The sequence below is a fragment of the Diceros bicornis genome, chromosome 33 (assembly GCF_020826845.1).
Source record: "Diceros bicornis minor isolate mBicDic1 chromosome 33, mDicBic1.mat.cur, whole genome shotgun sequence".
In the NCBI taxonomy this organism is placed as follows: Eukaryota; Metazoa; Chordata; class Mammalia; order Perissodactyla; family Rhinocerotidae; genus Diceros; species Diceros bicornis.
The window spans coordinates 7,031,527-7,103,615 of NC_080772.1; positions in this window are offsets into that span (position 1 = coordinate 7,031,527).

The following is a 72,089-nucleotide window of genomic DNA, read 5'->3' on the forward strand; positions in this document are numbered from 1 at the left end:
GCATATATTAATACTTCATTCTTTTTTATGGCTGAATAATGTCCCATTGTATGGATATACCACAATTTGTTTATCCATTCATGTGTTAATGGATATATGAGCTGTTTCAACCTTTTAACTATTGTGAGTAGTACTGCACCATTTTACAGTCCTATGTACCAGGGTTCTGATTTCTCCATATCCTCACCAACACTTATTTCCCATTTAAAAAATAATTGTAGTCATCTTTGTGAGTGTGAGGTGGTATCCATTATGGTTTTGATTTGTTTTCTCAAATGACTAATGATTTTGAGCATCTTTTCATGTGCCTGTTGGCCATTTGTATGTCTTCATTGGAGAAAAGTCCAACAAATATTAAATCATTTGCCTATTTTTAATCAGATTGTCTTGTTGTTGTTGAGTTGTAGAAGTTCTTTATATATTCTGAACCCTTATAAGTTATATGATTTGCAAGTATTTTCTCCTATTTGGTGAAAATTTCTTCCTTTGTGATCCCCAACATACAAATGTCCTCGAAGCCTTCTCTGACTCTCCCCAGTGTCCTCTCTCTGCTTTATTTATCTATTTTTTTTGGTGAGGAAGATTGTCCCTGAGCTAACTTCTGTTCCCAATCTTCCTCTTTTTGCTTGAGGAAGATTGTCCCTGAACTAACATCTGTGCCCATCTTCCTCTATCTTGTATATGGGATACTACCATAGTATGGCTTGATGAGTGATATGTAGGTCTGTGCCCAGGATCTGAACCCGTGAACCCTGGGCTGCAAAAGCAGAGCACACAAACTTAACCACTGTGTCACTGGGCCAGCCCCATTCTGCTTTATTTCATATGCACTTCTATGTCTATCAGATTTATTTGCTAGCTTGTTGGGGGAGAGAGAAAAGACCAAGCTAGTTAAAAATTATGGTTAATTATGTGTCAATCCTCGTAGTCCCATGTGGTTGCCCATTTCATATTCTCCCTCAGAACAATGAATGGAAGAGTAGAGCTTTATTTACACCTATAAATCACTATTTTTTTAATGTTCCATAAGGAAGAGATCTAAATTGTCCTCTCTGAACTTTAGGAAGGGTAAATAACTGTCTAACTTGCCAGTCTAGCCATAGTTCCAGTATAGTTTTATTGATCTAGTTAGCATTGGTATCAGTTCTAACTACTAGATTGAAATTTTATATTGAGGAAGTGAAAATGCCCTTTTCTAGGGGCCCAAATCAATTATGTGGTACTTATTAGTTATTGTTTTAAAGTGTGCAAAATGTTGTTGACTTTCCTTTTATTTGGTGTGTTGTGTTTATTGTTTTTGTTTAAAGAATGCACAAGGCACTCTGGTGTCCACTAAGTTCCACTTGTGACCTTGATCTCTCAAAGGTATTTTTCCTAATTGGTAAATGCTGGATCAGAAAACAGCTTAAACTATTTAGAATGTATCAGTGGTCAAGTACTGGAATGAAAATCTTGAGGTCAAGTTTGAACTCTGCCACCAACTAGCTCTGTGTCCTTGGGCAAGTTGCATGACCCTCTGTGTTGGCATCAAGATGAAGACGACAGTGAGTGCCCACTGATTGCTGTGAGCTCCTCCACTCTTCGGAGTTTGTGATGCCATGTCACTGTGTACCTGATTACATGGTCTGTTTTAGTAATTACTTTCTGATTTTTTGTTAGTGTCTAGGTTTTCATCTTTGGAAATAGATCAAAATCTTCCAAGGCATGGGCCCTGTCTCTTTCTCATACTTTATCTTTTAATAAAGCCCAATGCAGTTCAGGGTACAGAGTAGTTGCTCATAAATCTTTGTTCAATAGGTTTGGAATATTTAAGATGTCAAGAAAGCTAAATATTCTTAGCATCAGAGAGTTACATGGTTATAGAAATGACTTTATTTAAGAAATTTATATAGGGGCCATCTAACCTCTGTGAGGGATATCACTGCCACAGGAAACTAGATTAAGATTTTTGTGAACTCAATGGCTTCTCTCAAGCCTCTAATTCCCTCCATCTCTTTTCTCATGTCAAGGATATATTCTCTTTTTTACAGTGATTAGAATCTCAATTCAAATACCTGTCCCCTTAGTACACTGATCCTAGGCTAATTAGAATTAGAGGAAAACTAGGTCGGAAAGAAAAAATTTAAAAAAGGATATGGTGAATGGCAGAACAGAAGTAGAGAGTTTTTCTAATGTGGCTTTTGGAAAGATAAAGACTCAGGGAAGGTAAAACTTGAATTGTATTGCATTAGTGAGGAGTGAGCAGGCTGAGAGGTTCTGGAGGGTTTAGCTCCAAGTTCCCTAAGTGATTCAAAGGTGGAGCGAGGGAAGAATGGATTGGGAGGTGGCAAAGTAGAGGCATATTCCCTGGGTCACTATGGTATTTGCTAAATAAAAATTACCCAAAGCTCCATCTTTTCAAACATTCAAGTTTGTGTGCATCTTTGAAATCATAGTGAGATTCGGAAAGTGGAAGTCAACAAATGAGCCATAATATTCTAATGCACATGAAAGAAAGTCAAAGACTGTTCTCAGTATTCCTGTTGTCTGCCTTAATGACATTTTGGGGACTGGTGGTCCTTCAAAATTTCTAATTAACAAGAGATGTTAAAAGGAAATTAATTATACAGTATTCATCATTATTGTTTTCAAATGTGCAAAATGTTGATATTCATTTTGTTCTGTGTGTTGCATTTATCACTTTGTTTCCTTAATGTATAAGGACTTTCTTTTTTTTTTTGTTTACTGCAGTAACATTGGTTTATAACATTGTATAAATTTCAGGTGTACATCATTATACTTCTATTTCTGCATAGATTAATCATGTTCACCGCCCAAATACTAATTAAAACCCATCACCAAACACATGTGCCAAATTATCCCTTCTGCCCTCCTCCCTCCCCCCTTCCCCTCTGGTAACCACCAATCCAATCTCTGTCTCTATGTATTTGTTTATTGTTGTTATTATCTACTACTTAATGAAGGAAATCATACGGTATTTGACCTTCTCCCTCTGACTTATTTCACTTTGCATTATACCCTCAATGTCCATCCATGTTGTCACAAATGGCTGGATTTCATCGTTTCTTGTGGCTGAGTAGCATTCCATTGTGTATATATACCACAGCTTCTTTATCCATTCGTCCCTTGATGGGCACTTAGGTTGCTTTCAAGTCTTGGCTATTGTGAATAATGCTGCAATGAACACAGGGGTGCATGTATCTTTATGCATTGATGTTTTCAAGTTCTTTGGATAAATACCCAGCAGTGAAATAGCTGGATCATATGGTAGGTCTATCCTTGATTTTTTGAGGAATCTCCATACTGTTTTCCATAGTGGCTGCACCAGTTTGCACTCCCACCAGCAGTGTATGAGAGTTCCCTTCTCTCCACATCCTCTCCAACACATGTTGTTTCCTGTCTTGTTAATTATAGCCATTCTGATGGGCGTGAGGTAATATCTCATTGTAGTTTTGATTTGCATTTCCCTGATAGTTAATGATTTTGAACATCTTTTCATGTGCCTGTTGGCCATCTGTATATCTTCTTTGGAGAAATGTCTGTTCAGGTCTTTTGCCCATTTTTTAATTGGGTTGCTAGTTTTTTTGTGGTTGAGATGCATGAGTTCTTTATATATTTTGGAGATTAAGCCCTTATCAGATGTATGGTTTGCAAATATCTTCTCCCACTTGTTAGGTTGTCTTTTCGTTTTGTTGATGGTTTCCTTTGCTGTGCAGAAGCTTTTTAGTCTGATGTAGTCCCATTTGTTTATTGTTTCTATTGTTTCTCTTGCCCGGTCAGACATGGTGCTTGAAAATATGTTGCTAAGACCGATGTCGAAGAGTGTACGGCCTATGATTTCTTCTAGAAGTTTCATAGTTTCAGGTCTTACATTCAAGTCTTTAATCCATTTGGAGTTAATTTTTGTGTATGGTGTAAGATAAGGGTCTACTTTCATTTTTTTGCATGTGGCTGTCCAGTTTTCCCAACACCATTTGTTGAAGAGACTTTCTTTTCTCCATTGTATGTTCTTGGCTCCTTTGTCAAAGATTAGCTGTCCATAGATGTGTGGGTTTATTTCTGGGTTTTCGAGTCTATTCCATTGATCTGTGTGTGTGTTTTTGTGTCAGTACTATGCTGTTTTGGTTACTATAGCTTGGTAGTATATTTTGAAATCAGGGAGTGTGATACCTCCAGCTTTGTTCTTTTTTCCCAGGATTCCTTTAATTATTCAGGGTCTTTGGTGTTCCAAATAAATTTTAGGATTCTTTGTTCTATTTCTGTGAAAAATGTTGTTGGAACTTTGATAGGGATTGCATTGAATCTATAGATGGCTTTAGGAAGTATAGACATCTTAACTATGTTAATTCTTCCAATCCAAGAGCACGGAATATCTTTCCATTTCTTTGTGTCTTCTTCAATTTCTTTCAGCAATGTTTTATAGTTTTCTGTGTACGGATCTTTCACCTGTTTGGTTAAGTTTATTCCTAGGTATTTTATTCTTTTTGTTGCAATTGTAAATGGGATGGTATTCTTAATTTCTCTTTCTGCTACTTCATTGTTAGTGTATAGAAATGCAACTGATTTTTGTATGTTGATTTTGTATCCTGCAACTTTACCATATTCGTTTATTACTTCTAAAAGTTTTCTGGTGGATTCTTTAGGGTTTTCTATATATAAAATCATGTCAGCTGCAAATAGTGACAGTTTCACTTCTTCCTTTCCAATTTGGATCCCTTTTATTTCTTTCTCTTGCCTGATTGCTCTGGCTAGGACTTCAGTACAATGTTAAATATGAGTGGTGGCAGTGGGCATCCTTGTCTGGTTCCTGTTCTTAGAGGGATAGGTTTCAGTTTTTCACCATTGAGGATGATATTAGCTGTGGGTTTGTCATATATGGTCTTTATTATGTTGAGGTACTTTCCTTCTATACCCATTTTATTCAGAGTTTTTATCATAAATGATGCTGTATCTTGTCAAATGCTTTCTCTGTATCTTTTGAGGTGATCATGTGATTTTTATTCTTCATTTTATTAATGTGGTGTATCACGTTGATTGATTTGCGAATGTTGAACCATCCCTGCATACCTGGAATAAATCCCACTTGATCATGGTGTATAATCTTTTTAACATATTGTTGTATGTGATTTGCTAGTATTTTGTTGAGGATTTTTGCATCAATGTTCATCAGTGATATTGGCCTGTAGTTTTCTTGTTTTGTGCTGTCCTTGTCTGGTTTTGGTATCAGGGTAATGTTGGCTTCATAGAATGAGTTAGGGAGCTTCCCCCCCTTCTCAATTTTTTGGAACAGTTTGAGAGGGATAGGTATTAAGTCTTCTTTGAATGTTTGGTAGAATTCACCAGGGAAGCCCTCTGGTCCTGGACTTTTATTTTTGGGGAGGTTTTTGATTACTGTTTCGATCTTACTGGTGATTGGTCTATTCAAATTCTCTACTTCTTCTTGATCCAGTTTTGGAAGGTTGTATGATTCTAAGAATTTATCCATTTCTTCCAGATTGTCAAATTGGTTGGCATATAGCTTTTCATAGTATTCTCTTTTAATCTTTTGTATTTCTAAGGTGTCTGTTGTAATTTCGCCTCTTTCATTTCTGATTTTACTTATTTGTGCCTTCTCTCTTTTTTTCTTGGTGAGTCTAACTAAAGGTTTTGTCAATTTTGTTTATCTTTTCGAAGAACCAGCTCTTGGTTTTATTAATTTTTCCTAATGTTTTTTTGGTCTCTATTTCATTTATTTCTGCTCTGATTTTTATTATTTCCCTTATTCTACTGATTTTGGGCTTTGTTTGTTCTTCTTTTTCCAGTTCCTTTAGGTGCATTGTTAGATTGTTTATTTGAGATTTTTCTTGTTTGTTGAGATACGCCTTTATTGTTATAAACTTCCCTCTTAGAACCGCTTTTGCTGTATCTCATAAATTCTGGCATGTCGTATTTTCATTTTCATTTGTCTCCAGGTATTTTTTGATTTCGTCTTTGATTTCTTCCTTGACCCAGTCATTGTTCAGTAGCATTTTGTTTAATCTCCACGTATTTGTGGCTTTTCTGATTTTCTTCCTATAGTAGATTTCTAGTTTCATACTGTTTTGGTCAGAATAGATGCTTGGTATTATTTCCGTCTTCTTAAATTTATGGAGACTTGTTTTGTGGTCTAATATGTGATCAATCCTGGAGAATGTTCCATGTGCATTTGAAAAGAACGTGTATTCTTCGGTTTTTGGATGGAATGTTCTGTATATATCTACTAGGTCCATCTGTTTTAGTATATCATTTAAGGCCAATGTTTCCTTATTAATCTTCTGTTTAGATGATCTATCCGTTGGTGTAAGTGGAGTGTTAAATTCCCCTACTATTATTGTATTACTGTCTATTTCTGTTTTTATGTCTGTTAATAATTGCTTTATATATTTAGGTGCACCTACATTGGGTGTGCAGATATTTACAAGTGTTATATCCTCTTGTTGGATTGTTCCCTTGATCATTACGTAGCACCCTTGTTTGTCTCTTTTTACTGTTTTTGTTTTAAAGTCTATTTTGTCTGATGTGAGTACTGCTACCCCAGCTTTCTTTTCATTGCCATTTTCATGGAGTATATTTTTCCATCCCTTCACTTTCAGTTTGCGATTGTCTTTAGGTCTGAAGTGTGTCTCTTGTATGCAGCATATATATGGGTCTTGTTTTTTTATCCAATCAACCACCCTTGCCTTTTATTGGAGCATTTAGTCCATTGACATTTAAAGTAGCTATTGATAAGTATGTACTTACTTCCATTTTTTAACTTTTGTTTTTCTCAGTGTTTTAGTAGTCCTTCTCTGTTCCTTTCTTCTTCTATACAGAATTGATGGTCACTTTAGTTTGACCTCTGTCTGAAAGCTCTACTCTTTAACTCCCCTCCTCCCTCCTTTTATGTTTTTGATATCATATCTAACTTCTTTTTTGTGCATTTGTATCCATTACCCTCTTATCGTGGAAATAGATAATTTTTCCTATTTGTGGTCTTCTCTTTTCCCCTTAAATCAGTTCCTTTAACATTTCTTGTTTTCTTGATGACAAACTTCTTTAATTTTTGCTTGTCTGGGAAATTTTTTATCTCTCCTTCCATTTTGAATGATAACCTTGCTGGGTAGAGTATTCTTGGCTGTAAGTTTTTTCCTTTTAGCACTTGAAATATATCATGCCACTCTCTTCTAGCCTGTAAGGTTTCTGCTGAGAAGTCAGCTGATAGCCTTATGGGGTTTCCTTTGTATGTAACTTGTCTTTCTCTGGCGGCTTTTAGGATTCTCTCTTTATCTTTAATTCTGGGCATTTTGATTATGATGTGTCCTGGTGTGGGCCTCTTTGGGTTTATCTTGTTTGGGCCTCTCTGTGCTTCCTGTACCTGGATGTCTGTTTCCTTCCTTAGGTTAGGGAAGTTTTCATCTATTATTTCTTCAAATAGATTCTCTGCCCCTTTGTCTCGCTCTTCTCCTTCCAGGACACCTATAACACAGATGTTAGTGTGCTTGATGTTGTCCCAGAGGTCCTTTAGAGTGCCCTCACTCTTTTTAATTCTTTTCTCTTTTACCTGTTCAGCTTGGGTAATTTCTTCTAGTCTTTCGTCCAGCTCACAGATCCGTTCTTCTGTATCCTCTACTCTGCTTTTGAGTCCCTCTAGTGAATTTTTCATTTCCAGTATTATATTCTTCATTTCTGATTGGTTCTTTTTTATATTTTCCATTTCTTTGTTGACATTCTCACTGAGTTCATCTATTCTTCTCCCCACATCAGTGAGCCTCCTTAACTCTCTTAGTTTGAACTCTCTGTCAGGTAGGTTGCTCATTTCTGTTTCACATAGTTCCTTTTCTGGGGGTTTGTCCTGTTCCCTTACTTGGAATGTATTCCTTTGCCCCCTCATTTTGCCTCTTTCCCTGTGCTTGTGTCTACGTATTACGTAGGTCAGCTACGTCTCCTGCTCTTAGATAGGTGACCTTATATAAGTGATGGCTTAGGAGGCCTGCCGTGTGCTTCCCTCAGTTCTCAATGTTCCACGGGTGACCCCTATGTGGGCTACGTGTGTCCTTCTGTTGTGGCCTGTTTGCTCTCCCTGTAGGCACCCAGATTGGCCGAGTTATGCTCCTGGCCAGCTGTTGTAATGCTCAGCTGCTTGTAGTTGTTGTGGGCCCTTCCGTCTCTTTATCAGGTGTGGGGAGCCCCAGCACAGTTGGCTGCAAGTTCTAATACCACATTTGTGTTGCAGTATTTCTTTTAAGTGAGTAGGCCCCCAGTGTGGCAGGTTGTTAGACTTAGGGCCTTACAATTGCTGTAAACCTCCAGCCTTTATGTCTCTTGTCAGCTCTATGAGGATTGCAGCTGGGTGGGGCTGGCCTCAGGCACAGGAGCACCCAATTGTTTCAGGCTTTGGAAGGTGGGGCAAACCCCCTATGTGGGTCTTTGAGAAGCACAAGTCTTCTGCAGCTGACAAGCCCTGCCGCCCACAGGTCCACACACACAGTCAACACAGTCCTGCCCTGTGTGCACGCCCCAACCTCCCAAAGCGGACCCAGTCTCTCCGCGGCGGGAGCCCCACACACTCCACCACTGCCCCACACTCTCCACCCGCTCCTTGTGTACACCCTGCCCCACTGAGGTGGGCTCAGTTGCCAGGCTGCAGAGAATCCAGTCACCAATCTATGCAGGCCAACAAGTTGCCCGAGGGCTTGTTGTTGGGTGGGGCCCGTCTCTAGGGTGAGCTGCCTGCCCTGGCTGAGCTGGATTAAATCGGTGCTCTAGCGGGTGGGGCAGACCCTGGGCTAGCAGGCCTCAGGGAGAACTCCAATGGCGTCTGTGTCAGCCCGCCCACACCAGGCCACAACAATGGCCACCGCCAATGTCCCAGTCCCTGGAGAGGTCTGACCTCTCACCGAGATGCACATGGGGCCTATTAGGTGAGTCTCTTTTCACCAAAGCACTGTGCACCTTTCTTTCTGGTGATTTTATGTTGCTTTCTGAAACGGGTGAGTTTGTGTGTGGGCCCTTTAAAAACCGGTTTTAATTTCTTTGTGAACCAGCTTTTCTGGGGGTATTTCCCAATGCTTTAGTAGCAGGCACAGTCAGATATTATGCCACTCGTCTCGATTGTGCCGGGTCCACAAAATGCCCACAGCGGGGGGCGCTCCCCGGCTCAGGGCCCCGCTCCTCCAGGGAGGCTGTGTACCTGTGAGCTGCTCCCGGCGGCCGTGAAGCTGGCGGCTTGTGAAGGCGGCGTTTTTCCTCTCCAGAAGGGAGTCTCTGCCTCTTCCACCTCAGTTAGGATTGTCTGTTGTTGCAGGAGTTCCTCTCGTCCAGTTTTCAGTTCTGTCTCAGGGGTAATTTTTCCACAAGTAGCTGTAAATTGGCTGTGTCCGCGGGAGGAGGTGAGTTCAGAGTCTGCCTACGCCGCCATCTTGACCCAGGAATCTATAAGCACTTTCTTATGTCCACTTAAGACATATCCCTTAATGTTATTTTTCCTCAAATCATTAATTCTCCTCATATAGCACTGATTTTTAGGTTAAGTTTTTAGGAGCATAAATCTTAAGATTGCCAAGGGAAGGCAGTTGTCTTGTTGTTTATAAATATCTATTATTCTAAAATAAGTAGCCTGGTCTCTGAGTGTCAGTTGATTTGCTCCTGATGGCTGAAGGTGTGCGGAATATTTCCTTCAGGCTTCATTGCCCTTGAAACACAACCTCCTGCCCACGAGCTCTAATACCCAGAGGAACCAGGGTGGCTCCTCTTGGGCTCTTGACTTCCCACAGTCCTGGGACCTGCAAGCAGCTCAGGAATTTGTGGAAATCCTCCGTTGAATATGGCCTTCCTTGTTCACTCTAAAACTGGAATGTCAGACACAAAATGCTGATGGATTTCACCGAAGGGAAGAGACTACGGAACTCAGATTTATGGAGCATGCGCTGTCCAAGCACCATGAGAAGCGCGTGAGAAGGGCCTGTACACATATCTTCTCCCCTCCTCACAGCCATGCAATAAGACGCCATTGTCATCATTTAGAACTGAGGACGGCGAGACCCAATAGGTGTGAGGAACTTGCCTAAGGCTCTCGGACCTGGCTTATTTCAAGTTGCTTAATTTCCTTCCTTTTAATTACTCTTTTCTCTGCTCTCTTAAATGTCAAATCCCTGAGACACAAGACCTCAGTACTGGGCATGCCTTTCCTCTCTTCCCAATCCACGGAAACTCACCTCCCACTCTTACACGTCCACACACATGCCCAACATTCACTCTGAGCTGTTTCTCATAATATCATGAATCATCAATCCTCCATAAGCTTACCCATTTAGGTTTATTTGTAGTCACAGTACCCGTTCTAAAGTTTGTTTTTGTGTTTTTCAAACAGGTAAAATTAGAGTTAGTCTTTAAAATGTTTCCGTAAGTTAATATTTAACAACATTAGCAACAACGTTGGGGTTCTTAGAATGTCTGTGTGAGACGTAAGAGGCTCTTACACTTTCCCTAATAAAGGAGGACTGGGGTGACTATGTGTTTGCAAAACAGAGCAGGAGACTTTGTCTGAAATCTGTGTTTATATGGCAGGAACTATCTTTGTGAGTTAAAGTCATGGAAGAGAATGGGGAATTAGATGGTCTGTCTTGGTCAGTTGCCTTTGCCCACCACACATTGCTTTTGGATATCAGACTCAGAATTTGCCGATTGCCTTTGATCAAGAGAATCAAATGTAGTAACATTTCCCCTCTTGATCCTCTTACAAATTTCATCACTTTTCCACTTTGATCATGTTTTTTTAAGTACGATTTAATACAATGTTTCTCAATCAGGAGAATTTCTGTTCTAAGATATCTTAAAAATACTAAGGCCTTTTACTTGGCAATATTTTAGTGGAAATATTTTATCATGCAACACTAGATATGAGTCTTAGATCATTAAGTGGATTTAACAGCCTTGAGTTATGGGTGGGGAGATGGTTTGAATTGGAAAACTTAGCTCTCCCTGAATTTGCTACTGATTATCAGGAAAATTAATTTGAATTTCAAGATCAGACAGAAGTGATACATCTAGAACCTCTTAGTTGCCCATTAAATACACAAATAGATAAATACACATGTTGTGGTAGTCATGCACTCATCAAATGTTAGGTTAGAAAGTGCCTTAGAAATAAATACTCTGTTCCAGTCCCCTCAATATTGCTAGAAGAATGACTTGCCTAAGGTCACCTACTAGGTAATAGAAATTATGCCTTATTACCACACACCATTGCCTTTCAAATGACCAGCAAAAATTAATAGCAGAAACATTATACTAATAAAAAGGGGAGAATTTGTTTAATTTTTTTATTTTATCCATATAATGCAAATAATGGATATTACTATTTTGTAATATGCTTTTGTTTTTAATTGGTATTTCCATTTTGCATTTTTAATATCATATACTTATGATGACATACTAACAATAGGTTTCACTCAGACTATAATACAGCAGGAAATTTACAAAAGGCAACCACTGATAGAAACAAAGGGTGACTTCTAGCGGGAACATGTGGTATAGTAAGGGACTGGTTCTTGGTTTTTCCTTACCACGCCAGATGGTGAGCATGCTCATGTGCTTCAGTGTCTCACACTCTGGTTAGCATCATTTCTTGCTGAGGGCTGCTGTACGGAAGGGTGATTCTTTGCTGTATAAAGTCTGAGGGTGAGTCCTAGACCATCATGGTAATTCTGCTATGTCTTCCCTGGGCCCCCCACACCAGTGCACCAGGCCCCCGCAGCTGAGAAGCACTCTCCATGCTGCCCGCTGTGGGGCTTACCTGAAGCTGCTTCCCCACCTCCTTCTGGAAACTTAGAATGGGGACATGATATGAGGGTCACTCATATGACTCTTCTTGACAAAACCATTGAATTGAAAAGGTGCTAAATTTCTAACCAACTCACATCTTTCAAATTACCTTTCTAAATGGAATGGCATTATAGACAAGTACTCAACCAAAGCTCCAGGACATCGGTTTCCCAAGTTGGGAGAGAAATGTGATAATAGAATTAAGCTTGCGAACAGTCTAATACACACTTCTGAGCACATCCACAATCGCTGGAAGGAGCGATTGATATAGACTTCACGTAACAGAGGAAACAGCCAAGTCAAAATTGAAAAATAAGCTATGACTCTTTAGTCATGTATACATTTATTTCTTAGTTATTTTTAGTATGTTTGGCTTTTCCAGGGGAGAAGAGTTAAATTTGTTTTCTTGAGTTATTTTTTTTTGTTCAGCTGCACAATCCTTTAGGATTAGCTTTCAGAGAATATTCTCTGATCTCTGGAGTTTGCTGTATTTGAAAACCTGGTATTTTAAACAAAAACTTGTTTGTAATTAACATGGGGCAGGAAATATCCATGCAATCAGTATAGAAGAAGATAGCGTGGTGCATTTTAAGACCAAGTCTACTATTTATTAGCTCTGTGATCTTCGGTCTCATTTTACTTATCTACAAAATTGGGATGATTAATAATATTGTTATAATTGACCGTCATGGGGATTAGCACTCTTAATGTAAAGAGTCTACCACATAATAGGTATTTAATTTATTTTACATTGGAGAACTTTGTTCATGGAGCCAGGAGAGTTTCCTGGGGATCTGGAAGCAAAGAGAAGGATGGAGGCATGCTTCTGTGCATACCAGCCCTCTGGGTCCAGCCCCTGCAGGCTGGAAGGTAAGACTGCAGGAGGGAAGGCAGAATTTACCCATACACATTCTCTGTGCTTCCTCATCACCCTTGTGTTCTAGAGCCCCAAGGGGTGTGGGGTGTATTTAACACAACACGATGCAGCTTTACTGTCCTGACATGAGCCCAGCAGGGGTGAAGAAGGGGAACACGGGTCCTGGCAGGCTGAGTCCCTAAGACCAAGGGGGCCTCTGCCTCTGATGATCTCTCAGCTGAAGTTCCTCGGAGACAAACCTAGAGGCCCAAGGCAAGGCTCTGTCTTAGGTACCGGCCCATTCACTGTAAATGGGCAACGTGGGTGTATTTCACAGAGGCTTTAGGATATTTCCTGATATTTGATCTTTAAGGACAGATATTGCACTGGGAACTACAAATGAAACCTGTCATTTTTTTCCTTTAATGCACTGTCTCACAATCAATGCAATTCAACCTCTTTAAATATTTAAATCTTTCCCATTGCTGGAAAGTTTAAGCAGCAAACTCAACACTGACGGCTATTGTGTAATTCCACTTAGACTCGTTGTTGTTTCATGTTTAATTCTTGCCAGTAGACAATTTGTCATTATTTAAAAATACATATTTTAACTATTTATCAGGTTATTTAATAACCATGTCCCCACATTGATGCTGCAGAAGCTCTACAAAGTCTCTTGCCAAAGCCAAACTAGCCCTCCTAATAGGTCACCCCGAGACAGTACTCCAATAGCACCATCCAGAGTTCCTGTTGCATTAAATAGATTTAATAAAATTATTGTTGAACAGCCTGAATGCCTTCATATCACACATATAGCTCAAATCTCTCTCTCTTTTATTTATTTACTGAGCATCTACTTTGGGCCAGGACCCTTGCTAGGTGCTGGGAATACTAAGATGAATAAGATACTCTCAGGAGCTCCAACCTGAGATCATAAGGATATTATCAGCACCTCTCCAGGCCTGCATGATTATAGAGAGTTGAGATACAAGCAACCTCTGGTCTCTCTGAGAGCATGACAGCTGGCCAGGGCCTTCAACAGCCCATCCAAAGATCCAATTTGAAAGATGGGGACACTGAGAGTGATGAGGTGGGGAGAGCTTTCTCTCGTTGCTCGCTGGGAATGATGACTGCGGGAGATACTCTTGACATATTAGCTTTAATGAAAACCAAAATTAAATAAAGAAAGGGCTAATAAATGATCTGAATAAGTGTCTGAGTGTAGAAGACAATTCATCAGAGCCAATCAAGTTCTAAACAATAAATAAAATGCCTTCTTTGCCAATAGAGAGGCTATGTAATGACTCAGACCATCTGGTTGATGGTTTCAACTGCTCATTTTACTTTTCCTATACAGACATATTCAGAAAGAAATTATCCCATAATTTGAAAGCTTTTAGCAACTGCAGTTTTGTTATTACCTTCTAGATCACTGAGCTGATGAAGTGTAGCAATAATGAAAGGTAAAGAAAGACTTCAAGATTCAAATTTACATCCATCTGACTTGCTCAAGTTTCAACTCGGAACAAAAGCCAGAATAAGGTCTGAATTCAATAATGAATTTCTTGGAAACTAGAGAATTTTCCCTTCTGGGTTTTGTTACATACCTAAAAATATTGACGGAATCATTCAAATTTCAGTTTCAGTGTTTATCCTGCCATGAACCACAGTGATTATTAGATGGATTAGATGTACAGAGTAGCTTCAAGCAATGAGAAGGAATTGGAAAAATGCTGGATAATATTAACACAATCTATCATCTCCTGATTTTTTTATGGCTATGTTGCAAATTCTCTAGAATCTTCTTTAATTATCACTCAATCATTCTACAGACATTTAATGGGTAGTGAAATGTACTAGGCACATTGAGAGCAATAAAGACATAGAAGCCATGGCCTCTGGCTTAAGGAAATTAAACCAGGAGTGTGGATGAAATCTGAGCACCCAAATCTGCTGAGACAACCAGGCAAGGTCAGGTTCCTGCCCACTCTGAAGAAGTAATAATGGAATTAAAGGAAGGAGGGATTGCTGAGGCTCCACGGAGCTTTCTAACAGATGGGGCAGAGTTTATGTAAAAGGAAAAGTGTGGAGAGTCCTAATTGTGCAATATTTTCTAGTGGGAGAAATAAGTAAAGTCAATGCTTGTCTTTTTTTGTGTGAGGAAGATTGTTGCTGAGCTAACATCTGTGCCCATCTTCCTCTATTTTGTATGTGGGATGCTGCCACAGCATGGCCCAAGGAGCGCTGTGTGGGTCTGTGCCTGGAATCTGAACCCTCAAATCCCAGGCCACCGAAGCAGAGTGAGTAAGCTTAACCACTACACCTCTGGGCCAGCCCTTAAAGTCAATGTTCTTAAGAGTAAAGTCAGTATAACAATAATATTTCGGCACCTCCATCTCTGAAAGCCTCATTTGAAATTCTCCCCTAAAAGCATTTTGTTTTGAATGACAAGTGTTTGTTTGCTCCTCATTCTCGCCATCAGAAAACAATCTTCCTGAGGACGGAGACTGTGACGGACCTTAGCGGGGTGCCGCAGAGCCAGGCATACAGGTGCCTGGGATGGGCTGAAATGCTTCTTCCATGAGTAGGTTTTACTTACTTATTCTTCATTCTCCATGGAAAAACCTGGGACCAGGGCAAAATGAAACAGAATAAAAGTCATTTATTTTTACCTTGAATTATTTAGGTTGTTGCTCAAAGTGTCCTTTTAGTGCCTTTTAAACTTGCCCAGCGGGTACTTGCTTACACTGACTATAGTTTGTAGGAGTTCAGAGACTTGCTTGACCACCTGAATATCACACATTGCCAATTTATAAATGTTGATCCCACTTTAGGTAATGATTTTAACTTTAAGCAGTAGAAAGTTATTTAAATTCTATATAAACAGGTTTTCTTTGTAACTGATAAAGTCTAATCTACACTACATAGTAAATCTCATAAATACCTATTACAAGTGCTAGCTAGTCTCCTCTGAATGACCCATCAATAAACTGTGTCATATGTAAAGTTAAAACTAAAAGCTTTCATTATTCTAAAATAGGTGATTAATTAGCACAATTTAAATGGACAGATTTGGAAGGAAAAAGAACTTTTTTTTTTTAAACAGCTTTATTGTGGTATAATTGACAAATCACAAAGTTTATTCATTTTAAGTGTACTTTTCAATGAATTTTGGTTGGAGTTATAATCATCACAACAATCTAACTTTAGAACATACCTCTCATCCTAAATATCTCAATGTGTTTTAAAATTTGATTTCTCTGAGTGAGATTGAGCATGTTTTCACTAATTTAAGAGCTACTTCTATTTCCTTTTCTATGAATATTCTGTTCATACCCTTTGCCCATTTTTTCTATTGTATTTTTTTCTTATTGATTTGTAGACACTCTTTATATATTATGCTCCCAGACTAGGGTAAGTCCTTCTCCTCCAACAAGTACCCTGTTCTTCCAAATAGTCTGGAATTAACAGAATCTTTTTTTTAAGCTTATTTTATTTTATTTTCCATTCATTCTTTACTCATTTGTCTTTTTGAGCTATTTTCTTTTTTTTTTTATTGACATTTTAATAGTTTTTAACATTGTGAAATTTTGGGTTGTACATTTTTGTTTGTCCATCACCGTATATATGTCTCCCTTCACCCCTTGTGCCCACTCCCCAACCCCTTTGCCCCTGGTAACCACAATACAGTTTTCTCTGTCCATGTGTTGGTTTATATTCCACATATGAGTGAGATCATACAGTGTTTGTCTTTCTCTTTCTGGCTTACTTCACTTAACATAATACCCTCCAGGCCCATCCATGTTGTTGCAAATGGGACGATTTTGTCTTTTTTTTATAGCTGAGTAGTATTCCATTGTATACATATACCACATTTTCTTGATCCAATCGTCAGTCGAGGGACACTTAGGTTGCTTCCACTTCTTGGCTATAGTGAATAATGCTGCAATGAACATAGGGGTGCATAAGCCTCTTTGGATTGTTGATTTCAGGTTCGTTGGATAGATTCCCAGTAATGGGATGGCTGGATCATAGGGCATCTCTATTTTTAATTCTTTGAGGAATCTCCATACTGTTTTCCATAGAGGCTGCACCAGTTTGCATTCCCACCAGCTGTGTATGAGGGTTCCTGTTTCTCCATAGCCTCTCCAACATTTGCTGTTTTTGTCTTGGTGATTATAGCCATTCTAACGGGCGTGAGGTGATATCTTAGTGTTGCTTTGATTTGCATTTCCCTGATGATTAATGATGTTGAGCATCTTTTCATGTGCCTATTGGCCATCTGTATATCTTCTTTGGAGAAGTGTCTGTTCATTTCCTCTGCCCATTTTTTGATCGGGTTGTTTGTTTTTTTGTTGTTCAGTTGTGTGAGTTCTTTATATATTATGGAGATCAACCCCTTGTCAGATGTATGTTTTGCAAATATTCTCTCCCAGCTGGTGGGTTGTCTGTTCATCTTGATTCTGGTTTCGTTTGTCTTTTAGAAGCTCTTTAATCTGATAAAGTCCCACTTGTTTATTGTTTCTTTAGTTTCCTTGGTCTGGGTAGGCATGTCATCCGAAAAGATTCCTTTATGACCAATGTCAAATAGTGTGTTGCCTATATTTTATTCTATGAGTTTTATAGTTTCAGGTCTCACCTTCAGGTCTTTGATCCATTTTGAGTTAATTTTTGTGAATGGCAGTAGCAGATGGTCCACTTTCATTCTTTTGCATGTGGCTGTCCAGTTTTCCCAACACCATTTATTGAAGAGAATTTCCTTCTCCATTATATGTTCTTAGCTCCTTTGTCGAAAATTAGCTGTCTGTATATGCGTGGTTTTATTTCTGGGCTTTCAATTCTGTTCCATTGATCTGTGTGTCTGTTTTTGTAACAGTACCATGCTGTTTTGATTACTGTTGCTTTGTAGTATGTTTTGAAGTCAGGGATTGTGATGCCTCCTGCTTTGTTCTTTTTTCTTAGGATTGCTTTAGCTATTTGGGGTCTTTTGTTGCCCCATATGAATTTTAGTATGCGTTTTTCTATATCCATGAAGAATGTCATTGGGATTCTGATTGGGATTGCATTGAATCTATAGAGTGCTTTAGGTAATATAGACATTTTAACTATGTTTATTCTTCCAATCCACGTGCATGGGATATCTTTCCATTTCTTTATGTCATCATCAATTTCTTTCAATAATGTCTTGTAGTTCTCATTGTATAGGTCTTTCACCTCCTTAGTAAGATTTATTACTAGGCATTTTATTCTTTTTGATGCAATTGTAAATAGTATTATCTTTTTGAGCTCTCTTTCTGTTAGTTCATTATTAGCATACAGAAATGCAACTGATTTTTGTGGATTGATTTTGTACCCGGCAACTTTGCTGTAGTTATTGTTTATTTCTAATAGTTTTCCAACAGATTATTTAGGGTTTTCTATATATAAAATCATGTCATCTGCAAATAGTGAGAGTTTCACTTCTTCGTTACCTATTTGGATTCCTTTTATTCCTCTTTCTTGCCTAATTACTCTGGCCAAAACCTCCAGTACTATGTTGAACAGGAGTGGTGAGAGTGGGCAGACCTGCCTCGTTCCTGTTCTGAGAGGAATGGCTTTCAGTCTTTCCCTGTTGAGTATGATGTTGGCTGTGGGTTTATCATAAATAGCCTTTATTATGTTGAGGTACTTTCCTTCTATTCCCATTTTATTGAGAGTTTTTATCATAAATGGATGTTGTATCTTGTCAAATGCCTTCTCTGCGTCTATTGAGATGACCATGTGGTTCTTATTCTTTGTTTTGTTGATGTGATGTATCACGTTGATTGATTTGCAGATGTTGAACCATCCCTGCGTCCCTGGTATAAATCCCACTTGATCATGGTGTATGATCTTTTTAATGTATTGCTGTATTCGGTTTGCCAATATTTTGTTGAGGGTTTTTGAATCTATATTCATCAGTGATATTGGCCTGTAATTTTCCTTCTTTGTATTGTCTTTGTCTGGCTTTGGTATCAGGGTGATGTTGGCCTCATAGAATGAGTTAGGAAGTCTTCCATCTTCCCCTATTTTTTGGAATAGTTTGAGAAGGATGGGTATTAAATCTTCTTTGAAGATTTGCTAAAATTCACCGGAGAAGCCATCTGGTCCTGGACTTTTATTTTTTGGGAGGTTTTTGATTACTATTTCAATCTCTTTACTTGTGATTGGTCTATTCAGATTCTCCATTTCTTCTTGGTTCAGTTTTGAGAGGTTGTATGAGTCTAAGAATTTATCCATTTCTTCTAGATTGTCCAATTTGTTGGCATATAATTTCTCATAGTATTCTCTTATAATCCTTTGTATTTCCGTGGTATCTGTTGTAATTTCTCCTCTTTCATTTCTAATTTTATTTACTTGAGCCTTTTCTCTTTTTTTTCTTAGTAAGCCTGGCCAGAGGTTTGTCGATTTTGTTTATCTTCTCAAAGAACCAACTCTTTGTTTCATTAATCCTTTATACTGTTTTTTTTTTTTTGGGTCTCAATTTCATTTATTTCTGCTCTGATTTTTATTATTTCTCCTTCTGCTGACTTTGGGCTTTGTTTGTTGTTCTTTTTCTAGTTCTGTTAGGTGTAATTTAAGGTTTCTTATTTGGGCTTTTTCTTGTTTGTTAAGGTGGGCTTGTATCACTATGAGTTTCCCTCTTAGGACCACTTTTGCTGCATCCCATATGGTTTGGTATGGCATATTTTCATTTTCGTTTGTTTCCAGATAGTTTTTGATTTCTCCTTTAATTTCATCAATGATCCATTGGTTGTTCCATAGCATGTTGTTTAATCTCCACATTTTTGTCACTTTCCCAGTTTTTTTCTCATGGTTAATTTCCAGTTTCATAGCATTATGGTCTGAAAAGATGTTTGTTATGATTTCAATCTTCTTAAATTTATTGAGGCTTGCTTTGTTTCCCAACATATGGTCTATCCTTGAGACTGTTCCATGCACGCTTGAGAAGAATGTGTAGTCAGCTGTTTTTGGATGGAGTGCTCTGTGTATGTCTACTAAGTCCATCTCATCCAGTTTTTCATTTAAGTCTACTATTTATTTATTGACTTTTTGTCTGGATGATCTATCCATTGATGTAATGGGGTATTAAGATCCCCTACTATTATTGTGTTGTTGTTAATGTCTCCTTTTAGGTTTGTTAATAGTTGCTTTATGTACATTGGTGCTCCTATGTTGGGTGCATATATATTTATAAGTGATATGTCTTCTTGGTGGAGTGTCCCTTTTATCATTATATATTTCCCTTCTTTGTCTCTCTTAACCAGTTTTATCTTGAAGTCTACTTTGTCTGATATGAGTATGGCAACACCTGCTTTCTTTTGTTTGCCATTATCTTGGAGTATTGTCTTCCATCCTTTCACTCTGAGCCTGTGCTTGTCTGAAAAAGAACTATCTTAATTCTCATTACCTGAGAAAAAGAACATTATACTGGTACTATAGCTATAGACAAACTTCTCCTCCAAAGAGTCATGTAATTCACATGGGTTGCTGAGATGTTGTGTGAGGAAATAGGGGCATGCAGACCAGGAGGGAGGAGCATGTGTGACCCCAGGTTCCTGTTGTTATTGTTTATCCATTTATTCACAACAATCCCAAATATTTCTGATCATTAACCTGCTAAGTCTCGTAACATTTCTCTGAAGTAGGAGTGGAGTAAATATCATCGGTCAAAAACCTCCAATTCATTCAGAGGAATGTGCTATGTGTCTCTAATTTTAATCCTATTTGCTATTCCTGCTTACTTTCTCTCCTTGACTGCAAAAAGTTATGAGTAATTTGAAATGTCCAGAAATTCAAATAAGTTTTTGATATGTGCTTCTCTACTTTGTTAAATCTATATTAGAGTCAGTTAGAGTTTCACCATGTAATGTAAGGAATGGCTAAAACTAACAGGATAACATAAGAGGTAATGCATACTTTTTTTCATTTTGAGTGTTGTTTCTGATATAAGTTACTATAATAGTCTATAATGTTTTCATAGAAAAGGAATCTCTGACATATTAGTGGTGAGTGAAATTATTTCAGAGCGGCAATCAAATCACAAGTGATACCCAAGAAAATGAAGAGTGCGTTAGAATAGAAACCAGTTGGCAGTAAATTTAAATTGTTCATTGTGGCATTTCTAGAGCCCCAAGCAATGCTCATATATAATAGGTGAAAAAAATATTCTTTGAAAAATTATGCATAATAAAATCATTAAAGTTTAATGTATCTTTGGGGCCTTTTAAAAATATGCAAGTCTTTAAAGGAGCAGCTTATAGCTTTAGGGAATTGTATGTAGATGAGCTTGCTGGAATTGAGCACAACCCTAGAAGAAGATACTAAACAATCATCAGGGATGCAAATTGTTTTTACTTTTTCACTCTCTTTCTCTCCCACGGGATAAAAAACTCCTTAGGGACAGAAAACACTGCCTCTGAAGTGTTCACAGCCTCTGAGGGTAGACAGGAACAAATGACCATGCCCTGACGTGGCGCATACTTTCAGAGCACAGGGGAGGGAATTCCCTGAGGGCAAATGTGAAGCAGCAGTTTCTCCTTAGACAAGTGAAAACGGAGACTGTAGTAACCCAGATGGAACACTGCACATATTAAACACTCAGTTATATGATGTTGGAAGATCGCCAAGTAACCCAGGGTGAGGGGTGGGTGGCTTTAAGGGTCCTGCGAGGAGGTGCTCCCCTCCACCCATTCTCCCGCGCTTTCTCTTAGGGTTGCCAGAATGTGAGGTGGGTAGGGTGAGGGGCTGATGTGGGCGTCAGAGGACAGTGTAGTGAGGACAAAGGGTGGGGGCAGGAGTACGGTGTAGTGAGGGGAAGGTGGGGAGTCAGATGAGCTGTAGACGGCTCACAGACACACTGCAACTGGCCAGGTACATCTTGTGTGTATTTTCCTTTCTGAGGTTTTCATTCCTAAATTTTGTTTTAACTTCTTTCTGGATTGCTCTGATTAGAGTCCAGTGTGAACTATGCACAACCTTAGATGCATACCAAGACCAACTTCTGTTATTCAATTTGTTGTTCTGTTTCCTATTTCACAGAGTTCTTAATTAAATCCCTACAAATGTACCTACTTTTCTATGAATAATTTGCCATGACAAGAAACCCAGCTTCATTTCTCTACAAAAAATACTTAACTTTTTCCTAGTAAAATGCCTACTAGGGAGCAGTGGTAGTTTGGATTGTATTTCATAACTAGAGAGGGTAGAGGGTACATTCCTGATATATATCTGACTCTCCATCGCTTAAAGTAAGTTTGTACATGATTCCTATGAAAACCAAAGATGGATATGATAGCTCCATTCAGGAGAAAAGAAAAAGGATTATCATTTGCTACCAGCATTTGGTATGTTCTCTACATTCTGTAGACAGTGTTCCTATTAATTTGTTTTAAAACACAAACAGATACTGGTTTGAAGTAACAGAGCTTGTGCACTAATCAATTCCTTTAGCCCAGAAGTTTTGCAGAGTTGAGGAGAAAGAGACTGGAGTTCAAGGAGGCTGAAGAAAGTAGCTAGAATTCGAGGGGAAGAGTACAGAGTAGGTGGGACCTAAACAGAGAGGAAGCTCTGGAGAGCTACAGAGGGATCCTCTTGAGTCCTTGGTCTCAGAGCTCCCATAGGACTGGGAATAATTCATGTTCACAGCAGCTGGAGTGAGTAAACTTTGTAAAACATGGACATTGACCAGAATTCTCAGAAGAGCATTGCCTTAGTCTACTAGTCAGCTCAGGCTGCTATAACAAATACCATAGACTGGGTGGCTTAAATAACAATCATTAACTTTCTGACAATTCTGGAGGCTAGAAGTCCAAGATCAAGGTTCAACAAGGTTTGGCTTCTGGTGAGAGCTGCCTTCCTGGCTTGCAGATGGTCACCCTCCTGCTGTGGCCTCACATGGCTTTTCCTCAGTGCATGTGCATGGAAAGAGATCTCTCTCTTTTCCTCTTCTTATAAGGCCACCAATCCTATTCGAATAGAGCTTCATCTTTATGATCTCATTTAACCTTAAGTACTTCCTAAAAGCCCTAATTCCAAATACAGCCACAGTGGGGATTAGGCTTCAATATTTGAATTTTGAGGGGGTAGGAGTGAGACATGATTCAGTCCATATCACTTAATATTGGGATAAATTAATTCTGGACTAGTTTAAACTGCTCTGATATGTCTAAACAAAGATTAAAAATAAGCCTCAAAAGAATCAAACTGTTCTCCAAGTAACATACCTGCATGCCAGAATAAATTTTAATACTCTTTAAAAAATTTTAAAAATTCCAGCACTCAAAAACATTAAATTCACAATGTCTGCATTTTATCTAAAATTACCAAGTATGCAAAGAAGCAAGAAAATATAATCTATAACCAGGAGAAAAATCAATAATGAAAAGCAGATTCATAAATAACAAAGATGATGGGACTAGCTGATGAAGATGTTAAAACTGGTTTTATAAATCTGATATATATATGCTCAATAACCACGAACATGGTAGGAAGAGAAATGGAAAATGTAAAATATCCAAAGGGAACTTCTAGAAATGAAAAAGACAGTGGATGACATTAATAGCAGATTAGAACAAAAGATCAGTGATCTTGAAGAAATAGCAATAGAATGTGTCTAAAATGAAGCACAGAGAAGGAAAAAACTTTAAAGTTATAAACAGAAGATCAGTGACCTGTGGGACAATACCAAACAGCCTAACACACGTGCAATTGGGGTCCCTGAAAGAGAGGGGAGTGTGCTTGGGTGTATGTGTGTGGAGGGGGCAAAAATTATTTGAAAAAATAATTGCTAAAATTTTTCCAAATTGAATACATAAAATAGATCCACAGATCAAAGAAGCCCAATTGGTGCCAAGCAGAATCAACATAAATGAAGTCACCAAGGCACATCACAATCAAATTGCTGAAACCTGTGATGAAGAGAAAATATTCACAGTAGCCAGAGAAACAAAGACACGTTTTGTCCAGCAGAGTAAAGAAAAGAAGACTAGCCAGTTTCTCATCAGAAGCGATTCCAGTCAGAATACAACCAAACATTTTTAATGGACTGACAAATAAAAGCTGTCAACTTAGAATTAAAATTTCTTAGATATAACATATAAAGGATAAACAAAATAAAAAAACTTTTGATGAATTGGAATTCATCAAATTAAAACCTTTTAGTCTTTGAATGACGCTGGTAAGCAAATGAAAAGCCAAGCCACAGACTAGGAAAAACTATTTGCAAAACATATATCTTAGGAAGGTCTTATAACTAAAATTTATAAAGAACTCTTATAACCCAATAATAAGAAGTCAAACAAGACAGTTTTAAAAATAGGCAAAAGATTTGACAGATACTCACCAAAGCAGTTATATGAATGGCAAATATGATCATGAAAATGTCCTTACACCTTTAGCCACTAGGGAAATGTAAATTAAAACCACATCAGACACTACTACAGAACCATTAAAATGGCTAAAATTAAAAAGAGTGACAATAGTTTAGAATGGATATGTAACAAATGGAACTCTCACACATTGCTGGTGGGAATGCAAAATGGTACAGTTATTTTGAAAAACATTTTGGCAATTCTTATAATGTAAACCTCTCATTTACCATGCAATCCAGCAATATACTCTTATTTACTCAAGAAAAATGAAAATACGTATTCCCACAATAAAAGAACATTTATAGCCATTTTTTAAATAATAGTAAAAAACTGGAAATAGAATGTGTCTATTAAGTGGTAAATAAATAAGTAAATTTTGATATATCCATACAATGGAATATTATTCAGTAATACAAATGAATGAAATATTGATACACTAAACAACATGGATGAATCTCAAATGCTGTATACCAAATGACATAAGCCAGACATAAAAACACTATATTCTGCATGATTCCATTTACATGAAATTCTAGAAAATTCAAAACTATAGTGATTTTCAAAACTATAGTGCAGATCAGTGTTTGCTAGAGGCTGTGGGTGGGGAAATAGTATTGAATGCAAATGGACATGAGGAAATATTTTGGGGTTTGGGGTGAGGGGAATACTTATATCTTAATTGTAGTGATTACATAATAGTATATATTTGTCGAAATTAATCAAACTGTACACTTAAAATAGGTGCATTTAATTTTGTGTAAATTATACATCAATAAAGGTGATTGAAAAATAAATTTAGTTAAAGGATATAGATATGTTTGAATAAATGGGAAGATTGCCTTAGGTTGGCTAGAATGCAGTGATAAATAGATCCACAAATGTCTGTTTCCAATGTAATTGCTGCCCAAGGCTGTACGACCTCTTGGGGAAAACCTTTCTTCCATGCATGATTCAGGGACTCAGACACAATTAAGAATTTAGAAAGAAGAACTTTCTGGGCACTATTAGAATTTGCACATATCACTTGAGCTCATATTCCAATATGTAAAATTCAGTCACTTGACCTCATCCAACTATAGAACCTATTTGTGTGTCCAGGAAGAGGGGATATGGATTTTTGTGAGCAGCTAACAGTCTCCACTCTAAAGATCATTCAATATCCATTTACACTTTTTATTTCACATATATAAAACACTCATCCTCTTCTTTAAGAGAGACAGCTCAAATCCCATAAGACTGCTGCACTCAGCTAAAATTCTAGGATCTCTGTGCGATGTGCAGCCTTCTTTGTTAGGTCCTGATGTGGTTTCCCATAGTCTGATACTTATGAACTGAAAGACAAGTTGTCTGTGCTCCACCTGCCCACACACACACCCAGTGTACAAGAGTAGAGCAAGGGAAGGATAATGGAAACAAAAACTTGTGTGGAAAAAGGACTCAAAGAGAACAAAGGGCAGTCCCTGGTTCATAGTGATGATGGAATTCTCCTAGGCAGGAGTTGTGGCTATCCTCTGCCCTGGCAGGAGAAAAAGTTCCATAATGAGGCTCTGGGTCTGCTCTGTGCAATACTTTCCGTTGTCTAAGGAGTCCCCTGGATCCATCCTCTGGGAAGTTCTTCCTTCTCCATTATCCTCCTTGGTCACATCTGAAGTGGACATTCATTAAGAATAAGAGTTGCGATAATGATTAACTGTAGAATTGATTAAATTAATATGCATGTTAAATGTTAACGGTGTCAATTATAAATATAGAAATATAATTTATAACTTCCAAATCATAGAGGGAAAAGTAGGAATAATGAAAATTTGATTAAGCCAATTAAAAACAGAAGGAGATGAAAGGAGGAATTAAAGCATGTTAAGTAGAAAACACGAACTAAACTGGTAGAAAAAAATCAGAATACATCTCTATCTCTATGTACAAAAAATGTAAAGAGATGAAACTTACTAATTAAAAGTGATTCTTATATTGGGTAAATTGGAAAATCCAGCTATATACTTTTCATAAGAAAATCACACAAAACATAATTACACAGAAAAGATGAAAATAAAGGGATGGCAAATGCTATATGTTCATTGCAGCACCATTTGTAATAGTCTGAAATTGCAAATAGTATAAATGCCTATCAATAAGGAGACAGATAAATAAATATAGTCATTGCATTTGGCATGAATGAACTAGATTTACTTGTATCAACATGTATGAATCTTAAAAACATAACATTATGTAAGTAAAAACTTAGTAATGCCAGAATGTGTGGTATGATACCAGTTACTTAGAAAAATTTAAGATGTACACACTATGCATATATACAAATATAGTATAAATGTTTAAAAACATGCATAAGAAGGATACAAACTAACTTTAGCATAGCGGTAACCTATATGTAGAGAGAAAAACGAGATGTAGGGTTGGGATTTAATTATTTAGATAATATTTATATCTTAAAAATTTAAATCTAATATGATAAAAGGTTAGTATTTGTTAAGTCCAGATATAGCTAATATAATATCTATTATATTGTATTTCTGTAAAATACAATATAATAGTCAAACAAAAATACAACAAATATACAACAAAATACAACCTGAAAAATATCCTGATAATAAAATAAATACAAAATATTAGGTTCACGCCCAAACATTAAATCACCCAATATCATTATACCTTTTTCTCCTGCAAAACTTCCTGGTTAATCTTTCCTTTACCCAAGCATCAGTAAGTGCTTATCCCACTAAGAACTTAATATTTCTCCCTTTTAATATGCACATTATTGCCAAAATCCACTTTGTGTTTCTATTCCCCATCCCAAAGGAGTTGATGAGAATGGACTAGGAAAGACTTTGATGAATTGGAAGTGTTTGCTCAGTAGAATAGAAAAGCCCTGAGAGAATTCTAAAATATAAATTTAATAGCTGGAGGCATAGAGAAGTAGCATTAGAAGAGAAAGAATATCTCAGGGAAGAGGTAATTTTATTATTGTTGTTGTTGTCATTTTTATTAAGCAAAATTATTGAGCTAGGTGAACTGATGATTCATATTGATGTAATAGATCAGAGCAAAATAAGACCTAAATATCCAAGGCTCTTGGTGTTGAAGTTCTGACCATTAGACTATAATTCTTATAAGTATGAGACATTTTAAATACTTCCTCATGACTAAAGGTTTAAACATAGTAAATTCATTGCTTTACAATGAATTAGAGTTAAAATCATCATCAAAAAATGGTTTTTCCATAAAAGTGGAAATTTCCAACTTGCTTTAAGAATTTTATTGAAAAAGCACTTTTTGAACAATGATGTCAGAGAAATATTTGTCATGTGTCCTTCTCCTTTTACAACATGCTGCATTAAATGAACCAGTATTTGACCATTACAATGAAAGATATATAATATGTTCATATATTATTCAGATCTTCTTTGCAATTTATCAGTTTGTAAAACAGATATTTATACAGCATTGGAAAATATTTTAGTTTGAAAGATATATGTTTCTGCAGTTGGCTGTCAGCCCCACCAAGGATGTTGTGAGACTTTCTCTCAGATAGGTTATTAAATGCAAATGGAAGAAAGACTCAAGACAGTGTAATTGCAGCATGAGGACATGCTGCATGGCATAGAATAAAACATTAAAATAAATATGAAAGCAATGAAACAGATCTAGATGATAGAATTTTAGTCATTAAATATTTTTAGAATAGCGTGAGACAACTACTAGCTTTCAATACAAACAAATCTGCTTGATAAATGTACTCAAGCATTCAATTTAAAAATTCAAAGGAAAAATAATAAATTTTTGAAAAATAAGCAAGCCAAACAATGATTTTACAAACTTGAAACCCAGAGAAAAACAAATTCATCAATGATTAGGAAGTGTAGGAGTGATGTCAGCATCATGGCTGGAGTGAAGTGTTCCCTTTGTCTCTGCCCTCTAAGTTACAGCTAAATGGACATCCATTAACCAACAGAGGATTCCCTACACAGCACAGCAGGATGCCTGAGAGATCCATGCAGCTATACATCTGAAGATAGGTGGACTGGATTCCCAAGAAGCAGTGGAACTAGAGGAACAGCCCCCTCCCTCACCCCAGTGGTGGTGATCCAAGATGTGGATCTCACACAGCAGCCAGCAAGATTGTGAGTGGAGGTTGGGGCAGCCTAGAACATGTGAGAACACTGTCAGAGCAGCAGTAACCTGGCCCATGGGAGCACTCACTGTGCCACGGCAGCTTCACACATGAGAATGTTCTCTGCCAAATGGCAGTGGCTCAGCCTGTACAAAGGTGCCCTGCCAAGTGGCTGTGGCCTGGCACACATGAACGCACAGTGGCTGATTAGCATAACTATGAGCAGGCGGGGTGGGAACAGAAAAAATAGCCTCCGCCCCCCACAATTGTGATAGGGGGAACCTGTGACCAGAAGCAACAGGAGCCATAGCAGAATTGGTGACCCAGCCCCGAGTGTCAGCAGATCCAAGACCAGCTCCATCAGCAGCAGGGGCTGTATACAAGTCCCAGATGCCCAGCCCCCTGACAATGATAGTGACACTCATGAACCCAGCACCCCTGCCAGTGGTGCAACCAGCACCCCAAGACAACCCAGAAACAGCAGCACACGTGGTGCACAGGACAGCAGCATCCAAGCCCATGGAGAGCCAGTGGAGGAACACAAGACCCAGGTGACCAGCCACAAAATAACCAAAGCTGTACCCAAATAAGAAAAGGTGATGACTACTACAAATGTGCTGGCAGAGGATCAATTAGTCGAACACCATGAAGAACTACAGTGACACTGCAGAACAGAAGGAAAATGACAACTCTCCAGAAACCAAACCTGAAATCACAGAAGACTACAATCTTAACCAAACAGAAATTCTGGATATGAAGGACACAATTAATGAGATAAAAAATAATGTAGAAACCATAAAAAATAAAGTAGACCTTATGGAGTAAAGAATTAGTGACCTCGAAGATAGAAACCTAGAAATGCTTCAGGTGGAGGAGGAGAGAGAACTAAGATTTTTTAAAAAATGAAGAAATACTTCAAGATACATCCAACTAAATTAGGAAGAGTAACAAAAGGATTATAGATATCTCAGAGGAAGACAGGAGCAGAGAGCTTGTTCAAAGTAATAATAGATGGGAATTTCCTAAACTTGGGGAAGAAACTGGACATATAAGTACATGAAGCCAATAGAACTCCTAATTACATCAATGCAAAAAGACTTTCTCCAAAGTATATAATATTTAAACTGGCAAAAGTCAAGATGATGTTAAGATGGCAGCATAGGAAGACTCTAAACTCACCTCATCCCACAGACACAACAAATTTACAACTACTCTTGGAACAATTACCCCTGAGACAGAACTAAAAACTGGATAAAAAGAACCCCCACAAAAAGGGACAGCGCTGACTGAGGTGGAAGAGGCAGAAATTACTTTCTGGAGAGAAAAAAACCCACCTTAGTGAGCTGCTAAGGGAGCTCAGCTCCCTTAGCTGCCTGGGAGCAATCCAAAGGTACACAGCCTTCCCTGGAGGAGTGAGGGACCTGAGCTGGGGAACTTACTGCTATAAATAGCTTTTCGACTCAGCACAACCGAGATGAGTGTCATAACATCTGGCTTTGCCGGCTACTAACAACAATAGGGGATACCCCCAGAAAAACTATCAGACATAAAGGAAAAAAGGCCTGCTCTTAAAGGGCCCATGCACAAGTTCACACATTTTGGAAAGCAATCTAAAATCAGCAGGAAGAAAGATGCACAGTCCTTTGTTGAAAAGAGACTCACCTGATAGGCTCTGGATGCATCTCAGTGAGAGGGGAGACCTCTCCAGGGACTGAGACATTGGTGGCAGCCAGCACTGTAACCTAGTACAGTCATGCTGACACAGACTCTGGCAGATGCCATTGGAGTTACTCCTCAGGCCTGTTAGCTCAGGGTACGTCACACTCACTAGAGACCAATTGAATTCAGCTTACCCAGGGTAGGTAGCCCACCCTAGGGACTGGTCCTACCCAACAACAAGCCCTCAGGCAACCTGTGGGCTTGCATAGGCAGGGTGCCTGGATCCTCTGCAGCCGTGCAAGTGGGTCCACCTTTGCAAGACAGGACGTGTGCTAGGGGTAGGTGGAGTGTGTGGGACATTTGTGGAGTGTGTGGAGCCTCTGCAATGGGGCAACTGGGTCCGGTTCAGGGCGTCATGGTGCAAGCAAGGGGCAGGACTGTATTGACGATGTGTGTGGCCCTGTGAGTGGTAAGGATTGTCAGCTGCAGAAGACTGACAATCTTCTGCAGAATTGTGCTTCTCAAACAGCCACACAGGGGATCGTCCCCACCTTCCAAAGCCTGAAACAATTGGGTGCTCTTGTGCTTGGGGCCAGCCCCACTCAGCTGTAATCCTGAGACAGCTGACAACAGCCTTGCTAACCAGAGGCCTACAGCAATTGTAAGACCCTGAGCCTAGAAACCAGCCTTGCTGGGGGCCTACTCACTTAACAGAAAAACTGCAACAGAAATGTGCTATTAGACCTTGCAGCTAACTGTACTGTGGCTCCCCCTACCCAATAAAGTGACTGAAGTTTTCATAGCAGCCACACATAGCTGAGCATTACAACCAGCCAACAAGGGGACATTTTATCCTCCCCAGCCACTTGCAACAAGAACAACCCTGCCACAACAGAAGGACACATGTAGCTCACACAAGGAATACTCCTGGAACATTTGGAACTGGTGATGAAAGGGAGTCACACTGCTGGCCTCATAAGGCATCTCTTACATAAGGCCATCTCTCCAAGATCAGGAGATATAGCTGACCTACCTAATACATAAATATAAACACAGTGAAAGAGGCAAAATGAAGAGACAAAGGAATATGTTCCAAGTAAGGGAACAGGACAAACCCCAGAAAAATTACTAAACAAAACAGAAATAAATGATCTACATTACAAAGAATTCAAAAAAAAGTCATAAGGATGCTCACAGATCTTGGGTGAAGAATGGATGAACTCAGGAGAACTTCAACAAAGAACTGAAAAATATAAAAAAGAACCAATTGGAAATGAAGACTACAATACTGGAAATGAAAAATGCACTAGAGGGACTCAATAGTAGACTAGATGATACTGAAGAATGGATCAGTGAGCTGGAAGAAAGACTAGAGGAAATCACACAGCTGAACAGATAAAAGAAAAAAGAATTAAAAAGAACAAGGACAGTCTAAGGTACCTTGGGACAACATCAAGCACACTAACATCTGTATTATAGAAGTTCCTGGAAGGAGAAGAGAGAGACAAAGATAGAAAACTTATTTGAAGAAATAATAGCTGAAAACATTCCTAACCTAAGGAAGGAAACAGACATCCAGGTAGAGGAAGCACAAAGAGCACCAAACAAAATAAATGCAAAGAGGCCCACACCAAGACACATTATAATTAAAATGTCAAGAATTAACAATAAAGAGAGAATCCTAAAAGCCACAAGGGAATGGCAACAAGTTAAATATGGGGGAAACCTCATAAGGCTATCAGCTGACTTCTCACTAGAAACCTTATAGGCTAGAAGGGAGTGGCATGATATATTTAAAGTGCTGAAAGGTAAAACCTATAGCCAAGAATGCTCTTCTGAGCAAAGTTATCATTCAGAATGGAAGGAGAGATAAAGAGTTTCCCAGACAAGCAAAAACTAAAGGAGTTTATCACCAAGAAACCAGTCCTACAAGAAATGCTAAAGGAACTTAAGTGAGAAAGAAAAGACCACAGGTATGATTAAGAAAATTATTTGTTTAAAAAAAAGCAATAAAATCACTGGTAAAGACAAAAATACAGTAAAGGTAGCAGATCAACCACCAACAAAGCTAACACAAAAGACAAAAGTACTCAAGTTATCTATTTGCATGATAAAAGTGTAATGGATACACACACCCTCACAAAAGAGGTTAGATGTGATTTTCAAAAACATAAAATGTGGGAGGAGGGGAGTAAAAGAGTGGAGGTTTTAGCAAGAGGTCAAAATAAAAAGACCATCAACTTAGTTTAGAGTGTTATATACGTAGGTTATTATATATGGACCTCACAGTAATCACAAACCAGAAACTTATAATAAATACACAAAAAAGTAAGAGAAAGGAACTTAAACATAATACTAAAGAAAGCCATCAAACACAAGGGAAGAGAGCAAGAGAAGAAGAAAGGAACAGAGAACTACTAAAACATCCAGAAAAAAATAACACAATGACAATAATTAATACTTATCAATAGCTACTTTAAACATCAATGGACTAAATGCTCCAATCAAAAGCCATAGGGTGGCTGATTGGATTGAAAAAAACAAGACCCATATATATGCTGCATACCAGAGACACAATTCAGGCCTAAAGAAACTAACAAACTGAAAGTGAAGGGATGGAAAAAACACTGCATATGAATGGCAATGAAAAGAAACCTGGGGTAGCAATACTTGTATCACACAAAATAGAATTTAAGTTAAAAAAATAGAATTTAAGTAAAAAAAGTAACAAGAGACAAAAAAGGGCACTACATGATATTAAAGAGAACAATCCAACAAGAGGATATAACACTTGTAAATATCTATGCACCCAGCATAGAAGCACCTAAATATATAAAGCAATTAGTAACAGAAATAAAAGGAGAAATAGACAGTAACACAATAATAGTAGGGGACATTAACATTCCACTTACATCAATAGATAGATCATCCAAACAGAAGGTCAATAAGTAAACTCTGGCCTAAATGACACATTAGACCAGATGGACTTAGTAAATATATATAGAACATTCCATCCAAAAAACAGAATAAACATTCTTTTCAAATGCACATGGACATCTCCAGGATTGATCACATATTAGGCAACAAAACAAGTCTCAATAAATTTAAGCAGATTGAAATAATACCAAGCAACTTTTCTGAGCACAATGACATGAAACTAGAAATCAACCACAGGAAGAAAATCAGAAAAGCCACAAATATGTGGAGAGTAAACAAAATGTTACTTAACAACGATTGGGTCAACAAGAAATCAAAGGAGAAATCAGAAAAATACCTAGAGACAAATGAAAATGAAAATATGACATGTCAAAATTCATGGGTTACAACAAAAGTGGTTCTAAGAGGGAAGTTTATAGCAAAAAAAGCCTACCTCAACAAAAAGAAAAACATCAAATAAAATAACAGTACATGTAAAGGAACTAGAAAAAGAGGAAAAAACAAAGCCCAAAATCAGTAGAAGGAAGGAAATAATAAAAATCAGAGCAGAAATAAATGAAATAGAGACTAAAAAAGAAAGAAAGAAAGAAAGAAAGAAATCAATGAAACTAAGACCTGGTTCTTAGAAAAGATAAACAAAAATGAGAAACCTTTAGCTAGACTCACCAAGTAAAAAAGAGAGAAGACTCAGATAAATAAAATCAGAAATGAAAGAGGAGATTACAATAGACACTTTAGAAATACAAAAGATTATAAGAGAATACTACGAACAAAGCTATACACCAACAAATTGGATAATCTAGAAGAAATGGATAAATTCTTAGAATCATACATCCTTCTAAAACTGAATGAAGAAGAAAGAATGAAGTTGAATAGACCAATCACCAGTAAGGAGATTGAAACAGTAATAAAAAATCTCTCAAAAAATAAAAGTCCAGGACCAGACGGCTTCCTTGGTGAATTCTATCAAACATTCAAAGAAGACTTAATACCCATCCTTCTCAAATTCTTCCAACAAATTGAAGAGGAGTGGAAGCTTACTAACACATTCTACAATGCCAACATTACCCTGATAACAGCACCAGACAAGGACAAAACAAAAAAGAAAATTACAGGCAAATATCACTGATGAACATCAATGCAAAAATCCTCAACAAAATACTAGCAAATTGAATACAACAATACATTAAAAGGATCATACACCATGATCAAGTGGCATTTATTCTAGGAATACAGGGATGGTTCAACATCTGCAAATCAATCAATGTGATACACCACATTAACAAAATGAAGAATAAAAATCACATGATCATCTCAGTAGAGGCAGGGAAAGCATTTCACAAGATACAGTATAGATCTACGATAAAAACTCTGAATAACATGGGTAAAGAAAAAAAGTGCCTCAAAATCATAGAGACCATTTATGACAAACCCACGGCTAATATCATTCTTGGTGGGGAAAAAATGAAAGCTATCCCTCCAAAAACAGGAACCAAACAAGGATCCCCACTTTCACCACTCTTATTTAACATAATATTGGAAGTCCTAGCCAGAGCATTCAGGCAAGTAAAAGAAATAGGAGGGATCCAAATTGTAAAGGAAGAACTGAAACTGTCACTAATTGAAGATGACATTATTTCCTATATAGCAAACCCTAAAGAATCCACCAAAAATCTTTTAGAAATAATAAATGAATACATAAAGTTGCAGGATACAATACAACATACAAAAATCAGTTGCATTTATATACACTAACAACAAAGTAGCAGAAAGAGAAATTAAGAATACAATCCCATTTCCAATTGCAACAAAAAGAATAAAATATCTAGGAATACACTTAACCAAAGAGGTAAAAGATGTGTACACTGAAAGGTAAAAAATATTGTTGAAAGAAATTGAAGACACAAAGAAAAGGAAAGATATTCTGTGCTCTTGTATTGGAAGAATTAACATAGTTAAAATGTTCACACTTCCTAAAGCAATCTACAGATCCAATGCAATCCCTATCAAAGTTCCAACAACATTTTTCACAGAAATAGAAAAAAGAATCCTAAAATTTATATGGAACAACAAAATACTCTGAATGGCCAAAGAAATCCTGAGAAAAAAGAACAAAGCTGGAGGTATCACACTCCTTGATTTCAAAATATACTACAAAGCTATAGTAACCAAAACAGCATGGTACTGGCACAAAAACAGACACACAGATCAATGGAACAGAATTGAGAGCCCAGAAATAAACTCACACATCCATGGACAGCTAATTTTTGACAAGGGAGCCAAGAACATACAATGGAAAAAGGAAAGTCTCTTCAATAAACTGTGTTGGGAAAACTGGGCAGCCACATGCAAAAAAATGAAAATAGATCATTATCTTCCACCATACACAAAAATAACTCAAAATGGAGTAAAAGCTTGAATGTAAGAAATGAAACTTCTAGAAGAAAATATAGGCAGTACACTATTCAACACCAGTCTCAGCAGCATATTTTCAAGTACCATGTCTGACTGGGCAAGGGAAATAATAGAAAAATAGACAAATGGGACTACATCAAACTAAAAATCTTCTGCACAGCAAAGGAAACCATCAACAAAACAAAAAGACAACCTAACAATTGGGAGAAGATACTTGCAAACCCATATATCTGATAAGGGGTTAATATACCAAAATATATAAAGAACACATGCATCTCAACAACAAAAAAACTACCAATCCAATTAAAAAATGGGCAAAAGTTCTGAACAGACATTTCTCTGAAGAAGATATACAGATGGCCAACAGGCACATGAAAAGATGTTCAACATCAAAAACTATCAGGGAAATGCAAATCAAAACTACAATGTGATATCACCTCACTCCCATCAGAATGGCTATATTTAACAAGACAGGAAATAACAAGTGTTGGAGAGGATGTGGAAAAAGAGCACTCTCACACACTGCTGGTGGGAGTGCAAAGTGGTGCAGCCACTGTGGAAACAGTATGAATATCCCTCCAAAATATTAAGAATAGAACTACCATACAATCCAGCTATTTCACTGCTGATTATTCATCCAAAGAACATGAAAACACAAATGTGTAAAGATACATGGACCCCTATGTTCATTACAGCATTATTCACAATAGCCAAGACTTGGATGCAAGCTAGGTGTCCATCAAGGGGTGAATGGATAAGGAAGATGTGGTATAGGTACACAATTGAATACTACTCAGCCATAAAGAAGAATGAAATCTGGCCCTTTGTGACAACACAAATGGACCTTGTGGGTATTATGCTAAGTGAAATATGTCAGAAGGAGAAAGTCAAATACTGTATGATCTCATTCACAAGTAGAAGATAAAAAAAACAAACAACCACATAGAGACAGAGATTGGATTGGTGGTTACCAAAGGGGAAGGAGGGAGGTAGGAAGATGAAAGGGATGATTAGGCACATGTGTATTTGTATGGTGGTGGATTGTAATTAGTCTTTGGATGGTGAACAGGATGTAATCTACACAGCAATTGAAACATAATGATGTATATCTCAAATTTACATAATGTTATAAACCAATATTACTGTAACTAAAAAAAACCAGCAAAAGTCAATGATAAAGAAAAAATATTAAAGGCAGTAAGAGAGAAGAAATAACCTACAAAGGAACCTGCATCAGGCTTTCAGTGGATTTCTCAGAAGAAACCTTATACACTAGGCGAGAATGGAATGAAATATTCAAATTACTGAAAGACAAAAACTATCAGCCAAGAATACTCTATCCAGGAAAATTATCCTTCAGATATGATGGAAATAAAAGCTTTCCCAGATAAACAAAAGCTGAGGGAGTTCATTGCCACTAGACCTGCCTTACATGAAATGATGAAGGAAATCCTCCTACCTGAAACAAAAATGCAAAAGTTTACAAAGCTTTGAGCAAGGAGATAAATAGACACACATAATCAGAAAATTGCAACTGTCTATCAGAAGAGGAGAGAAAATACTCAATTATAACATAAAAGAGAAACGGAAGGAAAGCCTCAAAAATAACTATAAACATTTCAATTTGGTCACAAACTCAAAACTCAAAACAGAATAATTTGTGACAACAAAAACATAGAAGGGGAAGAGGAAAGGGACGGGACCTGCATAGGCTAACAGAGATAAGAGGCTATCAGAAAAAGAACTATTTCATCTGTGAGATCTTTTATAAAAACCTCATGGTAACCACAAAACAAAAAATCAGAGCAGAGTCAGAAATCATAAATAAATATAAGATTGAGAAAACCATCACAGAAAACCATCAAACTGAAATGGCAGTCAGAAATACAAGGGAAAAGAAACAACAGAAATATAGAATAACCAGAAAACAAGAGATAAAATGGCATTATCAAGCCTTCATATATCAATAATCACTCTAAATGTAAATGGATCAAATTCTCAAATCAAAAGACACACAGTGGCAGGATGGATTAAAAAACAAGACCCAACAATATGCTGCCTCCAGAAAACACATCTCAGGTCTAAAGATAAATATAGGCTCAGAGTGAAGGGATAGAAGATGATACACCAAGCAAGTGGCAAGCAAAAGAAAGCAGGTGTTGCCTTACTTACATCAGATGAAGTAGACTTCAAGATAAAAAAGATAATGAGAGACAAAGAGGGGCAATATACGATGATAAAAGTGACACTCCACCAAGAAGACATAACACTTATAAACATGTATCCACCTAACACAGGAGCACCAAAGCATATACAAGTATTAGCAGACCTAAAGGGAGAAATTGACAGCAACACAATACCCCACTTATGTCAATGAATAGATCATCAAGACAGAAAGTAAATGAGGAAACAGTGGCCTTAAATGAAACACTAGACCAGATGGGCCTAATAGATATATACAGAGCACTCCATCCCAAAACAGCAGAATACACATTCTTCTCAAGTGCATATGGAACATTCTCCAAGATAGACTGTATGGTGGGAAACAAGGCAAGCCTTGATAAATTTAACAAGACTGAAATCATATCAAGCATCTTTTCCAATCACAATGCTGTGAAACTAGAAATCAACTGAAAGAAAAAAGCTAGGAAAATCACAAATATGTGGAGACTAAACAACATGCTACTGAACAACCAATAGATCAATGAAGAAATCAAAGGAGAAATAAAAAAATTCCTGGAGACAAGAGAAAATGAAAACACATGTGATGCAGTAAAACTGCTACTAAGGGGGAAATTTACCGCAATACAGGCCTACTTCAACAAACAAGAAAAATCTTAAATAAGTAATCTTAAACTACACCTAAAAGAACTAGAAAAAGAAAGGCAAAGTCCAAAATCAGCAGAAGGAGGGAAATAATAAAAATCAGAACAGAAATAAATGGATTAGAGACTAAAAAAACAGTAGAAAGGAACAATGAAACTGAGACCTAGTTCTTTGAGAAGATAAACAAAATTGACAAACTCTTAGCCAGGCTTACTAAGAAAAAAAGAGAGAAGACAAATAAAATTAGAAATTAAAGATAAATTATAACGGATACTACAGAAATACAAAGGATTATGAGAGAATACCATGAAAAGCTACATGCCAACAAATTGGATAACCTAGAAGAAATGGTTAAATTCTTAGAATCGTACAACCTCCCAAAACTGAATCAAGAAGAAATAGTGAATCCAAATAGACCAATCACAAGCAAAAAAGATTGAAACAGTAATTAAAAACCTCCCAAAAATCAAAAGCCCGGGACCACATGGCTTCTCTGGAGAATTCTACCAAATGTTCAAAGAAGATTTAATACCTATCCTTCTCAAACTGTTGCAAAATGTTGAAGAAGATGGACGCTTCCTAACTCATTCTGCAAGGCCAACATTACCCTGATACCAAAACCAGACAGACAACACAAAGAAGGAATATTTCAGGACAATATTGCTGATGAACATAGATGCAAAAATCCTCAACAAAATATTAGCAAACCTAACACAACAATACATTAAAAGGATCATACACCATGATCAAATGGGATTTACTCCAGGGATGCAGGGATGGTTCAACATCTACAAATCAGTCAATGTGATACACGACATTAACAAAATGAAGATTAAAAAATCACATGATCATCTCAATAGATGCAGAGAAAGGATTTGACAAGATCCAACATCCATTTATGATAAAAATTGTCAATAAAATGGGCATAGAAAAAAGTACCTTAACATAATAAAGGTCATATACAATAAACCGACAGATAACATCATACTTAGTGAAAAACTGAAAGCCATTCCTCTGAGAACAGGAACAAGACAAGGATGCTCATTCTCACTACTCCTATTCAACACAGTACTGGAGGTTTTGGCGAGAGCAATTACGCAAGAAAAAGAAATAAAAGAGATCTAAATTGGAAAGGAAGAAGTAAAACTCTCACTGTTTGTGGATGACATGATTCTATATATAGAAAACTCTAAAGAATCCATTGGAAAACTATTAGAAATAACAACTACAGCAAAGTTGCAGGGTACAAAATCAACATACAAAAATCAGTTGCATTTCTACACACTAATAACGAACCAGCAGAAAGAGAAGTCAAGAATACAATCCCATTTACAATCTCAACAAAAAGAATAAAATACCTAGGAATAAATTTAACCAAGGAAGGGAAAGACCTATAGACTGAAAAATATAAGACAATATTGAAAGATATCAAAGAAGATGTAAAGAAATAGAAAGATATCCCAAGCTCGTGGATTGGAAGAATAAACACAGTGAAAATGTCCATACTACCTAAAGCAATCTATTGATTCAGTGCAATCCCAATCAGAATCCCAATGACATTCTTCATGGAAATAGAACAAAGAATCCTAAAATTTGTATGGAACAACAAAAGACCCCAAATAGCCAAAGCAATCCTGAGAAAAAAGAACAAAGTTGGAGGTATCACGATCTCTGACTTCAAAATATATTACAAAGCTATAGTAATCAAAACAGCATAGTGCTGGCACAAAAACAGACACACAGATCAATGGAACAGATTTGAAAGCCCATACATAAAACCACACATCCATGGACAGCTAATCTTTGACCAAGGAGCCAAGAATATCCAATGAAGAAAGGAAAGTCTCTTCAACAAATGGTGCTGGGAAAACTGGACAGTCACATGCAAAAGAATGAAAGTAGACCATTATTTTACATCATACACGAAAATTAACTTAAAATGGATTAAAGACTTGAATGTAAGGTGCCAAACCATAAAAATTCTAGAAGAAAACACAGGCAATATACTCTTTGACGTGGGTCTTGGTGATATCTTTTCAAATACCGTGTTTACTCAGGCAAGGGAAACAAAAGAAAAAAATAAGCAAAAGGGGCTACATCTGAATAAAAATCTTCTGCAAGGCAAATGAAACCATTAATAAAATGAGAAGACAACCCACCAACTGGGAGAAAATATTTGGAAATCATATACCTGACAAGGGGTTAATTTTGAAAATATATACAGAACTCATACACCTCAACAACATAAAAACAAACAACCCAATCAAAAAATGGGCAAAGGATATGAACAGATATTTTTCCTAAGAAGACATGCAGATGGCCAACAAGCATATGAAAAGATGTTCAATGTCACTGATTATTAGGGAAATGCAATTCAAAACTACAATGAGATATCACCTCATACCTGTCAGAATGGCTGTAAGTGACAAGACAAGTATTAACAAGTGTTGGAGAGGATGTGGAGAAAAGGCAACACTCATACATTGCTAGGGGGAATAATGCAAACTGGTGCAGACACTATAGAAAACAGTATGGAAATTTCTCAAAAAATTAAACAATGTAATACCACATGATCTAGCTATCCTACTATTGGGTATTTATCCAAAGAACATGAAATCAACTATTCAGAGATATTTATGCACCCCTATGTTCATCTCAGCATTATTCACAATAGCCAAGATGTGGAAGCAACCCAACTGCCCCTCAATAGATGAATGGATAAAAAAGATGTGCTATATATACACAATAGAATACCACTCAGCCATGAAAAATGACAAAATGGTGCCATTTGTGACAACATGGAGGGAACTTGAGGGTATTATGCTAAGCAAAATAAGCCAGACAGAGAAAGACAAACACTGTATGATTTCACTCATACGTAGAAGATAAACACATGGATAAGGAGAACAGATTAGTGGTTACCAGAGGGGAAGGGAGGGGAGGGCAAAAGGGGTAAAGGGGCACATATGTATGGTGATGGATAAAAACTAGACTCTAGGGGATGAACACGATGCAGTCTATACAGAAACTGATATATAATAATGTACACCTGAAATTTACACAATGTTATAAGCCAAAATGACCTCAATAAAATAATTTTAAAAAATAGAATTAAAGGGAAAAAAGAAAAGGAAAGTGTAAAGGAAGAACTTTGCCCTTTATCCTCCCAGGTTCTTCAGCTGAGGCCCCGCAAATTAGACTGACAAAAGACAGATTAACAAGAGAAAAACAAATAAGAGTTTATTAATGCATACTTTGTACATACACACAGGAGAACTCAGTGATGAGTAACTGGAAAAGGTGGTTAGGACTTGAGCTTATATAGCATCTTAACAAAGGACTATAAATTTGTAGGGAAGTGACAAGACAAAGGAAAGGTTTAAGTCTTTCAAGGAGGGTAAACTGTGGGAAGGTAAATATATGGGGGAGCTAATGGAGTAAGGTTTGTTTGAACAGGTCCATCTCAGCACAAACTCTCTATCTTCTTCATGGCCATAACAAGTCCCTGGAGAGAGGATTTATGGCAGTCCTCATTTCTCGGATGTTTCTGCTTTTAGTCAGATAAAGGAAGCACCAGGAAGGTGTCTTTCTTCATCTGTTGACTCTCAAATGCCTTCAGCTAAAAATAATCCTTACGCCAAAGTGGCGTATTTTAGGGTGGCATATTTTGATTTCATAAAAATGCTTTTAAATTTGTCTGAACCGTAACATTGATCTTATGTCTACCCTTAGTCCAACATTAACCTAAAACTATAAAATAATATATACATATTATTACGCTTCGTTACCTCCGTGTTTCTCCCCAGAGGTGAAGAAATGCCTCTATGTAGGGGGACTTTTAAATTTTTTATTACATATGTTTATTTAACCAAGAGAGATTAAAAACAGAGCTACTCTACAATAATGTATGGTGTGTACAAAGTCTTTGGTATTACTCCAAAGCGTTGCTACCACTCTCGTGGTCAAGCACACATTCATTGGAAGGAGTTTTGGCACTCTGGTATCAAGGGCAGATATTTGGGGGTAGTTGAGACTTATAACAATGCTCCAAAAAGGTTTCATCTCAACAAGTGTCCCTCTCGCTGACCCTCCTCCCCAAGCACCAGCATCTATCTTTAAAAATGCCATTGTAGCCCTGCCCATAATTTCAATGGGATTTCAGAAGGTAGAATGGGTGCTCTACAGCAGGAGAGATCGTGTGAGGTAGATAGAGCCCCGGAGGACTGCTAAAATTATGCCACAGTAGGTGGTTTCCCACTTTGCCTACGAATGTTGTTTGCAAAATGAACACATTCTTTTCTGGAACACACCATTTACCTCTCAGGAGGTGATTTGACAAGTCTGAGACAGTAATGATAGTTTTCTCTCGTGACTATTTATTTGAAGAGTGACATTTCAAAGCCCTGACTCACAGTTTCTGGAATATTTTAAAGTAATGCTTTAACGTGCAATCAATAGAATTGCCTTTTCTTTAGGGCTTAATTGTCAGTGGCTCTTGGTGTCGTTTGATCATGAATCACCTGGTGATGGCTATTGGCCCCTGACCAGACACTGTCCAACAAATAAACCATCTGTGCTAGTAAGTGTATTTCACTTGTGCTGGAAGCCACCAGCTAAGTGAAGTCAACTAGTTTTCCAAATAATTGCCCTGAAACACACTGCATTTTCATTCTGCACTGCATTTAATAGAAACAAATCACCCTTTTCTGTGCACCACAAAAAGACCTTTATTTTTTCCTCTTCTGTAGTGTTTCTTTCATTCTATCTTAAATCTTATCAAGTTGTTTGCAGACCTACCTCACTGTTAGACTACAAGTTCCTCAAGGGTAGGTAAGTTTCTTAATCATTATTACGTCTGACACCTAGCACAAGGTGCCTGGTATACATCATATGTAGGTTAAATATTGCCTATTGCAGATGAAATAACTTTTACCTTATGAAAGAGTAGGATAATTTGAGGCGCTTGTATGTGCATATGGTATTATATGGAGATGTATTTAAAATGTCACATGTTGTGAGAATAAAATTAAAAGATGCTATTAATGCCTATAGATGAGGGGAAGGATTTGAGTGAGATGAGCTATCAATAGGAAGCCAGGGAAAGACTTGTCTGGTTATTCCATATCCTGGAAATGAACAAGAGCTGGAAGCATCCACCTGTTAATTCAGCAGCACGGTACAGAGGTTGGGGGTGAGGCTTCCTTCAGGAAACCATAAAGACTGCTGGGAAAGGGAGGGATTGAAAATTCTGGCCAAGATAGCCTCAAAGCCAAGGCATTTGGAGTTTTGTAGTAAGTTAAATGCATGGGCTTTGTTATCAGACAGATCTAGGTTGAATCTCATTCTACTACTTAGTATATTTTGACCTGAGGCAGGTTAACTAAGTCTTCCTTTCTTCATCTGGAAAATCAGGATGCTACCTGGCACAAAGTTAGTACTAAATAGTTGATGTTATTATTTTTACATTACAATTATTAGTTGGAATGGCAAGGCTAGACTGCAGAGAATGAGGAAAGTTCCAGGATAGAAGGGTAAGTAGCCAGGAGCCCAGTGAAATAACTAGTGTAGCCACAACTAAAGATAAACAGATTCAGAAAGGGTCAAGGGTTCTGCTTGGCTTTAAGTTGCTATCAACTCACACTCAAAGCCCAAGTGAACTGAAACTGCAGGCCAGCGGCTGAGCAGCCCGAGGCCACTGAAGAATGCCTGACGGGGGCTGTGTTCTCCCCTAGCTCCTCTGTCCCACCCGCCTCTGCCGTGCACACACGTCCTTGTCTTTGCACTCACGGAATTGTATTCGTGTCCCTTTGCTTACATTGTAAAGGTTCCTTCTGGAAAATGCTAATCTCGTGGGAACAGTGGGGCTAGAGATATTTCAGATCCAAGGGAGCAGACAGAGCTGAGCAGAGGGAGAGGGCTCACAAGAGGGCAGAGTGTTTTTTTCCACTTCAGCACTGCTCTCTAAACCTGAGACAAAGAATCAAGAGACAAGTGGCCTGGGCTGCCTTGGGCACATCCTGAGTGATTGCATAGTCCAATCTTCTTACTAAAGACAATAAAACGGCACCTAAGTATCTGTTTTAGCATTTATGTTTCCATAGATGTTTTTAAATACAATGAGAAAAATGTATTTTGTCATACCGTATTTCTAAACCCTTTGCAAGCTTTAATTCCCTCACCCTCACATTGTGAACACACAACGTTGCATTGTTAACTCAGTTACCTTCCTGCAATCTGGTTTTTCCAGGTAACAATGATGACGATGATGACTTACTCTGAAGGCAGTTACGTCCTAGCAATAAATCGAATATGTTTTGTTATGAAGCCTCCTGACCCTAACCCTGATTTCTGCTAATGATAATAACTACTATCTTTTGGGTACTTACCATCTTTCAAAGATTGTACTAGACACATTTTATGTGGAGCCTCACATACCTCAGTCTCTGTAATGAGTCACATGTCATTCAGAACATATACAGTACAGCACTCAAATGAACCGAAAGGAATTTCCTGTTGGAGGAAGTTTTCTTTAAGAATATGACATGACAGAGCTTCTAATTTTTAGTGTATAGCAACACTTCTCCAAATATTTTCCTTCTTCCCCCAAATTCCTTTGAATCCTTGCAGAGCTTCTCAAAAAAGTAAATAAAAATGAAGAATATAAACAAAATTTAAAAATTAGTCCCAAACTCTCTAAAGCCTGACTGTTTTCCTCTCTTCATTTCTTACTCTTCTCTCACTCATTTTTTTTTTCCACTTTAATAAAGAAATCTCTGCTTTTTCTCAAACTATTTCTGGTCTCTCCATTATGTGTGACAAAAAACTCAGCATAAGAGTTAGGAAGGGTAAAACTCTACTTAATGAGTGAAAGCACTTGTTAAGTTTTAATCATCACAACAAGACATGACAAGCTGTCTTATTATTATAAGTATACATTTGCCTGCATAATCTGTGCCTCTCAGACTAGAAGTCAGGAAATAAATGTGGTACATCTTCTAAAGCATCAATTATAAGTGATTGAATACCTTATTTTTTATATAAAAGCAGGTGCAAATATTTTATGGAGTGTGGCAAAAACTTCTGGTATTTACCCAATATACATTCTTCTTTTCTTCTTTATAGGTCCCCAGGTTTATTCTAGATGGCATTATGCCCACCTAAAAAGTCTACATTCCCCAGACTCCATTAAAGGTAAAGCCACCACAAGAATCTTCCAGAAAACTCTTTAATGAGAGCTAATTTGGCTGTTTTGGGCCCTTTTTGCCCTTTCATCCTATCCTCCTTCTTGCCTGCATTGTGGATGTTTGAGCTACACCAGCTATCTTTTGACTTCAAGGTGACCTTGAGAATGGATGCCATATGCTAAGGATGAAAGAGCAGAATCATGGTAGGAACCTGGGTTCAGATTCTAAGGTTGCCAGCAAAAAATAATTCATCCCAGTTAAATTTGGATTTCAGATAAACGACAAATAATTTTTTAGTATAAGTATGTCCCAAATATTGCATGGAACATACTTATACTAAAAAAAATTGTTGTTTACCTGGAATTCAAATTTAACTGGACACTTTGTATTTTTTGTCTGTTTGTTTAAAAAGACATCAAATTATTCAATGAAGCTAGCAAAACTAGAGAACAAAAATATGGCAAGGGTAGTCTTCTTCTAGCCCATGTATATTTCAAGTGGGTTTCTTATAAAAGGCATATAATTAGGTGATTTTTTTAAATAAACTTTTTATTTATTTATTTTTATTTTTTTGTGAGGAAGATTAGCCCTGAGCTAACATCTGTTGCCAATCCTCCACTTTTTGCTGAGGAGGATTGGCCCTGGGCTAACATCTGTGGCCATCTTCCTCCGCTTTATATGGGACGCCGCCACAGCATGGCTTGACAAGCGATGCGGTGGTCCGCGCCCAGGATCCAAACCTGCAAACTGCCGGCTGCCATAGCATGAACTTAGCCGCTACACCACTGGGCCAGCCCTTAAACTTTTTGTTTTTGAACAGCTTTAGATTTAAAGAAAATTTGGGAAGATAGTACAGAGAGTTTTCACTTACCCCACACTGAACTTTCTTTCCTATTATATTAGTATGGTACTTTTGAGACAATTAGTGAACCAATATCAATAAATCATTATTAACTCAAGTCTGTAATTTTTTTAGATTTCCTTTGTTTTTACCTCATGCCCCTTTTCTGTTTCAGAATCCCATCAAGGATACCACATTACATTTAGTCATCGTGTCTCCACAGGGACCTCTTGCCTGTGACAGCGTTGTTGTGTGTATATATATATATATATATATCTGCACTGAAATATACACATGATGAATATGATGAATGATATATGAATATAATATACAAATATAATAAATGATATATATATATATCACTTTTTCTTTATCCATTCATCTGTAGATGGACACTTAGGTTGTATCCATACCTTGGCTATTGTAAGTAATGCTGAAATGAACATGGGGGGTGAAGATATCTCTTCAAGATAGTGATTTCATTTCCTTCAGATACATACCCAGATGTAGGATTGCTAGACCATATGGTAGTTTTATTTTTAATTTTTTAAGGAACCTCCATACTGTTTTCCATAATGGCTATACCAATTTACATTCCCACCAGCAGTGAACAAGTGTTCCCTCTTCTCCAAGCCTCACCAACACTTGTTATCTCTTGTTTTTTTAGTAGTAGCCATTCTAACAGGGAGAGGTGATAGCTCATTGTGGTTTTGATTTGAAAGTCCCTGGTGATTAGTGATGTTGAGCACTTTTTTAATGTGCCTATTGGCTCTTTGTATGTTGTTATTTGAAAAATGTCTATTCAATTCCTTTGCCCATTTTCTAATTAGATTGTTTGTTTTTTTGTTACTGAGTTGTAAGAGCTTACATTTTGGATATTAATACCTTATCATACAGATAGTTTGAAAATATTTTCTCCCGTTCCATAGGTCACTCTTTCATTTTGTTGATCATTTCTTTTGCCGTATAGAAGCTTTTTGGTTTGATGTAGTCCCATTTGTTTACTTTTGCTTTTGTTGCAGTGCTTTTGGTGTCATATCTGAAAAATTATTGTCAAGACCAATGTCAAGGAGCTTTTTCACTATGTTTTCTTCCAGTTTTACAATTTCAGGTCTTATATTTAAGTCTTTAATCCATTTTGAGTTAATTTTTGTGAATGATGTAAGACGGGATCTCAATTCTGTTCCATTGATCTATGCCATTACCATACTGTTTTGATTACTATAGCTTTGCGATAAAGTTTGAAATTAGAAATTGTGATACCTCCAGCTTTGTTCTTCTTTCTTAGAATTGCTTTGGCTTTTTAGAGTCTTTTGTGGTTGCATACAAATTTAAGATTGTGTTTTCTATTTCTGTGAAAAATGCCACTGGAATTTTTTTTTTTCATGAGGAAGATTTGCCCTGAGCTAACATCTGTTGCAAATCTTCCTCTTTTATTGCTTGTGGAAGATTAGTCCTGAGCTAACATCTGTGCCAATCTTCCTTTAGTTTGTATGTGGGATGCCTCCACAGCATGGCTGATGAGTGGAGTAGGTCCGTGCCGGAGACTCAAACCCATGAACCCCAGGCTGCCGATGCGGAGTGCGTGTAGAACTTTAACCACTTGGCCACGGGGCTGGTCCCTGCCACTGGAATTTTGATAGAGATTGCATTATATCAATAGATCTCTTAGATTAGTAGATCAGTAGATCAGTATTTTTTATCATTTAACATTTTAACAATATTAACTCTTCAGATCCGTGAACACAGAATATCCTTCCATTTATTTGTGCCTTCTTCAATTTCTTTCATCAATGTCTTATAATTTTCAGTACACAGTTTTTTCCTCCTTGGTTAAATGTATGCCTATTATATTATTTTTATGTTATTTTACATGAAATTGTTTTCCTCATTTCTTTTTCAGGTAGTTTGTTGTTAGTGTATAAAACTCAACTGATTTTTAAATATTGATTTTGTATCCAATATTAAATCTTTAATATTGCTTTTGTATTTTATATTTTACTAAATTCATTTATTAGTTCTAACAGTTTTTTGGTAGAGTCTTTATGGTTTTCTATATATAAGATCATGTGATCTCTATGAACAGAGACAATTTTACTTCTTCCTTTCTGATTTAGATATCTTTTGTTTCTCTTTCTTGCCTAATTGTTCTGACTAGGATTTCCAGTACTATGTTGAATAAGAGTGGTGAGTATGGGCACCTTTGTCTTGTTGCTGATCTTGGTGGGAAATCTTTCAACCTTTCAACCTTTCACGACTGAGTATGATGTTAGCTGTGGGTTTGTCATATATGGCCTTTACTATGTTGAAGTAGGTCCCTTCTATACCCAATTCTTTGAGACCTTTTTTTTTCTTAAATGAATTTAGAAGACTTTTTATTCCAATGTATTCTTTTTTTTTGTTTTTTTTTTTGACGAAGGTTGGCCCTGAGCTAACATCTGTTGCCAATCTTCCTCCTTTTTTCCTTTGTTTTTTCCTTCCCAAAGCCCCAGTAGATAGTTGCATGTCATAGTTGTACGTCCTTCTAGTTGTGCCCAGGATCCGAATCAGTGAACCCTGGGCCACTGAAGTGGAATGTGTGAACTTAACCACTATGCCACTGGGCTGGCCCCTGTTGAGAGCTTTTATCATGAAAGACTGTTGAATTTTATCACACGCTTTTTTGGCATCTATTGAGAGAGCCATATGATTTTTATCTATCATTTTACTAATGTGATGTATCATATTTACCAATTTTTATGTGTTGAAACATCCTTGCATCCCAGGGATAAATCTCATTTGATTATGGTGTATGATCCCTTTAACGTGCTGTTGAATTCGGTTTGATAGAATTTTATTGAGAATTTTTGCATCTCTATTCATCAGGGGTATTGGCTTGTAGTTTTATTTTCTTGTAGTATCCTTACTGGCTTTGGTATCAAGGTAATGTTGGACTCCTAAAATGAGTTTGAGAGCATTCCCTCCTCTTCAACTTTTTGGAAGAGATTGAGAAAGACTTGCTTTAGCAGGTTAAGCCCTTCACTAGTCAGCCTGACCAGAGATTCTGTGTGAGTCATATGGTGGTGTCTGAGGGTGGGTTTGCTGCTGGAATCCCTAGGTGGGCAGGTCTGGTGCCTAGGTCAGCAGGTGGACAGGCCTGATATTTGGGTACATGGGGATCAGCATAGTGCCTGGGTCTGTGAGAGTCGGCCTAGAGGCTGAATTCACTGGGACAAGCTTGGTGCTTGAGTCTGTGGTGATGAGCCTGGAATCTGGGTCTGTATTGGTGGACCTGCATCCTGGGTCCACAGAGGCCAATCAGGCTCCTGGAACCATTGGGGTAGGCCTGGCATCTGGGTCTATGGGGTATGTCTATACTGGGATGGACCAGAAGCCTGGTTTCATGGGTGCCAATCTGGAGGCTAAGGCCATGAGGACTGGCCTGGTGCTTGTGTGAGCCTGGAATATGGGGCTTCAAGAGTCAGCCTGTGATCTGAGGTCTCAGGAGCCAGCCTGGAGGTTGGGTCTGCAGAGGTCAATCTGGTGCTGAGGCAGGCCAGGAATCTAGGTCCATGGGGGTTGGCTTTCATGAAAGGGCCATGGGCATTGGCCTGGTAAATGGCTGCAAGCCTGGGTCCAGGGGAACCGATCTGGAGTCCAGGTCCACAGGGAGCTCGTCTGGAGTTAGGGTGGATGGGGGGACTGGGGCTAAGATTGGTTGAAAGCCTAGGTCTGTGGTAGTTAACCTGGCTAGGGCCTATCTGGCATTCTGTGTTTGCAGGTACTCACCTGGAGCTGGTGCCATTGGAGTTGGCTGGCACCGAAGTGTTCTGGGAGCCTAGGTTCATGGGAAACCATAGGTAGCCTGGTGCCAAGGAGCTGCCTGGGGCTCTGGGAGCCACCTGGGGCTGCTGGAGCTGGCTGGAACCCAGGTGGGCTGGGGGTCTGGGTTTTTGAGGGCCCTCTGGGAGTTTGGTGCCAACAAAATATCTTAGAGCCACAGGAGCCACCTTGGGCTGCTAAAACCAGCAGGCCCTGGGGGAAACTGGGGACCCGGCTTCATGGGAGCCAGTCAGGAGCCTGTTGCTGCAGGTCCCACCTAGGGCAACAGGAGCCACCTGTTGCCACAGTAGCTACTTGGGCTCACTAGAGCCAGCAGATGTGGAGGGGTGAGCCAGGGGCCTCAGTTAGTGGTAGCCTGCAAGGAGCCACCTAGAGCCATAGGAGTCGGCCTGGTACTGGGGTAGGCTATCTTTAGGGTCCACCATGAAGCTGGGTGCTCACTTTACTCTCCTTTTCCCATGGGTGTCTCTCTCCACACTGGGCTGTCTGGACTTGGGCGAGGGGTGATGGCTGTAGTGTGAATCTATCTTTTCTACCCTCCTCATTGTGTCTTTTCTTAGTTCTGTGATTCAGCCAGGTGCTGTAATTCCTCACCTGGAATCTTTGCCTCGCTTGAAGGTATTTTCATGTGTAGATAGTTGTTCAAATTTATGTTTCTGAGGAAGGGGACAAGTGCTAGTAATTCCAATGCCACCACTTTGCTGATGGAACCTCCCTGATATTTGAAACTCATTATTGAAGGGTAGCATATTAGACCAGACTAAAACATGCCACTTTGGCATAAGGATTATTTTGAACTGAAGGCAACTGAGAAGAAGGAGACATAAGAAGGCTCTCTGCCCTCCTCTTATTTGCCTAAAATCAGGACATTGAAGGGGAACAAAATTTTCCATCCCAAAATGTGTCTCTTTAACATGAGGATTATTTTAGGCTGATTATTTTTAAGAAACAAAAGACTCAGAAAGTTTTTCTTGTTACCTCTCCCTTAACTACCTAAAAGAATTTATATAAATGGCGATGTCTATATATATATATATATATAGACAGGAACAGAGCTATCACCAGAAATATCTACAAAGAATATGGGCTAGGTGTGGTGGGTAGACTTGGCAGGGCCTTGAGATCAGAGTCCTCTTCATGTCCCACTATCTCTGCACAGCAGGGCAAACACTTGTTAACCAAACATTTGCTTTTCCATCTCCACGTGAATTGTCTTCCTCCCCTTTGAAATCCCGAACCACTACCCCCAACATCCTCTTTTATCTTTAGCTGAAGATGGTATTTTATGTGGCAGCTCAGCCATTTTGGTGAGTTACTCAATTTTTCTGGGTTTCTCCCATGTATACATGCTCTTAAACATTGTTTGATTTTCTCTTGTTAATCTGTCTCATTTCAATTTAAATCTTAGACCAGCCAGGAGAACCTACAAGGGTAGAATAAAATATCTTCCTCCCCTACAACATGAATTTACAAAGGTGTCCCTCCTCTCTTCTCTACCAGGAAGGACAAAAGTTAATCCCTAGAGACAACTTTAGATCCTATCTGCCTGGAGAAAGCACTAGAGGAATCTACATCAGAAACTTTACTAAACGCCTTTTTTTTGGTCCTTGGAAGCCTAGAATTGCTTTGCTTTGTACTGTCATTTCTCCGTAATTTTGTTGTTCTTTGTTGAAGATGCTATATAAACTGGAATTTTAAGCTTCCTTGGAGAGTTACTCATTTTTCCCCAGGGTATCCACCATGTATACATGAGGTATACATGTTAATAAACTTCTGTTTGTTTTTTCTCTTGTTAATTTGTCTTTTATTACAGGGATCTCAGCTAAGAACTCAGAAAGGTGGAGAGAAAATTATTTTTCTTCTCCTACACTATACTCCTATTAGGAGTTAATTTGGTGGTATGATGTTCTTTTTGTTTGTTGCCTATAATGTCTCTGTTACTTTTTTATATCACTACAGCTCCCAGAATAGTATTACTACTCTTGATAGATTTGTAATAATATTTGTTTATTGATTTGTTGATTTATTGGTTGACTATGTGAAAGAGGACATGAGTGGAGTGATACTAAAATAGAGGCAGAGCAGCCATTTCAGAGGAATTGCCGTGCACATTTTGTTTTCTTTATCTTTCAAGCTGGACCAAACTGTCAACATTCCAAGAAGTAAGTAAGGACAAGAATAGCCTGCTTGTAAGGACTGATGAAACTAGACTTTGTTGATGACTGAATCGCTAACCAATCAATGACGTACAAGTCTAGTCTTTGGCCTGATGATGGAATCTCAAGCCAATCTAAGTACAAACCTAGCCCTACCTCATCTAGCACCAACGAACTCTTCTTTAACACAACTCACCTCATCTTCCTCCCCTTTTCCCATTAAAACCTCTGAGCCCCTCTCCTGTAAGCGGAGCACTATTTGGGTTTCTACATGATCTGCTCCCCAAATTGCAATTCTTTGATTCCAAATAAACACATTGCCTCCTAAACTGGTTCCTGTTTTTGTAGGTTGACAATTAATATAACCATTTTTTTTTTTTTTTGCAGGGAAAGATTCACCCTGAGCTAACATCTGTTGCCAATCTTCCTCTTTTTTTCTTGCCTTCCCCAAACCCCAGTACATGGTTGTATATCCTAGTTGTAAGTCCTTCTAGTTCTTCTATGTCACAGCATTGCAACTGACAGACGGGTGGTGTGGTTGCATGACTGGGAAACAAACCAGGGCGACCAAAGTGGTGAGACCGCCGAACTTTAACTACTAGACCATCAGGGCTGGCTCTTAATATAACCATTTTTCTCTACAAGGAGTGCTTTGATTTTGTGATGAGGATATAGAAAAGTAAATGCATTAAACTCCCATTTTTCCACGATGACTGGGAAATTATAAATTGGATATTCTAACTTTTATTATATTACTATTCTAACTTTTACTATATTACTATATTACTATTACTATATTACTATAGAATTCTTTTACTATATTACTAACTTTTACTATATTACTATATATGTTTTTTACTGTAGTAGAAAACAGTATTTTCTTAGTCCCACACCATAGATCTCTTACACATTTAGCAGATGGAAAGAAGTTTTAAAATGTTTGATTTTATCCGACAAAGCTTTTTAGAAATTTTAAATGTTAATTTAAATCTAGTTTTTTATAAGCCTTTTTCTGTTTTCATAATATCTTCCTTCATTCCTGACAAGTGAGATGATTTTCTACATTTGCCTGGGACTGAAAACTCATCTTAAAGTCTCATGGGAACACTATTTTTTGAAAGTGCCAAGGTCAAGAAGACATTAAATGGGTTTCACTCTCAGGCTTTTTCTCTCTTATTAACGTGTTTTTGTCTGTTCAAAGAATAGTCTCCAAGACCTTGCGCAGGTTCTCTTTCTTCCCTCCCAGTCAACTGGATGATTGTTTGCAAATGGCATTTGTTTTGCAAACTGACCATAGAATCCCCATGTGCAAATGATTACAAACCAAACCTGTGTCTCTTTCAGGGCTGATTTGAGCTTTTGCTTCTGAAGTGTGATAAACTGGAAGCAGCCAGCATAAGAAGAGAAAACTGTCAACAAAGCTCTTGATGGGGGAGGTTTCATGACGTCTAGTTACAGAAGGGACGTCTCTGGTGCCCAGAGGTGGTTTCGTCAGACATAAACAAAGCTGAACATTAGTTAAAGTGGTGAAAACATTTTATTCAGTAACTACTGCCAGGATAAAGAGCTGAGCGCCGATCCAATTTGCGTAGGAGGTGAGAGGGTGTTTTAAAGGGAGAATGAGAGAGCAGGCACAGTGGGCAAGCGAGGCCTCAGTAGAGTCAGGGAAATGAAAAATGACGAAGGATTGGTCAGTGTAAATGCAATTAGACCAGCTGTGTCTGCCAGCTGGAGCTTATGGAAGTTAGGATTTTATTCTCCCACAGAGACTGGGAGACCGAGGCTCTATCCTTCCTGATGATCACATTTCAAAGAGATGGCTTTCAGGTCCTTGAGAAAGAAACTCCTGAGTTGTAGGAGATACATACACATCTCAAAGGGACAGAAGAAGGATTCACAATTGTAAGCCTTTTGTATTAAATGCTCTAAGGAAAGGAGGTCAAGGGCCTGTCCTCAGGTGTTGGCAAGAACAAATAATACATTCTTTTGACAGCCCTGAGCTTTCCAGATAGGAACTCAGAAGGGGGTTGGGTCATCCCTACCTCAACACCTCAGGGGCTTGGCCTTAAGCTGCTAGAAGCCTGTTAAAGTTTGGTCAAGTCTCTCAGCCTTGGGGTTTCGACGAGTGGTGAGTGGTTTGTGCCAGTTCTGCGGTTCTCAGTTTCACTCAGAGGGAGCACTCTGTGGTTTAGACTCATGTAAAACCAAGCTTTATATGGTATTATAAATCTAAGCTCCTTATTTTTGAATGGCATGAATGCCTTTTAGTTACCTTGATATTGCAAACAATATCAAAATAAGCACAATTCGTAATTTCCTGGTATCTGTTTATTTGAATACTTTCATAAACTGCTTCTAAAAAAAGTATTTGATTAGAACCTATGAGCTCTGAGGAAAAATAGAATAAAAGAGAATGTTTTGCCCAACAAGTTTGGACCCACTTCAGTTACATTTGCTTTCTATGAATAGTGATCAAAATATTGACTTAAAATGTAAGGGCTTACCTTTTTTCATAATTTTAGCAATTTCTTCAAAATTTAAACTTATTCACTATTGTCTCATTATACTCTTTTAAACCATCCTTTGAAATCATTCTTCTGTCTTGTGATTTATGTTAACCTCTGGACATCAATAAACAGAAACCTCATTAAAATGGAGTCAGAGGGTCAAAAAGGGAACTTCTCATGCCCTACCTCAATAGCAGAGCCCAACAGGAAGAAGACTTCCCTTCTTGACTAGCAAGAAGCTCAGCCAATGAGAGACTGTCACAATTCAGCCAATGAAAAGTCACTGTACTTCAAACTCTCAATTCCTCCAATGGACTCTTTGTTTACAACAGCCCTCCCAGCTTCCTCTTCCCCTCTATAAAAGAGTTTCTCCTCCTCTTGCCACTCAGGACTTGCAGGTGACTTGCTATGGTTGCAGACCCGTAGTTGCAATTTTTTGCTGATCCCAAATAAACCCATTTTTGCTGTAGAAATAACTTGTTGTCTATTTTTGTAAGGTAAACAACCCAGAATAGATTTTTAAACTCTTTGATTAGTTTTGTAGAAAATCAATCACCTCTGGAGTCAACTCAATCTTTAGCCCAATACCTTAAAATCATTCATTATTCTATTAAAAGATTCCAAAACAAATGTAAATGGCTCCAGGATTTTAAAATATGTTGATGATGATAATGGCTCCCCGTGAGACAAGCTGTCAAAGGAATGACTGCCACCTGAAATAAATGTTTCCCCATGGGCATTTCAAATCACTAGACTAGACACTGCATTTCAGACTCTGACTGTTCTAAAGTGCGATGTTTTGGAAAAGCAAGTTTCCTTTTTTAGACAGCCAGAAGCCCCACATAATTTTCAGAAAAGCCATGTTTGAGAGCACTGTTAATAATCCTTAAAAGTCCATTTGCAATCACAGAAGGCAACAAATGACATTTATAAATTAGCAAGATGCTTTTACTGCGCATGCATGCATGGATGTGCCTGTGTGTGCATGTGCGTGTTGTGTGTGTGTGCGAGTGAGAGACAGAGAGAAGAAGAAGGAGAGGAAAGAGGAGGAGATGAAGCAGAAGAGGAAACATGTGAAAATATAAATCCCTCCTTCCTCTGGATATTCTTCGTTAGTCCCCACAGATCCACTTCCCACCCTTCTACGTTGTTCTATAACCATGGAATTCGCTTCCTCTAGCTTTCAGCTCGTCAGCCAATATGAAGCACTGACAGTTTGAAGGGTGCTAGAGGAGAGGCATCAGAGTCTTTATGCCTTGGCTCCCTCCCTGCTTGGATATAGATTGGCTGCACTCTTAATGAAGGGCATAGCACCCAACGGTTGGTCCTCTCCTACTGCTTCACAATTTCTCCCTCAACCCACACTTAATATCTCAAGGGAAGTTTCTTATGATCAATTAAAAGAAAAGAATACATGGGCCAGCCCCAGTGGCCTAGTGGTTAAGTTTGGTGTGCTCTGCTTCGGGGGCCTGGGTTTGGTTCCCAGGCGTGGACCTACACCACTTGTCTGTCAGTGGACATGCTATGATGGTGGCTCACCTACAAAATAGAGGAAGATTGGCAACAGATGTTAGCTCAGGGCAAATCTTCCTCAGGAAAAAAAAAAAAAGAATACATGCTGCTTATTCATGAATAAATCTATAACATATACTGACCCCCGTGAGAAGGGGATGTTCATCTTTCTATAGCACCTTTCTAAAGTGTCTCTGAAAGAAAGTCATGTAAGGGAATTGTCCCAGTGAACAGAACTTTTGGCAGTACATATGGTTGGCCACTCTACACAGGAGAAATGGTCTGAGGTATGGATCTAGGATGTACAGTGATTTTGGACAGTGCCTAATGAGCTTTCCAGTTAAGCAAGAGATCTGAGAAGAACAGGGACATCTGGAGAGAACATTTGTGGCTAGCCCTCCTGGAATGGGTACAGAATGTGGGGATAGTTGACGAATGCCACCCAGCAGGCATGCACTGTAGAGGTAGCCTCAGTAGCCAGGGGAATGAAATGATCATCCTACAGAGGACAGACAGCCCTTTTCTGCCACCCCCGTGTTTGTCATCTGGGCCCAAGCACAAAGAAGTCTTGATGGCGGGGATGGAGTCTATGTATCCATCATCATCTCAGAGTAGACTACCCCTCACTGGTGTTAATCTGGCTACCACCACTACTGAGTGCCAACCTGCAAACAGCAGAGGATATACAGAGCCTTCAATACGATTCCATTGCCCTGAGAACTGACTGACTCTCTGGTAGCAGGCTGATTGCATGCATACCTCAGATTTGAGTTTACCTTCCTTGTCTAGAGCACTATTTGTGAGCTTACAGAAGGCCTTCTTCATCAATGTGATATCTCAATCAAAATTGCCTCTAGTCAAATCATCTTCTTTTTTTTAAATGGCCTCATGCCCACAGAATTAACATATCTTACCCACATGTCCCATCACCCAGAGGTAGCTGGCTTGACAGAATAGTGAAATTGGCAGCAGAAAGTTCAGTTATTTTATCATCTGGGACATGACACTTGTGAGTTTGGGACTTTGTTTACAGGGTGCAGTATGTGCTTTAAATCAGAGGCTAATCCATGGTTTCATCCCTCCTACAGCCAGAATATTCTAGTCTGAGACAAGAGGAGGAGGAGGTAAGAGGGAACTCTATCCCTATTAAACCTAATAACCCACATAAAAAGATTTTGCTTTCCTTCCCCACTACTTTGGACCAAGTAGGTTTGAAGGTTCAAATATCCAAGAAGGAATACTTCCACCAGGAAACACAATCCCGGTTCTGTTAAATTGGAAGCTAAGACTGCTTCCTAGCTATTTGAGTCCTTCCTACCATGCACCTAAATTGCAAAGACATTTTGTTCCCAGCTACCTAGAGAGGAAATTGGGTTGCTGACACAAAACACAGAAAAGCTGACTATATAAGGGGAATCCAAAGGATTCTCAGGGATGTCCTTTGTTCAGTCCCTTGTCAAATAATTGTATTCAATTAAAACTATGGTAACCCAATAAAGACAGGACCTCCAAGGACTCAGACTTACATTCTCACTAACTGAAGAATCCCTTTCAGCTGAGGTGCTGGCAGAGAGTGACGGGAAGATAAAATGAGTTGTGGAAAATTGCAGTTATGATGATGAACTTAGATCTCATCACCAACTACAAAATCAGAGATTAGAGCAGTAAAATCTTAGGTTAATAAATTATTTTCTCCATTCTCCCCACCTTGTATAACGAATATCATTAGAGGCTGCTAATATTTTAGGTTTCAGAAGGGAGTATGACTGAACTGACATCACCCCACAATAGTACTTCAGAAAATATGGAAATTTGTGTGACCCCCTCATTAGGGACAATATTTTCATCCATATAGAGAACTCGTAACATCCCAAAGACAAGAGCAGACACTGAGGGGCAAAGGAGAGGATTGTCCTGAATGTTCTGTGTGGTCCTCCCACATTTACTGTCCACATTCCTCATCCTTCTCTACTCCTCAAGAGCGTCTCTGAGCCACATCCCTCAGACTCTTGCATCCCAGCTTCTGGTTGATTTTGTCAATAGGAGGCACTCATAGGTCAGAAGTCAGAAGTGGAGACGTGTCAAGATATCTGTTCCCCTGTCTCCTTCCCAGTGGCCCTGTGGTTCGGCATTGGCCTACTCCTCTACCGAAGGACAGAGCTCCTCTCAGATGGACCAGTGCTGCAGCGCAGCTCTCTCCTAATCCACTGCTTGCCCCTTCCCACGATGAAGACTCCCACAATGAAAGCTCTGAGTGCTTCACATTGCTTGTTTGCTTTCCTCAAGCCTGCTCACGCCTCTGCGGAGAGTCCCTCTTAATCATCATGTTTGTCTGCTATTTATTTCCAGCTAACAATTTCCTATTTCCACAGATTCCCTTTGTGGGAAAGCAAACATTCAAGAATAAGTTGTCTATTTTAAAGGTCTCCAAATGGACTTTTTCCAACATAAAAGAAAAAAATTAAGAACTAGATTTATAATGAGAGAAGTACTTGTGAACATCACCTGGAATTTTCAAACTTCTATCCACAACATGTGACCAGTTTCCCATCCACAAAGTCTCCATGTTCGGCCCATCTCCGTGTGTCATGGGATCACACAAAAATCAACCAATGGTTCAAGCACTCACCTATGCAAGTACTAAGTGTAGAACATACAAAAGTAGTGCAGTTATTCCGTCTAGATGAATGATGACCAACGTGGAGGTCCCTGAGGATCCTCAAAGTTAATTGTGGGAGGCTGTCAATCAATTAAAATTTTTTTTAAAGTTTGATGTAAACCGTCCATTTGCCGTGATAAGTCTGTGAGGAAGTAACGTGGCAACACTCAGAAGATATTTTAAAACTCAAAATTCACTTCTGAATTTTTAAAAAAGATGTGACATATAATACTTTAGGAATAAACAAAATTTTGAAAGCACTTGAGTGCATATTATTATAACACCTTACAACAAATACCTTGTTTTTTTCTACCATACATTCCTTTCGAGAGAAGCAATGCTAGTACCATTTAATAAGTTTTAAGTAGATCGTTGTTAGTTATCAAGAGAAAGGTTTTATTAAACCTTGTTGTTAGGTAGTGGCACTGTCTATACAGCATAAAACATATCCAGGAAATTAACACTGGTTTGAAAACAATATCTGATTCACTTAGGTTCCTAAAATTCTGTATTGAAATCTAAATTAGTTGCTTTAATCAAACTGGTCGATTCATTTTTATCACCAAGACTACTCTCTTTCTAGCTTCTAAGAAAAATTATCCTTATCTTGGAAATCTTACCTCCACCTGCAGCATCTCTTACCAGCCTGTATTCTGTACACCCTTTGTGGCATATCAGAACCCACTTCCTCCAACACAGCCTATCCCTGTTAGGGGTCTTTTGTGTACATTCGTGGCCTTTTGCACTTCTCACCTGACACTTGGCATGAGTCACTAATTTGGTAGTGATCTTGTTTGATGGGCTCTTTTTATCAGACTGAATGACAAATTCTTTAGAAGCAGGAAGCGTCTTATGATTCAAATATAGGATCCTATGCACTCACCCATAGAAAATGCTCATTAAAGCATCATTATCATCAATGATTATAATTATTGTGATAATTGTTGAATGGGTAAATGGGTTCATTCCCTATCCTTCCCCTTCATTTTTGCCTCATGAGCCAGCACAGGAACAGGTCACACTGGCCATCATGTCACTTGTACAGAATGTATCTTTAATCGGATATTGAATGTTGGTATATGGGAAGAGCCCTGCGCTAAGGCTGAAGGGACCTGCAATCTAGTCCTGGCGTAGTTACCAGACTAGTGTGAAACGGCTATTTTCTGTCTTAGTTTTCCTTGTCTGTTTCCTAGAAACTGAGATAACTTCCCAACCACAGAGAAGTGTTTTGAGACTCAAATTATATAATAGATAGCTCACTTTGCCAAAAAAAAAAGAGGTGTCATTAAGTCAGAGTTGGATTTAGACCTCTCCTCACCGGAGTTGTACCTCCAAGCTGTTGTGCTACTCTAACTACTACCAGAAAGATGCATTTTCTATCCAGCAACCTATTCCCAAAATGACTGCTCCTGCCTTATTTCCAAATGCTGGTTCGTAACTTTCTTCCAAAGGCTATTCACTGATTAGGTGTACTGATTGCAGGCCTTTAAACTCAACCCGGCTTTAGTCTATTATAGAATGATTGGCAGTTAATCAAGAGGCTAGAGATTCATGGACGTTGTTTTCTTTGTAGTCTGAGCCTAATAAAATCATCTGATACAGCAGCAACTGTGTGTTTAAATCTTCACAATTAGACAGTTTATATCTTGTCATTAGAAAAATAACTCACTGCAATACACTCTCATCATACAGTGAACTAACACCAACAAGAATAAGAAATCATTTATTGGTTTTGTTTTATTTTTTTCTATAAAGGCTAGGATGCAGTTCATACCAGAAATACTTAAGGAAATGAACCTTACACAAAAAATCTGGAATAGAAAAGAAAGTAGAGGCTTCTGTCTCAACTTAGCTTGGCTTGAGCCTGTGCCATACAAACGAATCCATGTCTTTGCTCTCGTGGAATTTTATTCATTTTCCTTTGCTTACATTTTAAAGGTTCCTTCTGAAAAAATGTTTATCTAACGAGAACAATGGGGCTAGGGAAATTTCAGAACCCAGGGACCTGAAAGAGCTGAACAGATGGGCTCCCAAGAGGGCAAAGATGTTCCCCAACAAATTAGGTGGTGTACTAGCCCTAATTTTCTTGATCTTAATCCTAGCGATTATTCCAGTACTCCATACATCAAAACAACAAAGCAAAATATTCCGACCCTTAGGTCAATGCCTATTTTGATTACTAGTAGCAGACCTACTGACATAGACATGAATTGGAGGGCAACTAGTTGAACACTCATTGATCATCACTGGCCAACTAGCATCCATCCTATATTTTTTCACTATTCTTGTTCTTATACCACTCACAAGCATTATCAAAAATAATCTTCTAAGATGAAGAATCTTGTAGTACATCATTACCCTGGCCTTGTAAACCAGAAAAAGAGAACAGTACTTCTCCCCAAAACTCAAGGAAGAAGCTCCAGTTCCACCATAAGCACCCAAAGCTGAAATTCTACTTAACTACTCATTAAATGCTTGTACATGAACAGTGAAACACTGTTCTCATGTGTTATGTCAGTATTAAAAAACATATTCTAAATCACTTTATCACTGTGCACTTTGTACATTCGTTGATCACCCTCATACATTATACGTATAAATGCTTTATCATACACAACACGTAATATGTATAATTGTGCATTAACTATTTACCCCATGCATAAATGCATGTACATTAACCTACTGATATTACATACTACGTATAGTGGTTTATTGTACATAAAATTCTATTCCCTACAAATATTCATACAATGCCATAAATGGTTAACATTACATAGGACATATTAGTATTAATCACACATATCACAATAAGTCAAATAATTTCTAGTCAATATGCATATCAAAATCGTGATAATACGTTGTGCTTTATCACCAAGGCTCAGGAAATCAGCAATCCGTCCACAAACACGCCCCTCTTCTCGCTCTGGGCCCATAACAAGTGGGGGTTTCTAAAAATGAATTATATCTGGCATCTAATTCTTACTTCAGGGCCATCTTACCTAATATCGCACACTCTTTCCCCTTAAATAAGACATCTAGATGGACTAATGACGAATCAGTCCAAGCTCACACATAACTGTGGTGTCATGCGTTTGGCATTTTTTAATTTAGGGGGATGCTGTAACTCAGCTATGGCCGTCAGAGGACTTAACAAGTCAAGCAACTTGTAGCTTAGCTTATATTAAATATTACTAACCAACATCATCAACCATAAGATGTTATTCAGTCAGTGGTTACAGGACACAGAACAATTTTGCACATAGATGTACACGCACAGGTACAAATACATGCACACACATGTACGTACACATACGCACACTTATCAAGCAAATAACTAGCTTGAGAAACCTCCCTACCACCGTTAAACCTTACACCATATATATTTATTAATTTCTTGCCAAACCTCAAAAACAAAATTGAATATATAATAGTGTATAAAGCCTAACTCCCATCTCACGACAATATTTTAAACAAATAAAGCATATTTAATTAAAACTATCAATTAAACAAAAAAATCCATATCCTCCACGCTAAAGATTAAAAAAATACTCAATAAATTTTAAAATTTTCTCCACTCATACTAACATGCCATTTAATTCATAAAATTCCCATAGACAGACATCTCTTTAGATCTAACATTTTTTTTGGTAAAATTAAAATTAAAGTTTTAACTAATCAAGAAAACAAAATTTTTACTAATCTTTCACCTAATAAACCAAAACCTATCTAAAAGATGTAAAACTCTTCTCAATACATTACTCAAGCCTGTAGATATATCCCAGACCTAATTTGTTAATGTAGCTTAATAATTAAGGCAAGGCACTGAAAATGCCCACATGAGTTTGTCAACTCCGTAAACACAGATGTTTGGTCCCAGTCTTTTCATTAATTTTTAATGGAATTACACATGTAAGTATCTACCTCCCAGTGAGAATGCCCTCTACATCACCAACGATTACGAGGAGCAGGCATCCAGCACACTAAAAAGTAGTTCACAACGCCTTACTTCACCACACCCCCATGGGAAACAGCAGTTATAAAAGTTAAGCCATAAACAAAAGTTTGACTAACTTATATTTATTAGGGTTGGTAAATTTCGTGCCAGCAACTGTGGTCTTATGATTAACCCAAATTAATAAAACCTTGACATAAAGAGTGTTAAAGATATTATTGTAATAGAGTTAAAACTTAAGCTGCAAAAAGCTATAACTAAAATAAAAATAAACTAAGAAAGTGACAAATATTTCTAACTATATGATAGCTAAGACTCAAACTGGGGTTAGATACCCCACTATGCTTAGCCCTAAATCCAAATAATTATTTTAACAAAATTATTAGCCAGAGTACTACTAGTAATAGCCTAAAACTCAAAGGACTCGGTGGTGCTTTATATCTTTTAGAGGAGCCTGTTCTATAATGGATAAACTCTGATAAATCTCACCAACCCTTGCTGAAACAGCCTATATACTGCCATCTTCAGCAAACCCTAAAAAGGAGCTATAGTAAGCATAAATATCAGGCACAAAAATGTTAGGTCAAGGTGTAGCTTATGGTATGGGAGGAAATGAGCTATATTTTCTATTCTAAGAACGTTAAATTACACGCAAGTCTTTATGAAACTAAAGGAGGATTTAGTAGTAAATTAAGAGCAGACAGCTTAATTGAATTAGGCCGTGAAGCGTGCACACACCACTTGCCATCCCCCTCAAATATCAAAACCCACAATATAACTTATTAACAAATAATAAACATAAGAGGAGACAAGTCATAACAAGGTAAGCGTACTGGAAAGTGGGCTTTCACAGATCAAAGTGTAGCTTAAACAAAGCACCTAGTTTACACCCAGAAGATTTCATATTAAATGACCACTTGGAACTAAAGCTAACCCAAACTTACCAAACTCAATTATTACAAGTGGATTAAACAAAACATTTACTCAAAATTAAAAGTATAGGAGATAGGAATTTTCATTGGCACTATAGAGAAAGTACTGTAAGGGAACAACAAAAGGAGTGTTAAAAGTATTAAATAGCAAAGCTTACCCCTTTTGCAAAATACTTTAACTAGAACAATTTAACAAAGAGAACTTAAGCTAAATATCCTGAAATCAGATGAGCTACCTATGAACAGTCTCAAAAGACAAATTCATCTACGTAGCAAAATAGCGAGAAGATTCATAGGTAGAGGTGAAAAGACTAATGAGCCTGGTGATAGCTGGTTACCCAGAATAGAGTTTTAGTTCAAATTTAAATTTACCTAAAAAATAATAATTCCAACATAATTTTAAATAGTAATCTAAAAAAGGTACAACCTTTTAGAAACAGGACACAACCTTCCTTAGATAGTAAGTACAAACAATACCACAGTAGGCCTATGAGCATCTACCAACCAAGAAAGTGTTCAACAATTCACTTAATTCCAATAATAAAAACTAACTCCTAATCTAATACTGGATTAGTCTATTAATTAATAGAAGCAATACTTTTAACATGAGTAAGAAGAATTATTTCTTCTTGTGTAAGCTTATATCAGAACAAATAATCACTGATAGTTAACAACTAAATAAGTATAACCCAATAATTAATCATTTATTGTACTAATGATTAACCCAACACAGGCATGCATTTAAGGAAAGATTAAAAAAGTAAAAGGAGCTCGGCAAACACAAACCCCGCCTGTTTACCAAAAACATCACTCTAGCATCTTCAGTATTAGAGGCACTGCCTGCCTAGGGACATCTGGTCAGTGGCCATGGTATCCTGACAATGCAAAGGTAGCGTAATCACTTGTTCCCTAAATAAGGTCGTGTATGAATGGCCACACAAGGGTTTTCTGTCTCTTACTTTTAACCATTGAAATTGACCTTCCCATGAAGAGGCAGGAATAATACAGTAAGACAAGAAGATTCCATGGAACTTTCATTAACTAGTCTATAAAGAACAAAAAATTAACCAAATGTAAGGGATAACAAAACTTTAAATGGACTAACAATTGTGGTTGGGGTGATCTTGGAGAATAAAATAACCTCCAAGTGATTAAAATCTAGACGAACTTGTCAAAATATTTTATCACTTATTTATCCAAAACATTGATCAGTAGAATAAGTTACCCTAGAGATAACAGTGCAACTCTGTTCTAGAGTTCATATCGACAATATGGTGTACGACTTCAATATTGGATCAGGATGTCCCAATGGTGTGACCACTATTAACGGTTGGTTTGTTCAGCAATTGAAGTTCTATGTGATCTGAGTAAGAATGGAGTAATCCATGTCAGTTTCTGTCTATTCCACATTTCTCCCAGTACGAAAGGACGAAAGAAATAAGGCCAAGGTTACAAAAGTGCCTTCAAACTAATAGATGATATAATCTTAATCTAATTAGTTTATTCCCAACCTCTGCCAAAAAACAGGGTTTGTTAAAATGGCAGAGCCTGATAATTACGTAAAACTTAAAGCTTTATTACCAGAGGTCCAATTCCTTTTTCTGACGTCATGTTCATAATCAACATTCTCTGATTAATTATCCCTATTCTACTTGCCATAGCACTCCTGACCCTAGTAGAAAGAAAGGTATTAGGCTACATACAATTCAGCAAAGGAACAAACATCATCAGCCCCCATGGCCTCTTACTGATCTGTCGCTGATGCTGTCAAACTATTCATTAAAGAACCACTACAACCACTATCATCACCAACGTCCATATTCATCATTGCACCAGTTCTAGACCTCACCCTAGCTCTAACAATATGAATTCCACTACCGATACCATATCCACTAATTAGTATAAACCTATGAGTATTGTTCATATTAGTCATATCTAGCCTAGCTCTTTACTTCATTCTCTGATCAGGACGAGCTTCAAATTCTAAATATGCATTAATCAGAGCCCTACAAGCAGTAGCACAAACAACTTCATATGAAGTAACATTCGCAATTATACTCTTATCGGTTCTACCATCAAATGGATCATTTACACTCCCAACATTAATTATTACACAAGAATATTTACAACTAATTTTTCCATCTGGACCACTAACCGTAATATGATTTATTTCAACCCTGGCAGAAATCAACTGAGCCCTATTTGACTTAATAGAAAGAGAATTAGAACTTGTATCTGGCTTCAACATTGAATATGCAGTGCGTCCATTTGCCCTATCCTTCTTAGCAGAATATGCTAATATCATTATAGTAAACATTTTTACAACAGCCTTATTTGTAGGGCCATTCCACAACCCTGACAAATGAGAACTATATACAATTAATTTCACTATTAAAACTCTTTTCTTAACCATTTTAAAAAATGAATCTTAGCATCTTGTCCATGATTCTGATATGACCAACTCATACACCTCTTATGAAAAAATTTCCTAGTACTAACACTAGCCCTGTGCATTGACATGTATCACTACCTATCATTATATCAAGCATCCCACCACAAACTAGGAAATACATCTGACAAAAGAGTTACTTTGATAGTGTAAATAATAGAGGTTTAAATCCCCTTATTTCTAGAATTATAGGAGTTGAATCTACTCCTAAGAATTTAAAAATCTCTGTGCTACCACATTACACCATATTCTACAGTAAGCTCATCTAAATAAGCTATCGGGCCCATACCTCGAAAACATTGGCTATATCCTCCTACTAATAAATCCCCTCATCTTTGCTATCATTATACTATCATCTCAGGAACCATGATTGTAAATAACAAGCTCGCACTGACTAATAATTTGAATTGACTTTGAAATAAATGTATTAGCTGATATTCCAATCTTTATTAGAAAATTTGATCCACAGGCCACGGAAGAATCCATTAAATATTTCCTAACACAAGCCACCACATCAATACTCCTTATAATGGCCATCATTATTAATATAATATACTCCAGCCAATGAACTACTAGAAAGATCTTTAACCCAACAGCATCCACCATTATAACAATAAATAAAACTTCATAAAACGTCATAAAACTTGGACTCTCCCCTTCCACTTTTGAGTACTCGAAGTTACACAAGATATCCAACTAATATCAGGCCTAATCTTATTAACGTGACAAAAACTTTTGTCAATATCAATTCTATACTAAATTTCACTATCCATCAATCTAGATATACTACTAGCCATAGCCATCATATCAATCACAGTAGGAGGATGAGGAGGACTTAACCAAACCCAGCTACCAAAGATTATAGCCTCTTCATTAATTGCCCACATAGGATGAATAGCAGCTATTATAATTTACAACCCAACTATAACACTCCTAAATTTATTAATTTATATTATAATAACACTCACCACATTTATACTATTCATATGTAGTTCCCCTACCACAAGACTATCACTTTCATACATAGGAAACAAGACATGCCTAATTACCATACTTATTCTTATTATTATACTATCACTAGGAGGTCTTCCACCACTCTCATAATTCTTACTCAAATGAATAATTACTTAAGAAACAATAAAAATAATATTATTTTACCAACATTAATAGCTATCATAGTGCTACTTAATCTATATTTCTACATATGATTAACCTGTTCCATGTCACTGACCATTTTTTCATCAATAAATAATGTAAAAACAAAATGACAATTTGAGAATATAAAATAAATAACCCTCTGTCACCACTAACCCTAATATCAACATTAATTTTCCCACTAACACCAATATTATCAGTACTGGAATAGGAATTTAGGTAAGGACAGACCAAGAGCCTTCAAAGTCCTAAGCAAGTATAATTTACTTACTTCCAGAAAACTAAGGATTGCAAGACTCTATCTTACATCAACTGAACACAAATAAAACACTTTTATTAAGTCAAATCCTTACTAGATTGGTGGGCTTTTCCAAATAATGATGTTGAAGATGGTGATGATTATGATGATGACCACATGACTGATTACTCTGAAGGCAAAGTCTTAGCAATAGACCAGAGTCCGTTTTGATATGAAGCTGTAGTCTCCTGAACCTAACCTTGATTTCTGCAATGAAAGACATTCACAAAGTTACTGCATTGCTTCATTTTACTTTTCCTTTAGGGATTTTTTTCAGAAGCATCAGTTGGAAAGATTATTTTTACTCTTATGACAATAGGAGCAAAAGGGAAGGCCGGAGCCAGAGAAGAGTGTGGAAGACAGAGCTGGGTTTCAATCCCTCTGAGGGTGACTCTTTAGAGTGTGTTTTGTCATGTTAAATTGTTGGTTTTTGTCTCTGGTTTTGTTTTCTTTATGTTTGCACACATACTTTGCTCAGCAATTGGCCTAGGTACATAGGATACATGAAAGGAGATCTTGGCCACTGGCTCTGTCCCGTCACAGGTGCAGTGATGGACTGTGTGGGCCCTGACCCATGCCCACACTGTGCATCTCCTGTCTCCTGCCTGGGATCTCTCTTGCATGAAGTCTTGATTTTTCTGGGAGCTGTTTGGTGCCCACACATATGCAGCCTGGAAACCTAGATAAGTTAATATTCCTTAGAGTAAACACGTGACTAATGGGAGATGATGGCTTGCAGAGAGATTCCTCCCCCTCTTTCCCGGTTGGACTTTCTGAAGTACAGTAGTTCATGTGGCTTTATGGAAGGTGATCCTGTGAATGCAGCCAGCAGGTGCACCTGTGACCCAGTGATGCCAGTTTGATACACTGCCTCCTTGGGTTTGCTGTCTTCTTTTCTTGTCTCCTCATTGTGCCCATTCCTCCTTTTCTGGATTTGTGTACCCTACTGACATGTTAGCACAGACATTTTTGCTTCAGGCTCTGTTTTGTTTTTTCTTTCAAGAAATCTGAGCTAAGACAACAATGGGAGTGGGAATAAATATGAAGTGAAAGGCACGACGCTAATAAGATAGAGGAACTTTGATGTCAGGTTGATGGAGAGGTCTCTATACTAAACTGAAGTTGATCATGAAGATGAGAAGATTGTTATAAATAGTACAGTTTTAAATCAGATTTTAAAAAGTCCTTAAGGAATGTGTTGCTGTAACCTCAATAGCGGCAGATGACAGCAACAGAAAGGATGGTTTTACCTCATGGCAAAGTGGAGATGGTTTTACCTCATGGCAAAATGGGCCAGAAGCGGCAATGGGCTCTGAGAGGGATCTGGCGCACTGGCAGAGCCTGTGGAAGGTGAGAAAACACTTCTGCCAGAGAGACATATTATCATCTATTGGGGACATATAAGTAATATACAGCTTAATTTGAATTTCATAAGACAGTTGAAGTTTCTTCTCTTTTCCTTCTTCTTCGTCTCTCTATAACTGTGGGTTTATTTAAGATCCATTCTTTGGCCCTCTGCTTTTCTTGCTACCTCAAGAATGCATCTAGAAGAGAAACATAAAAGCAGAGGATTTGTATATTTGGTGGGTACAATTAACTAGAGGGATATTGCCGGAGACATGAGTAGAAGGAGGTGCAGTTTTAAAGGAGCCATTTTATTTCCTTTAGTAGAGACATGAACTTGCTAGGCAAGAGTGAAGCTGCCCCAAGCTGAGCTCTCAGCAGTGTGACAAGGAGGAGCCCTTTCCTCACTATGGACAACCAGACTCATTCAAATAGTGCCCATCCATGGTCCTAAGAACTGAGCAGCAGTTATTTGCAGCAGTAGCAAGACCTTGAACAATGACTAAATGTGCAACAGAAATAGGCCTGCTTCATGTACAGGCACCAGAGGGAGTTGAGTAGGGATAGGGACAGAAGGACGGAGATCTGCTGTGGCACCAGCAGAGACAGTAAACTAAGCAGTGCCGCCACAGTATAGCATCAGAGTTAGTGTTCCAAGGCTCAGTGGACTGTGGTGGTGTCTGATTTTGATGGCAAGCCCGTCCATCCTCTTCAGCAACCCATCCCCAACACATGACAGTCTGACAGTCCATGTAGGACACTCATGAACTACCAGCAGCTCAGCTGGTGAGGGCTTAACAGAGACTACTGCCTTTCTTACCATTTCTGTGTTGCTCTACTACTTAAGCTGTCTGTGGTCTAGCAAACCCTGCTCCAAACACGGCTTCAACTATTCTGCCATGGTACGTTGATTCAGAAGTCTCTGACTCATTCAGTTCCCATGAACTAGAATTTTACTATATTTTTAGTTCCATAATATTAACTGAAATTATCTTGTTCCCCACCCCTACCCTCACCTAGCTTCTTCTCCATACTTTCTTGTCTCTGGCAGCTGTAGCATCATTCTTCTAGTTACCTAGGCCTAAAATATAGGGTCATCTTCTTCATCCTCTATGTCCAGGCAGTCAAAAAGTTCTCCACATAGCCCCTCAGTCTTGTCCATTTCCAGTGTTATCATTTACAATGAAATAAACCCCTGAATTGAATAAACTTAAGCATGAGTAACAATAAACAATTTAATTTAAAATAATTCCCTTATAACCTCATATTGGAAATCTCTCTCACTCTAATCTGATTCCACCTTAAATATCTCTTTTGTCATGGAACTCACTCACTTGTAAATCTTTGGGTCTTTATTTCTCAGCAGAGTCTCTCTGATCTTCTATTAAGGAGACAGATTCAAACTCTGGCTTCACCATTGACTATTTGTGTGGACTTGGACTAGTTACTTAACCTCTTTGGGTCTCCACATAGTCTTGCCAATAAAGGTGGGAATTGCTGCCCTGTAACATCACGGTGAGGATTATAGGCCTATCCAAATTCCACGCATATTCCAAGGCTCAGGTCAAATCTCACTCCCTCCATGGAGACCTTCTCTGCTCCTCTCATCCTCAGTAATTATCGTGTGCTCTGAATTCAATCAATACACTTTATCTGAGCCACGCAATTATATAATAGTCGGCAATGCGCACTAATGGCCCCCAAAGTGTTGCTTTTGTGTCCTAAACTAGATTATAAGTAGCTTATTTAAAAATTCTTCTGTACTCCTCATAAAGGGCTTGGCACAGTGATTGTTCCAATGTGGATTCAAGCAATGTTTGCTGATTGATTAATTGAGTAATTTATTAAAATGAGACTCCCCTTAATCTAATCTGTTGTTTTCATAAATGCAAACTTACAAAATTCTTCCTTTTTTTTTTCAAAAATGGCTACATGATCAAAAGCGAACATGTGACTTTTAGAAGTTAATATTTATTCTTCTATTCAAATATTTATCACGTGCCTACTAGGTGCCAGGCATTTTTCTAGAAGCTAAGAATATATCATGAGACAAAAATTAAAAATACAATGAATAATTCATGTTTTTGTAGAGCTTACATTCTAGTAGAGGAAGAAAGAAAATAAACATAAATAAAGTATCTAGCATAAAAAAAAGTGATAAACGCTAACTAAAAATACAGAATGCAGTAAGGGGGCTCGTGTGGGTGGGTGGGGCTGAGGGGTAAGGTAGAGGTCAGTCAGGGTGGACTTTGTTGAGAAGGTAATATTGGAGGTAGTGAATAAACCACGTGGTTGAGGTAGAAAAAAAATCTCACTTTAATTTCAAAAGAAGATATGGGTAATTAGAAGCATTTGAAGGAGACTGGAAAATATTCAAAAACTTTCAGTTTTCAAAATCTGTACTTACTGCTTCCAGGTGGGACCCCTTCACCTCTGTGTTATGTTCATTTGATATTAATATTTCTCTGTCTCTTTGCTTATACTCCACGTAAAGGCAAGAAGGGTGTTCTCTCTTCACCCTCCCTGAACGACTCCTTTTCATTTGTACAACCTTAAATACCCCTGCAAGGCAGCAAGCAACTCTAGGCTGGGAGTACACTCAGATTCTAATCTTAGCTTTACCATAAAACTAGTTGTATATTTTTATTGCCATTATTATTACCCAATATGCGTGAATATCTAGTATTTATATTGCTAAATTCTCTCCTAAGTGCTTTATAAAATTATCCAAATTAATCTTCACAGAGAATATCTAGGCAGGTATGAACTATTATTCTCATTTTATAGATAAAATAAACTGAGACCTGAGAGATTTCTGAGGTTCCTTGATGTTCTAACCTTCTGTATATTTAAGACAATTCAAATCATCTCATAAAAAAAGATAAGAAATAGCCTTGCAGAACTTGTGGTGCTTAATTTGAACACTTCCACTTTTTTGTGGAAGCAACTTTCTTTTTATACATCATCTCATTTTAATCATTCAGCAATCCTGTTAGGTAGGTGCTTTTAACAATGCTACAGAAAAAGTATGAAGCTTGGAAGGTTTTGGTAACTTTTCCAAAGTCCTATAGCAAACCTGGACTTTCAGTTCAGGTTCAAATCCAAAGTGTTGCTGTTCCCATTAATTTAGTTCACTTGTTTGTATCTATGAGCATGTACCAGGCACACATTAATGATGTCCCAAACTCTAGGAACTTTGAGTGTTTTGGGAGGAGACAGACTAGTAGTAAAGAGACAATTATTACACAA